The sequence below is a fragment of the Hippoglossus hippoglossus genome, chromosome 21, assembly GCF_009819705.1.
Source record: "Hippoglossus hippoglossus isolate fHipHip1 chromosome 21, fHipHip1.pri, whole genome shotgun sequence".
In the NCBI taxonomy this organism is placed as follows: domain Eukaryota; kingdom Metazoa; phylum Chordata; class Actinopteri; order Pleuronectiformes; family Pleuronectidae; genus Hippoglossus; species Hippoglossus hippoglossus.
In genome coordinates, this window is record NC_047171.1 from 19782780 (window position 1) to 19853697 (window position 70918).

Sequence of the window (70918 nt, forward strand, 5' to 3'; positions counted from 1 at the left end):
GGAATGCAAAAAAGTATTTAATGCTCCACATAAAAAAAGAAACTATATATTCAGAGGCAGAAATGCACAATAAAAAGAGTAGATAATGAATTTATAAACTTGGAGCTAATAATGGGGACTTAAATTAGTCAAAGCTGATGGTGAATTGAAGTTACACAATCTGGAAAAGAGCAATGACATGCTTCTAATGCACTTATTATTATTTACTTTAAATTCCATTATTTTACTTACAATTACATAGTGTTGGAAACTCTAGTTTGTTCTGTGAATCTGAAACGGGTTGTTTTTATATTTTATTGTGCTGTTTTTTTTTCCACAATTGTGTTTCTCATATTTCTAAAAAGATTTAAATTTCATTCAGACTTTTTTTATCTGGTTAAATGGAGAAAGAAGTCACATTTCTAGAAAATAAAATACCACAGGTTGTGGATTTGCTGTAAAAAGTATTCAGCGCTGAATCTGCAGAATCATGTGTGTGTGTGTGTGTGTGTGTGTGTGTGTGTGTGTGTGTGTGTGTGTGTGTGTGTGTGTGTGTGTGTGTGTGTGTGTGCGTGCATTGTCTTACGAGCTCTCCTCGCCCCATTGAGCAGCAGTGATGAAATGGAGATGAGTTAAAGTGCTTAACACAAAGACTGACCAGACCCCTGCGTCGCCGCAACAATGAAACCACCAAACGCGAGAAAGTGAGAGGCTCTTGGAAAAACAGAGAGAAAAGGGGAGAGAGGGAGAAGGGGGGAGAAATTAAGGAGGCCGAGGAGAAGAAGGGCTGAACCATCCTGAGAGCAGGAGGGAATTGATGGTGAGGCCGAGGCAGCAGAATGGAGAAGGACCCGGAGAAAATAGCAAGGTAGCTAATCCCTCCGCAGGCATAAAGCAGCTATATGTAAATGAAAGACATGAAGTTTGGACGTCTTACTTTGATCTATCAATCAGACCCTCCCTCTCTCCCTCTTCTCTCCTCCTTCACTCTCACCCTCTTCTCCTTCCTCCTTCTTTTCCTTCTAAGAAAATCAAGCCTTATTTAGCTTAATCTCACTTAATGGCATCCAGCTCCTCTTTTGTCCTCCCTGATGCTGACAGATTCCCGTCCTTTCACTCACCACCATTCACATATCTGCCCTCCATAATCCTCTTATTCCGGTGGTGTAGCAATTATTTTGAGTATTTTATCAGCATTATGATTATTTTCATTATTATTATTCATGCAGGCCGCACTGCAGAATCCCCTCCCTCCTGCCAGCGCCTCTTATTCTTGCTCAGAGTGAGGCCGCCTGCTTCCTTCCAGAGGGGTGGCAGGTTTGCAGGAGTGAAGTCCATTCAGCGAGACACATTTTCTGGGCGTTTGAGCATATTGTGGAGTGAGTGTAATGAGTGGCACCAAATCACCCGTCCGGGCTCCTCGACACAGAGAAACATCAAGAATTTGAGGATGGAGGAGAAAGAGGGGGCTAATAATCAAAAGGCCTCCATTCTGCGGAGCAGTAATTACACGGGTGGGTTTTGATCTTTTGCTTGGTGGAGCGGTGAATGGGGGGAAGAGATGAGGACTGTTTCACTGTTGTTGAGGTGGCGTGGAGGGCGGAGGGAGCTTTTCAAGTCGGCATCTTGTCAGAGAGTGAGGTAGATCCGAAATTACAGCGACGCAGATCCAATGAACGAGGTAAAGCAGCGGGGGAAGTTGCCTGGATTTTATTTTCCTTCTCTGAGCTGTGTGGGACAGACGGTGCGGCAGGATTCAACAGGTTGAAAGCTGTAAAAAGTTAGTTTTTACATTTAGCTGCACAAAAATTTACTTGTAAATAAAAGATAACACTAGCAGGGACTTTTAGTATTTACCTGCTTTGGATGCGATTACAATTACCGCAATTATTGTTGACTCCATAATGAGGCTGGTGGATTAAAAATGAACAGTGTCTAAATAAAGTTTTTGCTTTAATGAAAGAAAGAAAGAAAGAGGTGAAGCACCACCAGCAAAACTGAGCAGATGTACGTGTTATGACATATTTTCATGTACAATTTCGTGTACAATATGTAATATTCACACATTCTGAATTTACACTTAAACATTTTGGGATTTGTGCTTTGACTTCCTCTTTCTAATGTTTTCACCTATGTTTTTTGATCAGATCTGGAACAGGGGGCGGGTCCAGGAATTTCCAGGAACTTTCTTTTATAGAATTTAGAATTTCCACATTTTCACAGTTTAATCATGGAATTTCACAGAAATAAATCATGGATCTTAATTTAAAAAAATAAAAAATCAACCCTATTTAGAGAACTGATTTCTATGAGTGTGTGAAATTTGGTGCAGCTTGATAGAATTGAACTTTTGGGCCTTGGCGGAGGGTTGACGTCTGCTGAGTGACACCTTTAAATCTGGTTGCACTCAAGTGATAGTTCTGCTCAGTGTCGCTGGGGATGCATCAACTCTTTCAAGACAGATTGTTATATTTTGTCATTCAATAGTTTGCATCACTTATTTCTTTTCAGTATTCTTTGATACAGATAGACATGTCTACCACCCTTTAAGGGTCAGGATACATGTGACCATCTTTTCTCGTCCTAATAGCTTAGTTCTATTTATTTCCCAGTGTAACACATAGAATTAGAGTTAGTTATTATAGCTTTTGTTTTTTTATACATACTTTCTGAAATGTCCTGAAAACTGGGCTTCAAGTCTAAAATATTTTTAATGTTTCTCTACTGTTATTTATTCAAATACGCAAAATTGGGTTTGATCAGTTTGCACAGTGCAGCCCCGTCTACTTCAAACCACTGATAAGAGCACAGAGATAAACATGAATACAGTCATCATCAAATAAAAAAAGGTTCCAAATGTTGGAGAAAGATGTGTTCATGCAGGACTCTGTTGCCCACAGTAGGAAGCAGATTTAGATTTGTTTTCAAAGCCTTTAAATGGCATAATTTTTATTTTATAAGAACCTATTATTTCTTTATTTGGACTACTTCCAGCTGCAGGTCCCTGAAAGTGTCACCAACTTTCACTTAGTCATATGCAGCGAGCACACGTTCATTACATTTACTATTCAACAAACTCCAAGGTGGTTTATTTTCTCTTGTGCAACAGGAAAAACAAAGCGTGATCACATTCAAAGAGCCAGTCGTGCCAAAAACAGCATAGTTGCATCAATTTTAAAAGGATATTTGTGAGTATATAGTGTAGTAAAATATTAACAACATGTTAAAAATGTTAGAAAAATAATTTCATATAAAAATGTTGCATACATGTAACAGTCATCGAGTCCATTCGTCAGATCCTCTTCACTTTGGGAATCTGGGCACAGCAGCTGAGTGGCTGAATCTGGGCAGTCTGCAGACTCCACACGGGCACAGGGGCCCCCCTGAGGCACCTGTAGAGCTCCACTGCACTGGGGCCAGTGAGGGTTCCATGGGGCCCGGAGACAGCAGGGGACATTTAGCAGCAGCGGATGATGAAGTGGAGGAGGAAGACGACGGGGACGAAGAAGAGGCAGCCGCTGAAGTGAGGATGGATTCTTGGGTAAGTAGGAGCTGACTGGGGCCGGAGATGAGGGGCCACCCTCCAGCGAGCAGCAGCCGGGGGACCGGCCCTGTGTTCACTCCCATCCCGATGCTCACCTCTCCCAGCAGCCGCCGCATCTCCTGCAGGGACGAACCCAGGAGGAGGATGTAGTTCCTGGCCAGGACCAGAGTGGAGATCTTGGAGAGCCTGCGGCCTGGAGGAGCGCCAGGCTGGTGCGCATGAGAGGAGGCGGAGGAAGGTGAGGAGGCGTAAGGCACCATGACCTCCCTCAGGGCATCCATGGCAATGTTCAAGTCCTGCATCCGCTTCCTCTCCCTGCTGTTGATCTTCCTCCTGAGCTCCTGCTGCTCCTCAGGGCTCAGCTCCCTCTGTGGTTTGATCGATCTTTGGCTGCTCTGGAGGCTAAGCAGTGGTGCAGGGTGGAGGCGGGAGCCCAGGTTGAAGCCTGGAGGGCAGTGTGGTAAGTCCTGGACAGACCCGGGGCCACAGAGAGGTAGAGACTGTTCCTGGGCCCTGATCACCGGGTTTGACAGCACGTTCATAGTCTCCTCCAAGGTGTGTTTCTCTTCAGAGTTGTAGTCCACTGTCTTCAGCAAAAGTTTGAGAGTCAAATTAAAAGTAGTCTCTCAGTCAAGCAAAAAAAATGCTTAACTGCTGCTTTAGAAATAAAAAAATCCACAAAGTGCAAAGATCAAATCTTTATTCCCTCCACTTGTTCTTCTCCCCTGTGATTGTAGAAAACAGGAGCCATCCAGCACAATGACGACTCACTTTACTTTTGGCTTCAGAGGTTTCTGGTGGCACGAGCTTCCTAAAGTGGCAGCTCGGCTTTATCTCACTTCCACAGCTGCATGTGGCGAGAATGGCAGCTCGCACAGTGGAAAAGTGAGTTAAATGGTCCCCTCACATAACCCCACCTCAGCTCAACTCCTCCCCAACACATGATGTGCTCCTTACAAACACACGTATGTGCACGTCTGGCTTTCTGGTGTTTGGTAGTGAAATGAGGAGCAAGTGATGACTAAGAAAATATCCGGGGGAAAAAAGGATCAGTGGGTGTTTTAGAGATATTCGGAAAAGGTTTTACATTCAAACACAATTCAAACACACAATGTTATAGTTGACAATTAGTGCAATCATTTTTGAGGAGCTTTTTTTATTTTTGTGTTATGACATAAGTAACAAGAAACAACATTAAAACAAGTTTTCACACTCTCATATTGAATGTGAAAAACTCCAATCAGCAGTTTTTAATATGAAGAGATCAGATCTTTTTCCGACTGAAAATTATTTGTATTTGTTTTTATTTTTTTATTTTTTTTGGTGCATTTGTCAGCAAGGACGTTTTTGTGGAGGAACCTATTTATCTCAGTGAGGCTCTGTCTTCATTAAGTTTAATAAATAATAGTAGTTTTGCAATATAATGAATAAAATAGGAAAACTCAAAAACTCAAGGCAACTTACTGCAATAGATTTTTGAGTTTTGAGGCCAACTCTTAACTTTTTGAGAAAATCATCTGTACTTGCACCAACTAAATATGTTTTGTTCCAAAAATTTAATTTGCCACAAAAGATTCTGAGTCAACCATTCCAAACAATAAAAGTTGTGCCAACTAATTACCTTTTGTAAAGATAACAAACAAAACAACATAGTGAGCTTCATGGAATGTGCCACTGCAGCCGTTCAACAACTTCAACAACCATTTAAGGACTTTGTTATGTGCCGGAGAGAAGGTATTAGCTGTACGTGTTAATTGTGTCAGAGAACAGTTTTGGCAAACAGTCAATGGCTACATCATTGTGTGGGGAGAGTTAATTGATGGTGCAGAGGAGGAGGTTATTGTTGCTCAGCTCTGAGCGGCTACGCTAACCAAATTGGCTGGCAGAGAGCTGGGCACGGTTCCAGGCCGGCAGACAACAGACCAATTGACTCCGACCACAGGTGAAGCTGGCGTGGGGCACCAAGCAAGGCTGGAAACCTCAGATGTGCCATTCATGAGCCACAAAAAGACCTCGGCATCACTGAGCCTGGTCGTCCTCTTCTTTGCACCCCCCCCCCCACCCACCCGCTCCCCCTGCTTGTAAAGCCCATCTGAGAGGGAGAAAAGGAAGGCAGGGGGAAGAGGGGAAGCACCGCACCGTTACACACAGAAAGCAAGTTGTTTACGATGAAAGCAGAAGGAGATGCAGAGGAGGAAGACCCTTTCTTTCGTCCCCGGCCGCTCGTCTCTTGTCGTTCAACAAGTGAAAGATGTGTGTGGAGGCGCTTCCCTTCCCTGCCAGTGGTCCGGTGGCGTCCGCCTGGTGCTGTGATTGAAGCTGAATGGATGGATTCCAGACGGACAGGAAAGGGAGGGCCCCATGAAAAGGGCCAGGCGGATGGCCCTCGCACCTGCAGGAAAACAGAGTGCAGGCAGCCAGGATGAATGTGTGTGTGTGTGTGTGTGTGTATGTGTGTGTGTGTGTGTGTGTGTGTGTGTGTGTGTGTGTGTGTGTGTGTGTGTGTGTGTGTGTGTGTGTGTGTGTGTGTGTGTGTGTGGGAGCTCAATTTGATTCTAGTGCCTGTCGAACAATGAGACGTACTAAACGGAGTAATGAAAGAAGGCGAGCCGTGATGCTTTCACTGTATTTTTGGAGATGTGGTTTCTGTGTCAAGAGAAAAAAAGGACACCTGCAGGGAGCCATACATACAGAAGTCAGAAAGGAGGAGAGAGAAAGAAGCTGGTGTCTAACATAAAAGTGCACCTCCCCCACGTTTTTTATCCACCAGGCAGAGAAAAGTGAGCTTGATTTGGGGCTCAGCATATCCGCCTCCCAGCTTCCAGGCTCCTTTTGATGAGGCTGGACCAGGGCAGGAGCACCGGTGGCTTCAGGGCAGGGGGAAGACTAGTGTCTTTATGGTGGAAGGACTACTATCCATCTGGGTAAGGCCGGCCAATAGTTGGTCTGCACCTGGGAGCTAAATGCCTCGTCTGTTTGGAGTCACTTCCTGCGGCTGACAGGCAGGAAGACACCTCAGCCAAACGTCTGGGTCAATGACTCCACCAGTACAGGATGAAAAATACACCCAATGTGCCTCCACTGAAAAAAACTGTGGTTATGAAATCCTTTCGTTTTTAGAGTTCATCAGTACAAGGCAAATCTGAAAACTTGCACAGTAGCAAAAGATAATAAGATGTAACGGACTAAAATAAACAATTTTCATATTTTACATTTTTGAGTTTGAATACGTTTCAGCAGATTAACACAAATAATTCAGAAATACAACAAGCAATAAGCAAAACATTATTAAAATGCTATCAGTTTATTGAAAATGATTTTTTGGTATATACAGTATATATATATATTTTTTTTTTTAAAGGTTTGGAGCCCAACATGAAATAGATTTTTCTTTTAAACCTCAGAATAGACGTGTCCTGCTTTATGGCTGATACATTTTGTTGTTATTTACGTTATTCGTAGAGGTTCATAATGTGCTGTCTATTGACCACAGATATACTCTACTAACATCTTGCATATTGTCACCAATACAAGATGTTGGTGTGTTTCTTTGCTTGAATTTATTAAATTCCAAAATATTCCAAAATAATGTTAATATTTTCATACATACAATTAATTAGTTAATTGATGCCATTGATTGACAAACTGAAACTTAAAAATCCAGACAAAAATGATCCTATCACAGTTAGTGTGTTACTTTTACTTTTACTCGAGTACATCTTTGTTTATTTAATTGTACTTTTACTTGAGTAAAATGTTACTTTAAGTAAAAAGTACTTCCTGCACCACATGGGTGGCAGAAAAAAACTATGAAAACTTAATGTTTATTGAAAGGAGTTACAGGGTCTATGATCCTCAGACCTGAGATTTTGACCATTTAAAAAAAGGTTAAGTGGAAAGAACCATGATCAGATCCGAAGTCAAACATTGAATTAATATTTAAAAAGTTTGTAACTTGCACCAGACTCTCAAAGAGAAGAATAAAGAGTGCATCTGTTTTGGGCTCCATATAAAAACTCAAATAAACAGTTACAATGACACCACAGCGTTAAACCAGTGCTGCACCGGCTGGAGGCTTTGTTTACAATGTGTGAATAATGAGAAATTAACAGTTGCCAGTGACTGATTTCGTCCCTGTGGGCAAACAGGTGCAGCGTCAACAATGAAAATATACCAGAGCAGGACTTTTCAGAGGGAGAAGGCTGCTCTGCATCAAAGCGAGGACGGAGGACACACTCGTCTCTCCGCTCTAACTCCTGCTCCGTGAGGCCTGGCCAAAGACATGAGAAGATTACAAGCTGTTAATAAGGTGGAACCGATCGGCTGAAGGTCCGCTTTTGTGCTTCCCAGCATGCTTTGTGAGCGCTGGCCTGGGATAGTCAGCATTTGGTGCTGATCATAGTGTGGCAGGGATAATGAAGGTGGGAGGGGGTGTAAGGTTTTAGCCCTCGGGCCCTTTGTGAAAGAGAGCCTAAATGCTTCACGCTCAATAGCTGCACACGCTCAGTTGGTCACGGTTGTTTAAATACAGATGGACTTTTGCCACATTCATATTTCATGGTGCTAACTGCTCTACTGGCACTTCCTGTTTATTTTTTTGTAATTGTGGCCGTATACCTGCAAAATCTACTTGTGTCCTCACTTTCAAAATAAAGGCCTGGAAATCCCAGAATGTTTAAAATGCTTCCCAAATGTTTTTGTGCTTTACATGGATTTGTTTGCAAAAGTAACACTGAAGAACTTCAACCTTTTATTGTGGTCATTCAAAATTACCCCTGAACATAACCTCACTCTGATTATCTATTGTTATAGCAGATGTTCCACTCTGAAACAAAGCCACCAGGGATTTGGAGGACGGCTGCTAATAGGAAAGCGTGAGTTAACCTGTCTCCCACAGAGTATCCAAACCCCCCCCCCCCCCCCGATCCTATTTAACAGTGACAATGATGGATTCACAGACACTAAACTTCAATAGGAATCCTCATCCCAAGTCAAACACAGAGCTTCTTCTTCTTCTCACTGAGCCAGCGAGAGCATTTCTTTTCGGGTTTTTATTAGCGGTACAAGGCCAAGGGTGGGTTTACAGAGGTTATCCCTGTCTGTGAGGAGGGCGGTGCAGCGAGATCCAAAGTCACTGTTAAAGTGAAAGCCGGCAGCAGTATGATGGATGAGGATACACGTCTCTGAGATTAGATGTGGATTGTTGTAGTGACGAGGTTCAGGCAGCGGAAGAGAAACAGACACTGACGGGTTTAAACCTCAATGTTTTTGAGGTACTGGTACAATTGTGCCTTTACGACAACAGCAACTGATTCTCCAGTTCAGGGTTCTGCGTACTGAGTCAGGTTTCAGCTCTTTGTGCGGCTTCAGGAATCAGCAGCAGGTCTTTACTTGTTGAGCTCAATGACTCCAGGTCACTTTTCAGAAAGAAAGCTGCAACCAGCATCATCACAGGCCGAGCAGAGAGCCCATTCTATACACAGAGGTTTTGAAATGGGCACTGCAACAGATCAATAAAAATAATGTCAAGATGTGGTAATATTCTACCAAAATTCATGCAAACTTTTGACATGTTTGTTATTTGTGGATAGAGTCCTAACACTGTATATTCTCTACATTTTAACTTAAGTTGCACAACTTGAGTTTGCAGATGGAGCCAGTGGGGGGTGATGTCAGGGTTAAAAATGGTAATGTGATGAATACATGGTTAAAAACTTTTTCTTCTATCTTTTCATGAGCAGAGAACGTCATTTTGCATTGGACCACATTGTTCTCGTTTCAGAAACTCTTGCCGCTCTATGTTGGCAGATGGATGCAGTGGATGTAAGATGATTCTTTCAGGCCTTGACGGACACATCTGTCGGCCTACACACTTTATCACACACACACACACACACACACACACACACACACACACACACAGTTACTACCCCCTCTCTCTTGCCTTACAGCCTCCTCCTCCTCCTCCTCATTCACCTCCCACTGTGCTCCTGCTCCTCACAGACTCTCAGCACAATCAAATCCCCACTAAGACCTGAGCGCTCAGACTGAAGCAGCCACTACTCTCCTTCTTCTATTCAACTTCCACCCTGATCAAACTGCAGCAGGTTTATCACAGATGTTAGGAAAACTAAAGACGGGTCTCCCACTGAGGAGCGTTTACTACGAGAGTCAGATACGAAGACCCTGACCGATTAGTTTTATAAAAGTTTAAATTCAGACATAAAAATCATGGATGGATACACTGTAGATAGGTAGGTAGATAGATAGATAGATAGGTAGGTAGGTAGATAGATAGATAGATAGATAGATAGATAGATAGATAGATAGATAGATAGATAGATAGATAGATAGATAGATAGATAGATAGATAGATAGATAGATAGATAGATAGATAGATAGATGGATAGATGGATAGATAGATAGATGGATAGATAGATAGATGATACCCAGTGATCTGAGTGTGGTGCTAATTTGATTTATGAAACAGCAGACCCCAGGGAAGCGACAACTCGAGCGCAGACATATGTTCCTGTGCAACACGATAGCAGGCTTCACTAACTTGACAAATTGGGGTTGTAGTTATTAAAACATCTCTTGGTGTCAGAGGCAGATTTACTCACAGTGAACTGGTCTATTCTCAAACCACAGAAGTTATTCTCCGGTTATGAATAATCTACAGTATCTAATGATGAAAGCAAAATGCAACAAACTGCAAAAGAGAGTTAGCTTATTAATCATCAAGCATTTTACACTGAGCCTGTTGGATTATCCAAACTAATCACCACAGTGTTCCTTTTGCTGTTGAATTATTTATGTTCATTATTATGTTTTGATGATATGAGCATAAGTGGATAAATTATCTAATGCAGTGAAAGATAAGGTCTTGCTTGTCTCTAAACTTGGACAAATAAAACAAAAAAAACTAAAACTAAATATTCAAAAACAAATGCTAGACAATACACTAAAGACTATGTTAGACCTTAAGTTGGACCTTCGTCTAAAAATGCATGTTTCCCGCAGGTAAAAAGTCTGTGTCAAGAGAAAAAGAGGAGGAACACATTGACTGAGATACATCAGCTCAAGGCTTTTTAATTGATCTGCTTTCATATGCTGTTCGCTGAGATCAGCCAAAATGTCGTCTGGACCTAAAACACCTACAACAAGTATGACTGTGGAGGTCGAAACAAGTAACGAGCCAGTTTTGAGAATGTAAGGAGTAGAAAGTACAGATATTTGTGTTCAAATAGGGAGTACGAGTAAAAAGTCGTCAGGTAAATAAATACTCAAGTAAAGGACAGATACCTGAAAAATCTACTTAGTAAAGAAGTATTTGTACATCGTAACTTCCCACCTACGCGCTGTTGCCCCCAGAGGCTTATTCATATCGGACTCTGGGCCCATATCTTTAGACAATCACCCATGGTTAATTGTTGAGTATATAAACCATGGGATTGATTCTGCAGCCACAACCGCCTCCACTAATCTAAATATCAAGATCCTGGCTGCAGGGGATTTGCTCCCATTGTGACACGAGAGCATCAGTGATCTCCAACACTCATGTAGGGTGATAAGAACTGTCCACGTGGGTGTTTCATTTCATCCTGCAGGGTTGCAAAAGGTTCCTTGCAAAGTTACTTCACATCAAACAGAGAAATATGTTGCTTCATGGATCTGGCTTTGTACACAGGGGTATTGTCATATTGAGACAGGGAGGGGACGAACACAAGCAGTTGCCATAAGGATGAAAAACACGACTGCATATAGAGCAATTATTAAACGGGCAATTAGCACTAAGTATCAGCAGCTCAACAGACCTTTCTTACTAAAACAGCTGCTTGTGTATGGATATGTTTCTCAGATTGGGGGCAGGTGCACACACCATGTCACTCTCCTGAAAGGCCCTCATGCTGGAGTCATTCAAAGTGTTGTCCACCCACCAGACAACTGTTCCCTGGTTATCCACTGCCCCCCAGCACAGCCCTCTGATACCTCTGTGTTTCTGCACTGGTTGATTCACGTCCCCGGTCCTGCTCACATTCACTTTGATGTTTAATCCCATCCTGACTGTGTCCTCCTTCAGTCCGCCGAGCCGCTCGGCCAGTCATGAATATCCAAAGGTCTGCTTACTCGACAGGATTATCCCTCTTTTCAAAGCCACTGGGGACAATTCTTCAGCCACAGAAAACACACTCAATGGATCTTCTGCTCTCTCGCTTTGTTTCTTTCGCTTTCCTTTACTCTCTCTCTCACTCCCTTCTGTCTTTGTCCCGCTGGGCTTTTACCAAACACATTGATCCACCCGATCGGGTAGTTCATCTGCTGCTCCTCTTCGATTGTTAGACACACAAACACACACGCACGCACGCACATCACTCAGTGGTGTTTTAAGCATTTAACTTCAGGCTGCACTAATCTCCTGATAATTTAATAAATGCTTCAGAGTTCCTGCAGATCTGATATGTGTCCACGACCTTTTACATTCTGTCTCCTCGCCTCCTCCTTATTAGAATGACTTTCAGAAAGACATTAAATCATAGGAAAATCTTTATCATGTCCCGCAGTTAATAAAACGCCCTAAGTTTCTCCGCTTTGGCCCAGACTGCAAACACTTGCTCTCCGTTACTACTCCTTCATCAATTCTGGACCCAACCTGTTAATACAAGAACTGCAACTGGACCCATACAAGGCTCAGATATTAATGCTGGTGATGGCAGTATGGGCAAAGGCTGGCGTGCATTGCAACCTGATGAAGGTTTGTGCTGGTTGGGCCGGCAAGAGCTTCCTTCATGCTGCCATGTTCGCTTTCGTACGCTCGACCAATTTCTTTGGCAGAGGCGGACATTCACACCACTCGGTCCACGGGCAGGTCAGACCTTCGTAAAGGAGTCTACGCAGGTGATGGTATAAATTGTCTTTCTGTAGTCCTGCTATGCTGATGACACCTAACTATCCCAATCAGGTGAAGGCTTGCCTGGCCAATGTCTCAGCACCTGATCAAATGAAACAATCACATTTTATTTGCACGCCGACATTCAAATTCAACTCAAAACGGCAGCTATCACAAGTTTTTTCGATGCTCACAAGTTCTCACGAGAACTGCAGCAGTAGCTAAGAGTAAGATATCAGAGGACATTTAGGCTAAAAACACTGTTTCAAGGCTCACAGAGAGACACAAGTGAGGGATTCCTCTCCCAGGACGGACAGAAGTGCAATAGATGTGCAGGTACAAATTGATGTGTACATTGGCCAGTTTGAATGAAGTTTTTTTTTCCCATCCTGTTTCATTGCTTTGCTGTAGTAGCCTATATGTGCCAGAGAAATCCATTTTCCCAGTTGCAATCCCAGCTTGGATGATGATGTGGGCATTATTCACGATCACCATAACGCCCACTTAGTGCAGTTGAAGTTTAATGTTGATCACAGTGCTGTGCTTCTAGCTGCCATAGAGCTTCATAAAAAGGCATCCTCGCATTGCTCTGAGAAACAAGAACACATGATTTATTCTTAGCGAAGCCCCCACTTGTTGCTTTTCTATTCAATACAGTCAGTGCTTTATGTGTCACAGTGTTTCCCATTGGTAAATAGTGAGCAGATGAGCTGTGATGGAATAAACACCGGTCCCATGGGAAAGAGTGACCTCTGAGGTCTCATATTCACCTTCGAGCTCCATCTATTCCCTTGTAAGTGTTAAATCCCGCCTTTGTCTCTTACAGCTTCTCTGTTTGTTTATCTCCTCTCCTTTGCTCCATCATTGACTATGTTTCTCTTTCTGTTTCTCTTACTCTGCCACCTTTGATGCATCCCACCAATCTTTAATCCTTTCGGCTAACACAACATGATGCGCCGAGCTGAAAAAGGGTGTACATCTGTGCAGTGTTTTCAGGAAGGTTTAAATCCAGTTACAACAGTGTAAGACTGATGCTCCCCTTCTGTCCAAAGTTATGAATATTTAAACTGTCACAGAACCAACCTCGGACTCGCAGCATCAATGGATAAGTCAGCCTGCCACCAACAGTGGATAAGGAGCTGTTTATTCAAATCCAGACACAGGGATGTGAAGCCCAGCTGCTATTGACCAGATCTTCCAGGCCGAGCTGAAAAGATGCTTCTCACACAGTTTCTCTTTTAACTTCGGCACCATGTTTATCTTGGAGTTTTAACAGAAAAACCTTCTCATGAGTGTCAGATGCCGTTGTTTTCCAGCTTTAGAGGAAAAAAACATCTTTAAGGTTCACTGACAAATAAATGAATCAACCATAAAAGAGGTTTCAATATGATTTTTCTTCACCATTAGATTTCAATGACTATTTTTTTCTATGAATCATAATGAATTTAGTTCAATCAATGAACCTTCAGTAGAATCGTGCGGCTGTTGAACGTAGTCATGTTAAAAGCCGCTGCTTCTACTTATGTTGAAGTCATTTCCATAAATGAGGGAATGCAGATGCTTCCACAAAGGGCATCATGGGTCCAGTCAAGAGTTTGATAGAGTAATCATGAAAATTATGGCTTTGGCAGCAACCAAATCTTGACCCATTTACAATACGATATGATACGATACGTTACAACACAACATGACAAGACACAACACGATATGATACAACAAGACAATAAACATCACGATACAGTACAGTACGGTATAGTACGGTAAAATAAGCGACACAAAACAGCACAAGTGTGTTTGTCAGCCGAGTCTCAACTCATTTACGATACGACACACTTCGACACAATTCGATACAATACGATACAATACATTACGATTCGACATAACAAAACACGATGCAATACAATGAGATATGATACAATATGACATGATTCACGATGCAACACAGTATGAGTGTGTCCATTAAAAACATTTCCTCATTAAGATGTAATCTAAGCAAAATTAGGTTTATTTCCTTCCAGTGTCTTCCCTTGTTTCTGAATACACATATGAAGTAATCTTCACTTCCAGGTCACACTGATGCATTTTACCTCAATGTGCATCATCCAGCGTGAATGTGCCTGTGTGTTCATTAGCTTTAAACACAACTGCACTGACTCTAAAGTTGAATAAAATCTTTTAAACAGCGTTGTCCATCTCTCCAGTAGATTTCAGAGACTTTATGACAAGCAGCACTGATGCTGCTGTGAAATAACAATTTACCAAAATGCTGTTTGTTTTTCCTATAATTAATTAATTTGATTTGTTGTATAATATTGACTTCCTGACCACTGAACCTTGGACTTCGCTGTTCCTGAGTTTTTAAGGGCAGAGGAGATAATTTGTTGGAATCAACACTAGAGAGAGGGCATCATGGGGGAGAGGGCGGCCTAATTATTTTAGCAATACGATCCTCAGTAACTCATGTTAACTGCATTTTGTGCTGACAAATGGCGCTTGGAAAACTCTGGGGGAAAATAGTTGAGGTAAAACAGATGTTCTAAGACAAATAATCCCACAATTTATTCTTTTACGTGTCATGAAAATGTTTTGTTAAACGTGAAAGCAGCTGGAGGCCAAAATCAGAGGTGAAGGTGAAGGTCGACTGCAGATGTACAAGTTTACAATCAGACTCTTTCAATTATTTAATGGATTTTAGATCATTTTGTGTCAATCCACAAACTACAGTAACAATATCATTAATAAGCGATGTTCAATTTTTGATGGATGTTGTTTTGCTGTGAAGGGAGTTCTTTTTTTTACCTCCAGGAGGTTGTGTTTTCATTGCTGTTTGTTTGTCAGTCTGTCAGCAGGATTACAAAAAAACTACTCCACCGATTTCCATGAAATTTTGTGCAGGGTTGTAACAGGACCCAAAGAAGAATTCATGAAATTTTGAAGACGGGGTGTTATCCTTAGTGAGGTTTACACTCTCTCAACCTTGTTGTATCTGCTTTTGCTCATCTGTCGACTTGTGTAGCTGTGTGAAACATTTCAGTCTGTTTCAGCTATGCTTCATGCTAAAATATGTGATTTAATTAATACACCACTTTAAAAACACCATTATTAATTCAATATTTGTTTTGATTTTGTAATATTAAATGGTGGTTACTTGGTATTAGCCCCTCTCATACTAAAGTGAAAAGTATTTTGAGATAATAAGAGACACACTTTCACATGAGCAAAACCTTATTCATACTTCTTCCTTTTTTGGTGGGATGGATTCTGCAGAAGTCAGACAGAGAAAATATGGTGTCGAACTGAACGCTGAGTGATTTTAAGAATGTACAAAGGACATTTTTAATTAGTAATATAAGTAAATCTAAAGTTTTTTATCTTCTATTTTTCTAATATGTAAAAGTAGCTTCCACAGGCTGAGACTTTTTCTGACCTGTAAACAGACTGTATTTCTGTTGCATTGCATCGACCGACCTCTTACTCTTTGAAACGTCCTACAAAACACTGAAGGACTTTGAATAATTCAGTCCGAGTAATGAGACGAATAAACAAATGCGTGTATGAATATTCAGAGATTCAGTTTATATCGTTCCAGCTTCAAAAGCCTTCGGAAAACATTGCAACAGCATTGACAATCTGCTGTGCAGCTGCTGCCTTTCCCCGAACTGTGCACCAGCCTTTACTCATCACTGTGGCTTCTTACTGCAAGAACAACTTTGTGAATAACAAATGACTCGATGAGCAGTTCTTCATGGACGTCCCTCTTGTTATAAAGATCATAAAACAGAAATGATTTCAGAATCTGATATATGTCAATCTTTTATTGTGCAGGACGGACATCCAGATGTGCAGGTGAAGTCACCTTGAATCAATGAAGGATCACACACTGACTGGGCTGTGATCTGAACCATCCTGCAGGAGACGGGTTGGTTTTTAATGCACACCACACCACAATATCACAAAATATTAACATTATATAAAACGTGTTTATTTTATTTATTTGTACTTTGATTGTACTTAAGAAAAAAAAAGTAAGAAAAGACATCTTCTGACATGCTTGAAATGTATGCCTAATTAGTATTTTTAGTTTATTGTGTAATTATTAGTATTAGTCCTACATGGATATCAAATTGGTAATTATAGGATTAGGAAGAGTTTTTAAAGTTTTCTAAACAAATGTTAGGGTAAGGGTTTATTTAAATTTTCTGTTTAAATTCTGCAGATTTTGTTCAAGAAATTAAATATACATTCTAAATTTAATTAAGAAATAAATAAGTATATTAGGTTATATTCATGGGGAAAAAACGTTTTGGACATTTCCCAGCTATTTCAATATCTTTACTATAACGAAAATGAAAATAATCATAATAGTGGTCACATCCAGGTAGGTTGGAATTTGTCTTTGTAAAGCTTATAAAGTAAAGTAAAATAGTTTAATCATTATATTAATAAACACGAAGATTGTCTCTCTATGATAATGTTTAGACTTTAAGCCTTTTTGTGCTGCTTTGATTCTCCTTCCCAAATGTTCTCTTTTGTATTGTGCTATATGTAAAACATTTAAATAAAACACATCGCCAAAGACTTTGCAATTAATCGTCTTTATTTTACATTTTCAAACCCAACATCATCAGAGATTCATCTGAAATTCACGTTCAAAATAAGTAAATAAATATCATTTTCTGTTTATTTAAAAAAATAAAGAAGTGGCCATTGTGTGGGCCGGACAGTGAAAGACAACCCACTGGGCAGAAAACAGGGAGAGAAACAGAGGACAGAATAAAGCAGGTGCAACATGTGAGGGCAGGAGGAGACTTCCCACACATTAACAAGACTATAATATATAATATCTCCCACTATTTAAACAGATGATTCTACATATTTACACTACATTTGTGGTTGGATTCAAGTTGGGGCTTTTCCCTCTGCAGGCCCCTTAAATCACCAGAGAGTTTGATGTTCAAATAGACGAATAGAAGACTGGATCATTAAGGTTTTCCAGAATTAAAAGGAATTTCGTTGTGCTTTTTGAGCTCTGAGAAGAAACACCGCTTACAACTGAGGTTAATCACCATAAAACACTAAGTTAGTTGCAAAACCCCCAAAGTCCCAGTGAGGAAAATCAATGCAATCGTCTTTACTGGCTCCGTCCACGCAACGGATTCAGCGACAAAGATAAATAAAAACATGTAATAAGAGGAGAGAGAGTCTGTGACAACACCAAAAAAGTTCGTCTCCATTGGGTTTGGAGTCACTTGGAGTCGCTGGTCAGCCTCGGCATGGGGACGGAGCTCATGCTGGACACATGCGGAGGCGGGACTTGGCACATGCTGCACGGACAGGGCATCCCGGTGCCAACGCCCCAGTGCTGGAAGCTGCTGCCCAGCGGCCCTGCACCGGGAACGGGAGCTTTGAGGAGTCCGTGGTGGGGTCTGACCGAGGTGACGGCGGAGATGCCGGGCGCGGAAAGAGACGCGGAGGAGATTGCCGGCGGGAGGAGCGGGTGGTGCACCGCCGGGTGTGCGGGGTGGGGGGCAGCCGGGTGTCCCGGCACGGGCCCAGCGTGTGTCATAGTCCCGCAGGCTGACGGGTGGAAGCCGCCGTGGTGCGCGCTGCTGCCGTAGATCTCACTGACCAAGCGCTTCATCTCCTCCAGCGAGTTGCTCAGCATCAGGATGTAGTTTCTCGCCAGCAGCAGGGTGGCGATTTTGGAGAGTTTACGCACCGACGGCCCGTGCGCATAGGGCATGACCTCCCGAAGTCCGTCCATGGCCACGTTGAGGTCGTGCATCCTTTTCCTCTCGCGGCTGTTGATCTTGAGGCGGATCGACTGCAGCTCGTTCTCTGACAGGAGTTTACGGTCTTTCTTGGCCAACCTCAGGGCCGCGAGGGACTCGTCGTCGGAGGCGGAGAGGTCGTGCAGGCTGTGCAGGCTGTGCAGTTGGTGCAGGCTGTGCAGGCTGTGCAGGCCGGGGATGTCGGATGGAGAGTCGCTCTGCGTGGAGGACACTGCGCCTGAGAATCCGTGCACTGACTTCTTCAGGGTTGCCATGAAGCTGTCGTCCACCTCGGGGGAGGAGGGTCTGCTCGACACGCGGCTCGTATCAGAGGCCATGGTTCTGGTCCAGCACGGAGCTCTGAGGAGGAAACACAGTTGATTTAGTGAAGCCTAAAATCCACAGGTGAGGCCAAAGGTTAATCCAACGACTGGTGATAAGAAGTAAAGGCTTATTGCAATTTCATCTGTTGACTTAATAATTAATAATGTATGTACTGACACATTTTGGCTTTACATGCTGTCATATGTTAACGCCACTTCAAAACCTAAAGTTCAGTGAGTGCGCACAGACTTTCATGCTCTGTCTGCCTCTGGTTTGCCATAAATAAAGTCTGGTAAAACATCAATAATTACTCAAATTGCCAAATGAAACACTCACCGAGAAAGTTTCCAAGCGCGACGATGTGAAAACCTATACGTCAAATCCACGGGTTACTCCAAAGCGCGTGTGACAGCCCATTTGGCACGGCTGCGTGTGACCGCGGGCTTTTATAGCGCACAGAGGCCGCTTCACCGGGACAACGCGGTGTGTGTCCCGGCAGCCACCCGGCGGCCAATCAGATCCGTGCAAGGGAGGGAGGGAGGGAGGCGGATGGGAGAGAGGGGAGGGAGGAGGGCGACGGACGGTCCTCAGCCTGATGTAATTACCGACACACAGCATCACTATGAAGTGAAATCAGACACACTCCGTCCCGCATGTGGCCCCTTCTTGTGGAAAGGTTCGGGCCGCGTGTGGATGGATTTTACGCACAGAGGAAAACACATTGCGCCCTTGGAATTGAACTGTTGATCGTCTGATTGTTCAGGAAACAGGAATAGAATAAATCAGACGTCATTTCAATATTGTACATAAATTATAACATCATATGTTTTGTGCAAAAACTGTGATTATTTATGATATACATGTGAAGATTTAAATTTAATACCCCACAGATATTTTTGTAATTTTGTAAATACCTGAGACAATAGTTTTGATTGGAAATTCCTGATATTATCATTATTATTATTTATTAGCATTAGTATTAGTATTAGTAGTATTATTTAGTCAATAAACCGTCCGAGCGTGAACTCACTCGTCTCCTCACGCACAGTAAAAACGGGTCGAAGCCTCAATAAGGAGCGCAATATGTTTCCTGGCCGCGCTTTTGGAATAAATATGGTGTTTTCCGTTTCGACCCGCTGTCGTCCAGCAGCTGCCGTTGACGAGCATCTTTAACGTTAATTAACGAAGTGTGCGAAATTGTTTTTAACGGTTATGATCCTCAACATTTCAATTAGCGCGCAGTGAGCGCAGATAGCATGTGTGGCCCTGATGCTGCTGCTCACTGGGCCTCTGACTGATCCACTGACGCTAACTGAAGGTGACAGACAGCATTGTGCGCAAATATGACCGAGCTGCGCTGCGCATTCACACGCAATCAGCGCTAATTGCCTCTACAGGTTTTATCTGTTTAGGAGCGAGGGCGGACGATGTTCTGCGTTTCCTTATGAAATAGAAATAATTAAAATTATATTAGATTTAAAAGTATTATAATAATAGCTTATTGTGGTTAACTGACTGTGTGGTCAATTTAATGTGGAATAATTAGACTTTATTTGTTTATTTTCAGCTTTTCTGATTTATTTGATTTCTCTGTATGATTTTTTTATTTGATATATTCCCCACAAAGGAAGGAGGAATAAAAACACACGAAACATGAGGAATAGAAAATAAACAAATACATACGTAATAATATTGACCAGTGAACAATGACAATGGGGGAAAAGCGGGAAACAATTTTCTTGATATTATTAATTATGTGGCTGTTGCTGTTGTGTAGAGAGAGAGAGAGAGAGAGAGAGAGAGAGAGAGGGAGAGTGTCTGAGAAAGGGCGGGGGGGGGGGGGGGGGTGTTAACGATCACCTGCAGCCAATCAGAAACGAAACCTAAATGTCTACGTAATCGTCAGTCAGGTGTCACAACGTCACCTTCGTTAACATATACACACGCACACACACACGTCGTTATGTTTGCTTGTTTTCTTCGTGTTTATAAATAAGATTATGGTAATGACGTCGAGTAAAGTGCAGATTTAAATCAGCAGCTTTGTGTCTTTGGTTCATTAGACTTTCCCACAGTGACACTGTGTGGCACACACACAGGCACACACACACTTTATCTCTAATCCTCATTATTTTTAAATACATCACATGCATCATCATTTATCAACAGTAACATATATCCGGTATCAGGTATGAAGCCTCCTGTCGCTGTGATGAAGATAATTTATGTAAAATTACTTTGAAACACATAAACACTGTGAATGTTTGGTGCAGAAAAGGGAGAAATCCAATCGCATTTAGCCTCAAAAACTGCATTCAGCTACTAGTGTTAGTTAAAACCAAAACCAAAGTGAGAACCCTTTCCTTCAGGACTGCAGACGATCATGTGTCCAAAAATCATCCAGATTATCAGACGAGAGCGCTGCACCAGTCAAAAACTATAGAATCTGAAAAGTCTTCAGGGACATAACACCCACATTCAAAGAGAACACGTCTGTTGCTCTAATAATCTCCACACCTTTGGATTTGGGCTGTCAACCAGATTTTGACCATGACTGCATCCACAACAAAGATTCAATTTACATGGACACCAATTTTCTGATATAAGACACAGCCAAGCATTTCCCTGATACCTTTAACCTGAGTAAGGTCAAACAAGTGATAATCAAATGAAAACATGTAGTATTCCGACCTTAGACATGTTTAAATGTAAATCCCAATATAACGTCATATTTATTTGCATTCCTCAACAAGATATAACAACTGCTTGGTGTCATAATCAGACTATGCTGTGATGTAAACAGGAATATGAATTGGAATATTCTATTCGCAGCTCATGAAAACATCAATCAAAGTAATGTGAATAGTCTGATTATTGGTGTCCATGTACTGATGCTTGGAGACGTCCTGGCCTTCAGGCATTGTACAAGTTCATCCAAGTTCATCAGGGCAAGTTCCTCCAAAATAAACAAGGAGAGTATTTTCTTTATGGATCGGATTTTATGCATTTTCATTTAAAGAATAAAACGTTCTTCCTCAAACTGTCGACTCAACTTTGAAGCACAGTAACCATGTTTGCTCGAGCGATAATATTTTAACAGGTTAACAGGAACAAAGAGATATTAATATCTGGAAAAAAACCAAAGCCCTAAAACCAAAGTACAGAAAAAAATAAGAACAGTTTCTTCCTTCATTTATTTTTAACTTTCTCTTTTCTTCCACCTTTGACTCTCTCCTCCTCACCACACATCCACTCCTTCTCTCCCTCTCTCTCTCTTTCTCTGTCCATCAGTCTGGGTGGCGGTCGGCCTGGTGCCGTGGTGAATACCAATAGTGAGGAGGAGCATATGTGAGCCATACTTAATCCTGCTAATCTGCCTCCAAAATAAAAAAGAAAGGGAACAAAAACAGCAGAAAAGAGAGGAGGGTGGAAAAACACGAGAGAGGAGTTTTCTCTGTGTCTGGGGAAGCTGACCGGCCACAGCCAAATGAACTGAAAGACATGAATAACGTCCTGGCTCTCCCCCTCCGTCCCTTTCTCTGGCAGATCTTGGAACGAAATGAAGCAAAATTCTCGCTTTTGTTGAAATCTGTAGTGAGAAACGTGAGATGCTGGCTGCCACCACCACTGCTGTTGCACTGTGTGTGTGTGTGTGTGTGTGTGTGTGTGTGTGTGTGTGTGTGTGTGTGTGTGTGTGTGTGTGTGTAGCCCCCATCTCCCAGTTAGAATGTAGCTCTCCTTTATTTGCCATTTACTGTAAATTTAATGAAAGAGTCAAGAACCGGTTTAGGACTTGAAGAGAAAAGTTTCCTGGGTTTGGAATTTCTATCATTCAGCTCATCACACTTACAGATCTGAATGTTTTCTATGATGTGAATGTTGTGGATGCACAGAGGCAGAATAATCTTATCATTTGGGTGAGATACTGTTTGGTGTTTCTTGGAGATGGCGTCTGCAGTCCACAAATTCAAATTTCTCAAGTTCTTCAAGTTCAGAAACAAGAGCAGACACAGATATGAAGGAGGAAACTCTCCAGACAACAGCATTTTATGAAGAGAACTTCTGCATAAGTGCACAAATGGAAATGGTTCAATCAGATTTGTCCACACAAACGTATTTGAAATTTTTTTAATTTATTTTTAAGTTTATTTAGCAAAGCACCATTGACATCGCTGGGTGGCTGAAAACAGAAGTCAATCATAGGCCGTTTTTAAAAATGGACGTAGACTCCGGAAAGTGAAGCCAATTGAAGTGCCCGAAACCTGTATTATTTCTAATGACCAGCAGAGGGCCAATCCACTGGTTTTAAAATAAGTCCGTTTCTATAGACGTCTTTTAGAAAATTATTCTACTTCTAACTTTATTTGTAACTTAAGCAGAATGTATGGTCTCTCAGTCTTTTTCAATACAGCATGATGTTCATTTAGTAAATTATGGTCTCGTTTAGAGTCAAATAGACGATAAAGCACCAGAGGCATGTGGGCGTGGACACAGTGTGATTGACAGCTAGTACCGTCTAATGGTTGCAGGTGGCAGGTGTAGGTTATGCAGTGACCTCGAGCTCTCAGTCAGGCTCCACCCCCTGTTCCTCCAAATATGGTAACTTCTGGTTTCAAATAACAAGATGGTGCTGGACAACATGTCAAACTTGAGGATTCAAAAGGGCAGCTCATAAACCAGTCAATGACGTAACAGTGGTCTGACATTAGAGATAAAGTCATCAAGGTACCGATATACAGGCAGAAAGGCTGGAAATTAATCTAAAAATGCATTTTAATCAAATAAGGAGTAGGTGTTGAAAAGTATCAAAGGTTGCAGATCTACCTAACGTGAGGTCCTCCCCCGATACACGCAAACCACCAACTCGCTGACTCGCTGATACTGACAGCGAGTCAGTGTCAGCTGTCAATCATGACATTTCACCCCATTTATATAAACCAAACTTAAGTAACAGTGTGATAGGAGCTACCTAAAATGACAGAAACCATTTTGGGGTAAATTTAGATTGGTACATGTGGGGTTTATGACCTATACTGCTGCCAGCCACTAGATGGCGATGGAGATGCTTCGTGATGTCGTCCATCTTCATATAGAGTCTATGGTCTGTGCAGGTAGACGTTGGGTGAAGAGGTCACTGATGTAATATACATGCAGAGGGAGTCTCCAGGCCTCTGTGCCTCGGAGGCTGGACAGTGTTGGGTTATGTTGGCCCGGGGCTTTATCTCTACAACAGCTATTAGGAGGTAATTAAGTCCTAACACTGCCGAGCCTCCCATGGTTACTATAACATAACTGCAAATGGGAAGCTTACAAGCTCCTTTAGACGGCATGACAAATTGAATGGAACTCATTGGGCTTTAGCTATTATTCCAGCGGCCCCATCTGGCTGGGAAAAGATAAAGGGGATTTGCTGGAGGTTGTAAGGGGTTGAGCCTCCGTGCTCGGTGTGTGAGTGTCTGTGTGTGTGTGAGGGATAAGGAACGAGGGGGGGGGGGGGGGGGGTCCTGGTCCAGCATAGGGACTATTTTAAGGGTTCCAGGGGGATTTTTTTTCTCTCCTCTTTGGTCTGGGCTTCAATTCAACAGGCAGCCTGAGATTTGCTTTGGCCAAATGTTACAAATGTTTCGACAACCTGGTCTCTGATCCTCCGGGGTCACTTGGGAGGGCACGGGGGTACAACGGCTTTACGCCCAGAGATTTAACAAAGCAGCATGGGGATGAATATATTCACACTTGTATTCACGTCCCGGGCCTCCAGATGCTTGTTTTAGGGAGACGGAGACGAGACTGAGGCGCACTCTGCCCAAAGCAGGCCAGCTGGCATGTTTGTTTCCACAGAACGACCAGGACCAAAAAATAAAAAGTTCCACTTTCACTGGAGTGCTGCTGCCAATTGTTGACTGAGGGAAAATACGGTGAAAGTCTGGAAGTGTTTAAAAAAAGATCTTCAGAAAGTTCTGGAAAGTCTTTTAAATGATTATCTTTAATCCATTGTCTTTACTTAACAGTGACAACTGATCCACTACCTTTTCTCCAACTTGTAGTTTTAAGTACAGATCATAAGTGGAAACCATTATGCATCAATGTAAATTAACTATTCCTACAAACAATTTCATTTGTAATCTGATTTGGCCTCTGGTGTCATTATTTTTTAGCCATAATCATGTCACATATATAAAAAGAAGTAAGGATAATTAGTATAACGGTAAACTGTCCTTTGTTATTTTGTCCACCTCAATTATAACAATAAATATACAGTATAGGGTATATAACAGACTAAATTCTCTTTATAACGTAGTAGGATTAAACAACACCACAAACATCAGTGCTCAAAAGCATCATTAAGTCAAATTAACAGGTTTGAAACAGTTTCAACAAAAGATTTACTTTAAAACTGGCACAAAAGGGAGGATTTGTTACAGGACTGTTGAGTCAGACTGAAATATTTTATTTAGCTATGTGTATATGAAGGTAGACCCCAATAGATTTTGGGAGGCCAATGCTACTGATATTTGGGAGTAATACATTTCCAATACCTAATTAATGGCTGATATATGTATAAAAAAATGGCAATGATTCCTAAAACGTGATTATCAAACCCTTATGACAAAGAAAAGTTATTAAGGCTTGATGTTTTACAGTTTACCAATAAACTTTAATACAAATAAATATAAAAGAAAGAAAAAACAAATAGACACAAACATATAGAATGTGAATCAAGAAAAATAATGCAATTTAAGTCCCCAAATGCACATTTGGTCTGCATTGTTTGTTCTGTAAAACAAATGTTTTCATATCAGAAAACATAAACACATATTCTGATGTCTGTGAAAGGATTACATCTGCCCATTTTTATTGGGCAACCACTAAATCTGTTGGGCTCTATATATAAATGTTTTAAAATATCTTCGGTTGGCACACAACAAAATTACATTAGCGCCACCATCTGGTCCGCAGTGGAGTTGAATCACTAGATTGTTTTCAGTCTGGTAAATCTCTCATGTTTCATGGTTTTGTGTTTCTGTGTTGCTGGGCTCATTACAAAGCTTATGTCTTTATATTTTTTGTTGTCAGGCAACTGTACAAAAAAATGAAGTGTCCAAATCTGCATTTTGATCCCAAATAATTCTTGCTGTTAGTTTTTCGGCCTTGATCGAGAGATATGGTAATGAATCTATTTAAGAGTGAAACAATTTGAACACCAGAGCTTCGGATTAAAAATGGTTGCAATAAATTTGAATGAAGATTTTCTGCTACTTTGTTGGATGGTCAAACTGCTTTGAAGGTTGATTGACACCTTATTCTGTCAAATTCAGTTCCATACCCTGCTATGCGTGGTTCCCAGGTCATTTTTTTTGACAAGACTAATCTTTATAAAAATCACGTCACATACAGTAGCTTTTAACAAGACAAGCACCGAATAAAATCTTTCCTGTGGGCTTCCATGTATCATCTGGAGTTGCATCATCGTCTGTTAAAATGTCCTGTGTTCTTCATCTTCAGATTGATTTTACTCTCGAGAGTGTTTGTGCAGCAGCAGTGGAACATGCTGTCTTTGTGTGGCTGGACGGCCTGAACAAAAGGAAAATGTATCTGTGTTATTGTGTACATGGTCTCAGTTGTGCTGAGAGTCACTGATAGCCCTACAGTATCCTCAGTGCTGCATCACAATGGCTGTAAAGGGGTCTAATGATGGGGATCTGCCAGGCTTAACAGGCTCTCATTCAGATGGCGATTGTCAGCAGGCCGCAGACAATAGGCTGAGGAATAACAATGGCGTACACAAGCAGCCCAGGCCGTCCCCGTTCTGCTGCAATTAGCGTCATATGGAGGGATTGAGAGGCTGGGTTACATTCCTTTACTCTCGCTACCGCAGCCTCCTGATCACATCACACACAAGCTCATCATCCCTAACAAGGGGGCGGACCACTTTATCTACTTTATTACCACCCCACTGCTAACCAGCTGTCACCCCACAGCACATGCACCCACACATGCACAAGCACATGCAACGTACAGACATGCACAGACTTTTAACCCTTTGGGTCGACTTTTGTGTTTTCAGGCATTGAATTAAATTTTTCAAAAACAGTCCACAGAGTCAAACTTTTATTCAACCTTGGTTTAACCAGGAAAGTCCCAAAGAGATTAAGATTATATTTTTCGAGGGAGACCTGTCCAAGGCAGCAGCGTGGGTAAAAACATAAAGCACAGCAAAAAACACGTAGTTACGAACAAAAAACACAACCGAAAACAAGATCAGAAAATCCCAAACTAAAAAATATTCTAGCTACACAACAAGGCAGGTTAAAAACAGCAACATCATATAGAATCTGCTTCCAGTTCTGGTTTTAAAAGCATTCAGTGAGATTAATTCGCTGAGTTTTGAGTCCTTCTGCAATGTTTTCCAAGTCACAGGTGCAGAATAGGGACAAAAGCCCCTTTTCCAATTTCTTTGCAGACATTTGCAGCAATTTGAAGAGGTGGAAAAACATTTGCAGACATGATCAGACAGGTGAAAGTAAAGATGGATTCAAAATGAACATGAAGATACTGGGCATTGCTGTTCAAACCACCACAAATGCTCATAGCAATTTGATTGATTGATTGATCATCACGTGTCAAAACACTGTACATGGTTCTATGAGACATGACTTTATAACTCTAAAAACACAATGGTGGTACAGTGGTCAACACTGTCGCCTCACAGCAAGACATTTCTGGGTTCGAACCTGCGGGCTGAACTGAGAATCTGAGAATCAGATTAGGGGTTATTGTGATTGAGGATGGTTATTTACCCAGTGATGGACTGGCGGCTGGCCAGGGTGTTCCCCACCTCTCGCCCAATGTCAGCTGGGATTGGCTGCAGCCGCCCATGGCCCACACAGGTAAAGCAGTGCAGATAATAAACGGAATGTAAAGATGGTGGCAACTTTGAGCACACAGATAATAGTTTGTTGAGGTCCAGCAAAGGTTGCTGGCCTCATTCAGATCAGGGCTGTTCATAAGACATGCACCAAATGCTGCCACTATAGCACCAAAAGGGAGCATTGCACTGCAGTGTGCCAAAAGAACCAGAACCGTGGTTTGAAAAAGGACAGAGGCATGAAGTGTCACAGGGTGGCAGAGCGGAGCCAACCCACACCTACACACCACTGATTTGACAAGATCTGCTAAAACAAAGAGGTAAAAGAGGATATGAGGCCTCAAATTGGATCCTTGTGTAGTACAATGTACACAGTGTACACAATGCTGTAGTGTGTGAATTTTGACTGGGTAGTGTTGTTTCATATCAAACACAGTCATTGTGCACTCACTGGAAATGACTCCCCAAAGCCTACATCCATCCATCATCAATCGTCCTTTTAGGGTCATGGGGGACTGGAGCCAGTCCCAGCTGACATCGGGCGAGAGGGTGGGTTCACCCTGGACAGGTCGCCAGTCCATCGCAAGGCCGACAAACTACTCATCGTCCCATGGACACCATCTTCCAATTTAAAGTCTCCAGTTAAGCCAACCTGCATGCCTTTGGACCTTGGGAGGAACATGGAGAACATCACAGACACGGGGAGAACATGCGAACGCCACACAAAAAGTCCCTGGCCGGCTGTTATCTGCTTTTCTCACCTGACCTACTTTCTTTTCTTTCTTGTGTGTGCCGTCTGGTTAAAGCAATATTGCAATTTGAATGGCATGGACTGAGCGGACGTTAGCAGACTGAGGGACTGAGAGAATAGACAGGTCTCCAAAAATAGGTCGTCAGGGACCACAGAGCTGGAAGAGGACGACGAGGGGGGAGATTTTCTTGGCAACTGGACACACCCGTTCTCATTCAATTCTTCAGCAATTATGCCGTCATCAAGCCATTTCGACTTTTTTTTAGATTGAAGAGAGGGACACAAATTAGAGCCACGCCGGCTTAATTAAACTAATACCAATTCATGTTCCAGCAAGACGCTCAAGGAGTCATTAGGAGAAGAGGGACAAAAAGCCTTCTCCTGTGTGTGTGCGCTTGAGTATATGCATGTACGGCCATTATGCATGTGAGAAATTTTAAGTGTGTGTGTGTGTGTGTGTGTGTGTGTGTGGGCGTGTGTCCCCCTCACTTCCAGTCAATTGAGCTGCGGTGCTGTTGCAGCCTCTCTGATGCCCTGGTTTTGGTCCAACAGAACAGAATGTGCAGAGGGAAGGAGGGAGGTGATGGGAGAAAGCCGAACAGAGGAGGAGAAGGAGGAGGAGGCGGCAGCGCTTCGGTCGGAGGGGGCTGTTTGTCACCGTGAATCGGCTCAGGGTGGTTCACATCATCTGGCCATTGATGGCCGCCCCTCCCCTGTTGTAAAACAAGCTCCTGTGGGCCCGCCTGAACACTGGGGGCATTGTGTCCCACCCTCGCAGGAAACATACCACCCAAAGTGCTGCCACCCCCACCACCATACACCCACAGCATCCCTACCATCTCTCTCCTTGTCTCCATCTTCTCTTGTCTCCATCTCCATCTTCTCCAAACGTCCTACCTGCAAAGACGGTCTGATGTGAATAAATCAGCATGAAAATGGAGGAGACGGACACAGAAGGAGAGAGAGCGGGATCATTTGGAAGCAACAGGTAGGACTAATGAGGCCGAGCTGCAGGATGGAGGGAGAGAGGCGGAGCAGCAAGTGGAGGAGGCTGAGGGAGGTGCAGAGAGGAAGACAGATTTGAAGGGCTGGTGTAAAGGGGGCGTTTCCCATGGTTTCCGTAATATGGAGGGCTAATGGGAAGATTGATGGATTGAGACAGCAAAACAAAACAGGGGGTGGTGATAAAATGTAGAGTGGGGGATAGAGCAAGTAGGGATCGGATTGAATGGTGTCCTGAAGCCTCAATTCTGAGGATGTGTGAGTGTGTGTGTCACCAGGCCCAGAGAAGGAGGAAAATTTACTGCCTTTGGGGGCAGGGAGTGGGTGTGACTCGTTCCCTAATTACCAGGGAGGTCTCGGGAGCTTTGGGTACAAGACAAGTGTGAAGGGTGGGAGAATGAGACAGGATACAAGGGGTTAGCGCAGGTCAATGCTGACCACCTAAGATGCCCCTTGCAAAAGACACGCACCCCCATCCCATTCGGACCCTCCCTGAGTGCCCTCGCTGAATGCTATAAATAAATATCGTGTCTTCGCCTCTAAAAGCTGATAATTTACTGCCCACCCATTCCGTTCTGCCCATCTCTTCTCCATTTCTCACTGCCGTTGCCAGGTGGTGAATGGAGCTCGTCCTTTGAGTTTGGAGGGCCAGGCCTGTGTTTTCTGGAGGGGCAGTCCTCAAAGTTTGGAGCACCCTGGAGTGGAAACACACACACATATGCTCGTATGTTGAATGCCACACATGCTCCTTTATCAGCCACCTCGAAAACGGCTACACACATGGAGGGAAACCGAGGGATTCTTATGGAAGCAACATGTTGCTCAATGCAGGCGAAGAGCGCCAACTCTTTTCTTTCCTAATTAAGGCTGAGACTAACGGATGCTTCAGGTTGATAGTTCTCAGCTCTGGGTCAGAGGTGAATACAGACCTGTTCATATGACGTCTTAATTCTCTTGCGGTGTTTCTTTGCATATCTCTCCACTGAGAGTTTGCCAAGTTGGATTTGTAATTTGTTATACGTCTAAATGTATTTTGGGTGATCATTTTTTTAATTAAAATGAGTCTTAAAAGAATAAATGCAAATAGAAATGGGCACATTGCTCTTATTGTGCAGCAAAACGTCAAAGGGAGGAGGTCAGAGAGGATGGGAGTGTCTCCTCCGAACAGTAAATGTTTATCTAAATTATGACCACAATCTTTCATTTACAGTTTATTACTTGTTTATTGGTCTTAGAGGATCTGTGAACTTGCCGACGGGTCGAGGAACATGCTCGGTCTGAGGATCAGAGAACTTGCAAACAACCTCCCCCTATTAAATTAACTTAGAGGAGAAACTAAGGATGAATAATAAAATGGCCTTTCTCTTTTTAAGTTTTTTTTTTGAATGGTCTTATGGGTAATTTGTTGCTCCATCCCGAAGACTTACTGCACTGGACTGCATCGCCGCACTGTTTGATTAGATGTTTTCCCCCCTAAATATTTGCCTCCTGTCTATTTCTTGAAGGCCACCCTATTCTGCACAACATTCACCTGCAGGGACAAAAATTTCAAAAAACATGTGTAACTGCCACGGATAAAAGTCTGTGACTGCCAGGGCTGCCGTTAACTCAACTACTGTAGCTGCACAGAGGACTGAGATTGAAAGGATGAGAGAGAAGGAGAGTGTAGCTTCACTTGGCCTCTGCGACCACGGCAGAGTCAAACCGACGCAGCTGACCGGGGGCACACATGAAGGGGTGGGGAGGAATGGAAGGGAAAGTGTCTGTCAGTGGGGAAGAAAATAGTGCCTGTATTCGGCCTCTAAATCAGTGTTGTTGAGAAGCCGGGCCTCCCCAGTAAAGTGAAGAAACGGCCGTGGCAGCTGCACCCAGTTCAGTGCCTGCTGACAGAGAGCGGGCTTTTGTTCGCAGCACAGTGAACAGTGTAGGGTGGCATGGTCTGGAATGTGACATTATTGTTTTTCTTCTTTTTTTGACTGGGTCAAATTGGGGTACACTAAGGGGGCAATTAAGGGAGGCATTTTGTTTGTGTGTGTGCACATACAATGTGTGTGACAGTTGGTACTGACCCACAGCGAAGGCTTGTGGTTTCGGGCTTGTGTTTTTTAAGCCCTTGCAGGTTGCATCAGCTGAATGAAATTAGACAAAAAGTTAAGTTAACACAAACTAGTTTCATGTTAAGTTCACTACCTCACGTACACCACAACTTATCTAAAGCAAGAAAGAACTACAAGGGGAAATTAAGAAAACTACAAAGACCACATAGTGATTTTATTAATCAGTTCATTTATTATCAGATGCTTCTGTTGCTTGTTTTACAATAGATCCAAAAGAAATGTCAAAAAGTGAGAAGGGCTGTAACACATCATTATGGGCATAAATATTATTTAAAAAAATTGAAAAACAACATTGCTCATCTGAAGGAGTTTATAATTTCTATTACAATCAGCCTGGTATTTGCTAAAAGGTGCATAAATAACCCGTCAGTTTCCTCAAGTGATGCTAATTGTTATCGCGACAAAATCTGTTGTTTTTCTTGAGTCATTTCACGCATTGTAATTTACTCCTCCTGTCTCTAACCCTTAAAAAAGCAGTGAAATGACATATCTGTTAAATGAAAGCTTTAAGAACCAAGACATGAAAGTGGTGTGTTATATTTACACAAACAGAAAACAATATCACAATATTACAATCAATTAGGTGATGCAAGTAAAAAAAAATTAGAATATCACCCAGTATAGCGGATGTCACCGCCAAGGCCCAACAGTCCCCTTGAATTAAAATTGCACCAAATTAGTAGATTATAATGGATCTGCCACCTGAACCGGATGCACACCAATATTTGATGGGTTCTTTCCTGACCGAGACAACATCCCTCCACCAAGTTTCCATCCAGTAGTTTTTGTGTAATGCTGCAAACTAAAGCACACAAAAGACAAACCAACACAGAAGAAAACATTACCTCCTAAATAATGAGCTGCCAATAACTTGGAGGAAAGTCATAAACACTGTCTGCTGATCTCTTTGGACTAATATGATGCAAAGAATTTGTTTGTCCACATACACACACACACACACACACACACACACACACACACAAGCACACACGCACACACACGCGCGCACACACACACACACACACACACACACACACACACACACACTTCTCTATTGAACAGTTAACAAGTCAACACCTGACTTCAATCAGGCTGCACCTGCACTGTGCTCACAAGTGCATGTGTGCAGGTTGACTTGATTGTGTGTGTGTGCTTGTGTGTGAGTTTAACAGGCAGGTGGTAATGAGGCCGACTGTGCTGTGCTGCCTTCTATAATGAGGTGGCAGGCAGTGAGGGGTCGGGCCAGTGCCACTAATGGGCCCCTGTAGCCTCTAATAAGCAGTAATTACAGTGTGTGTTTACCGAGTGGCTCCAGCACGGTGGAAAATGGTCACCTTCGCGCGTAGCTACTCCACTGCCACGGCCCCAACACCCAGAGACCCTAAGCGACAACGCTTTCCACATACTGTGTTAGAATTTGCATGTGTGCTAACATTGGGGGCGGAGGAAATCAGGGATCTAGTGTTTTACAACCTCAACGTCATTTACAACACTTAACCTGAATCCTGCCCCATGTCAGTGTTAGCTTCTGCTCCACTTCCTCCTGAATTCAGTGTATTTTCTCATGCATGACTCTGAAAAAGCTGAAAGATGATACTGCAACTTTTGTGCCCATACAACATGACTGGGTGTCTCGAACTGTACAGGATTGTAATTTGATATTATTGTTTAACTGCAACAGGGATTTATTTGGTTGCATTTTGGCGCCTTAAAGCCCACAAAAGATTTAAAATGTCTTAATGCAAAATTTGGTGCAATGTCACACGACGAGAGATATAAAGCATATTAGCATGAGGCAAATTTCAAAAGAAGACAGTATTTTATCTTGGTGATTGTATATAAAGATAGAGGACGTGACAGCTCGCAAATCGAAATCCCAAATCGTGAAGCCAAATGGTCTGGATAACCCCCTAGTGGCTGGCTGCAGTATAAGTCATAAACCCTGCCTCCTCCACGTTAGTGAGTTGGACATGGACCAAATATACAGTATATGTTGAATTTTATCAAAGATGGTGTCTGTCATTTTAAGTAGTTCTTATAATACTGCTGTTTGTTGTTAATGTTTCAGATAAGTTTGGTTTAATTAGTTATTTGATGCTGTAAAAATGGGTTGAAACGTCATGATGGACAGCTAAGGCTCACTCGCCACTGGTCAAGCCCGTGTATCGACAGGACCTCGACATCACTACAGGCTCCAACAGACGTCAAAAGCGGAAGAAAAGGGCAGCCCCCGTATCCAGGATATTTTAGCTTAATTTATGTACATAGGTAGGAAGTGGAGAAGCGACGTGCATCTTTATTTACAGTCACTGATTTGGAGCTAACATTTTTACAACATCAGCTCTATTGATGGTTTCTCTACTCAAACACAGAATTCAATGTTGCATGAATGAATCAAGGCAAACTTGCTTTTCCACGTTTGGCTAAACATTTACTCCACCTATTGAGGCCTCTTCGATTGTTCAGTAGTCAATGTCACCTCGGTCTGAATGAGCAAATACTCGCTCACACGACAACTGCAAAACATAACTTTCCCTCACACTTGTGGGACTTTCAGACGTCAGCGTCTTCCCTTTCGTTGCACTCTGACCTCTACCCAACCTCTGACTGACCTTCTGAAGACACTGGTTTTTGGGGAAGGCCTCTCAGTGACCTCATCAATCACAAGTCCAGCAGCCAGGCAGCAGGTTCACCCTCTTTCTCTGCTGCTGCTGCATTGTTTTCTTCCTGCTTCTTCACATCTCTAACACTGTCATCCTCTTGTTCCTCTCTCCTTCTCCTTCTGTTTCCCTCATCCGCTCGTTGTGATTAGTCCTCAACTGCTAATCAGGGATACAACTGTTGAGGTTAAATGGGAGCAAATCCCTGCAGTCCCTGGTGGAAAGCCTGAAATCAAATGAGTGGAGGTCAGTCCCAGTTTCATACCAATGATTTTGGAAGAGCATTTTCTAAATATGGCTACAGACACAGGCCAACACACTTCTCTCCATCTAATGACCTTTGTTGTGTGTTTGGCTCAATTGAAATATAGAATACGTGAGAAGGAGACACAACAGAGGCACAGACACACATGATAGGCTGGCTTAGTCTGACAACAATAAACTCAAATGACATGAACTCCGGAAAATGTTCGGATAATTTTTCACAAGAACAGGAACATTTCTGGTGAGGGGTCGCTCCTTGGTAGAGCAGCAGAGGGCAGGACATGACGCTTAAATTCTGCTTTTTAGTTTTAAATTCAATGGGTCTCAAAACTCGTCGTCTTTCCAAGTTGACTTCTTCGTCTAAGTCTGCTATCTATACGGCTCCTCTATATCATCCTGAGAGGTTCTTCTCCTGGTTTCGTGTCTGTCACATGTTAGAATTTTCCTGCTGTATTCTCATCTCATTTGCGTCTCACATACAGCACCTCTGGAAAAACATTTGCGGACTTCACGTCTGAAAGCAGCTAATGACAGTGAAAGGGGGAGACAGGCTGCACGCCAGCTAAACAAACTACTGGTTAAAAGAAAAGTTACCCTCGTGAGACATCAACAGTCACTCGCAAACACGACACCAGCTACTTTCTGCTTTTGGATGTTTAATCCAACATTAGCAGCAGGGCCTCTGCTCTCTTTCAGGGTGGTATTCCTGAAAGATGCCATTGGGCTCATCTTTGATGTGGAGATGAATGTGTCGGATAATGTTGGTCCACTATCTCACTGCCCATTCACATGTCATGAGAACAGCAAACCAGCCAAAAACCAGGGTCTCTAATCCGGTGCCCATGCTGGGACTGGGCCACGAGTTCACTCACAGCATGGCGTAAATGTGTGTGTGTGCGTGTGTGTGTGGGGGGGGGGATTGAGATCCTTTACTAAGATACAAGACAAGTTCTATCAATACATAACATTTTATAAACTGCAAATATCCAGTAATTACAAGTCAAACTATTAAACCAATGTGTAAGTACCAGCCTGGTTCAGGACGCCACCCTCATACTTTTTTAAGTCATTTAAAGTGGATCAGATGTTTGTTCAGTTAGGTTCCTTTGTCTTATGAAAAAAATATATACACTGTATATATTTATATATAATACTTATTTGAAAATAATTAAATTCAGATCCCGATTAGGAAACATAAGGAGCAAGAGACTAGAGCCGTCTGACATAAATGATCCTGACCAGGAGTTTCTTCTGCTGTGCTCTTTGGCTTCTCTGAGTTTTCTTTTGACCTTTGTTGTCCAATCAAGGTTTCTCTCAGATCCTTTCTTTTTCTCAAGAATCTCATTATTTGAGAACAGTAAAGATTAGTGAAAGGGGACAGAAATAGGATCATTCCAAGTGTTTTCAGGGGCTCAATGTAAGAAGTATGAGAAAATAAATCTGATATTGATCTTAAATTGAGCTCGGCTATGTCTAGGAGAAAAAGACATGACAAAGAAGAGATAGTATTTTGAATTTTCCTTTCCTCTGGTAGTTAATCATACTAGAAAAAAGTAAAGTTGAGCACGACACTTTCCACCACTCATGTTTGTCCACATCGTTTCTGCGTTTGTGAGAAGAAAAAAAAAACCTGGCTGCGTAGCGCGGTAGTTATCACTTGGCCGATCGCTGCTTTTCCATGACAAAGAAAACAAATCCAGCTTACACTCATTTCTGTTTTTTCTCAGACTCTGCATGTGTGAGAGAAAGCCTCCCTCTGCCCTCACTCTATAAAGACTTGATCTCTGCCTCTGTTGAATATGTTAATCCATCTGCTGGTCCCCCTGCTCTTTCTCTCGGCCCACGAGACCCCCGCTGCCCCACTCTCCCTTCCCCAAGTAGGGGAAAGGGTTTTTTCTTGGGGGGCTACTTCAGCGGAGGCTTGGTGGGCCAGGACTTCATCCCCTGGTTGATTATGTGCGATGGGGAGAAGAGGGACAAGGAGAGGTGCGGGACGTAATCCTATTGACCATCCCTGTCACATATGGTGAACGCACTGGCCTCTCCAGCGGTACAGTCAGTGGAGTGGCGGGGCCAGCTTGCCTCTCCAGTCAGGGCACATGTGCACTAAAGCTCTCATGTGGGATCACTGATGTAGAAAAGACGAGGATTGTTTTGTTTGCCGTCACAGAGATGGAGTCCACTGTCATCTGATGACACTTTCATTGCTCATGTACAAGTAGAGAGGATTTTACTGATTACATTTGAAAGGTTTATGCATGACATAATGAATCAATATCACACGATCGAGTGAGGATTAAAAAAAGTAAAGAGAGATAGAAAGATAAAAAAGAGATTTTAGATCATATTCATGCCAACTGACTTTTACCGGAGGTCTTTAAAGGATGCACAAAGGATGTGCACTTAAATTCAAAAACGAAAGAAAAGAAATCCTGCTTTCTTTGGCTTTATCTTGGACACATTAATCAGAGGTGATGACCAGGTTGCAGTAAAAGACAAAATATATGTAATGTGGTAACTTTGGCCATTTTATGTTTCCATCCCATTTTAAAATGGTTTCATCTCAGTATTTATTATTTCATTTCTTATTTTTAATTTATATTTGCATAAAATATATTCTATTCCATTTTTCTTTTGAAGCACTTAGGACATTTGTTTGCTTACATCACACCAAGAGAGCTACATACATGTGATGATTTTCATGAATATTTTGGGACATTCGCGGTCACCACCAAACATAATTCTGCTTCAAAAAGTGATGATCATCTACTTCACTTATTACAGATGAAACGAAGAATGTATCTCACATGTCTAACAAATATGTTCTCATATTTTAAAGCAGCACTAAATCGTCACTGACATGAACTTCCTGGCTCTCTCTGCAGGAGCTGTTGATGTTACCGTGGTTCCATCAACATGTGGACGTCTATAACTTGAAATATAGAATAAGTGTGGCTGTTGTTCCGCATTTTAAGTGTCATTATCTAAACTTTTTCGTGCAGTAACTATCTTCTCAGACCTGATACTGATCCCTCCATTATTAACTTGACCTAAAATGGAATATGTTGAATATTCTTTAAATCAAAATCTAAATGTCCTCAGCACACTTCCACACACAAGTGATGCCCTTGGGCAAAGGCAAACAATGTTGAAGTTTGGTACTGAAGCTTACAAAGTGTCTGGAAATGTGCAGGTGTATATGTTCCTTTTTATTTTCATTCAAATGTAATTATTTGGCACAGAATAGTGACTTGAAATTACATCCTTATAGGTTCAAGTAATTTCTTATTTACTACAACTTGAATGACACTCGACTCAGTAGAAAATAAACCTCTGCCAACAGTCCACATATATTTAGTCAAGATGCACCAAGTTACACGCACTTATAGAAATCAGTCCCCTAAATGGTTGGCCTTGTCTTGGCGGCAGCATGAACGTCTGTTCAGTTCTGGTGGAGGTGTGGGAGCCTGCGGGGGCTTTTTGTCCGAGGACCACTGTTACAATCCACGTCGGCCATTCAGGCCCAGACATGTCAATTGGCATATGGTTGATCCACCCCTAATGGGTTCATGTAACCAGAAAATGCTGCTTTTCAGGGACCTGCATTCTCCTTCAAGCAGGCGAGATTAAGATGTAATGTTGCTCTCTCCCACCACAACAGGGGGTCAGTGGAAGTGACGGGAAGAGGGGGATGATCGGGACACGTGAGGCTGCAGAGGACACCCTTGGGGCAAAGGAGAGCAAGGAGGCGAATGGGGCTGTTTGTGTACGATGGTGATGGTAGTGTTTCCTGCAACACAAAGAGTCACTTTTTGTTTGAATCTCATTAAGAAATAGCCAAAACTGTGATTAAATTTAGTAACACAAAGAGGGTCAGAGTTCAGCTTTAACTTCGGAGATGACAAAACAACACCGCCCACGATTTCTGAACTGCAACACGTGTAGATGAAGAGGAAAATCAGAGGGCTCCATCCGTTTCCGTTTGAGCACCTTACGTTGACCATAAATGACCTAAATCATTTTTATTTTCATTCAATTGCAACCATACACACTCGCCTTGAGCCAATCACGTATAAGCTGTCAAAGTTTAAAAGTGTTCTCTCTCTTTCCCGTTGCTCAGACACGATCACTGCACCCCGGGACCACCTCAACTCTGGATGCCCGGTCATCTCTCATCAAAGCCTCCAACAGATGACCTTCACGAGATGTCGCGACCTTGTGCTCCATTTCTCATCACCACCACCAGTGTCCAGGCACCCAGGGAAAGTTTCCCTCATAACAGATAATTCATAGCAGGAGGGACTTTGGGGGTCCTAACATCCGAACATCAAACCAAACAAACACCCACCCCTCAAGAAACAGATTATAGACCAGGGGTCGGCCACCTTAGGCACGCGTGCTAAGGCACAATAAACATTGGCACGCAGGTGATTTCTTTTTGAAGAAATGTTCAAAGGTTTTGCCGTCACGCTGCCCATATTATTTAGCTTGATTGATGTTAACAACTCCCAGCCGCTAGGTGCCAGTAATGCATCATAGGCTGGATGACAATCGCCATTAAATAATAAGAATAAGAAGCCTCCCAGCCAGCGCTGCTCGGATTTTCCCACATGATTCTCATTGCTGCCGTTCAGGTGTATTGATGATGGCAACCCAGCTAGCTAAAAAAAAACGAAGGCAGGAGCATTTCAGCCCTCGTGGGCAGAAGACTGGCTTTGTTTTTCAAAAGGACCGTGCTGTTGTGCACGTTATTTTGTTAAGTGCCACTTTGAGGCATGAAAGAAGTTTCAAAGATCAGGCAGACAATGAAGAATCAATCAAACTTGCAGTGTCCAGCAAGCCAACTCTCTCGAAGTCATTGCCACTGCCAAAAACCATGCGACTGAAGCGAGCTATCGGATAGCTCACTGCATTGTGAAAAATGGAAACCATTTACATTACATTACATTACATTTCATTTAGCTGACGCTTTTATCCAAAGCAACTTACAATAAGTGCATTCAACCATGAGGGTACAAACCTCCTGATAACCTCATTTACTGAAGGGGAATATATTTAGGGGGCTTTCCTACCAAACAAAGAGACAGTCAAATCAGGAATAAAAGACATTCCCATATCAGCTACAAGTGTTGAGCGAGGCATCGAAGAAATGGCAGAAAATGTATGGACGCAGCTAATGGCAGTCAAGTGCAATTTAGCACTTGATGAGAGCGTTGACGTGAACGACGTACCACGATTGGCAGTCATGGCAAAATACTGTGATTCGACTGTAAGAGAGGAGCTCTGCTGTTTAAAGCCAATGTCCGACACAACAAAAGGTGAGGACATAGCCAGGGTGTTTATGGAACATTCTGAGGAGCGAGGATTTTTGCAGTGACAACAGGTAGCGCCCCCGCCATGGTCGGTAAACAGAGGGGAGCAGTCAGACTAAGAGAAGGAAAAGTCACCCCATCTGTGTATTTGTTGCAGGGCCTCCACATGGGTTTGCATATATTGCTGTTTGTGCATCTCTTTTTCTCTGACTCAGATTTTCATGAGGTCACATTCTTGTATAGCCTTTGTACTGTTATTTATATTTGATGCGCTTTTGTCAACTTTTGACAATTCTAATGCAATACTTGCTAAAGGAGTTCTTGAAAGCAGTGTTTTGAACAGGTGTCAGTGCAATTTGTCATGGGGTCGGGTGTTTATTTATGAAATTATGTAAGTAATTAAGTATGAGTGTATATGGTTGGTGGGATTAATGACAAACTTATTATTGCAATCATAATAAGATAAACATGTTTCTTTAAAATGTTGTTCTACATGTAGCTTATATGGATGGAATAAATGACATGTCTGTTGGAAATATGAATGTGGTTCAATAATAAAACTTAATGTTAACTATAATGTGGATAAGGCACACTAATTAACAAGAACATTTCAAATTGTCAAAGAGGCTGCCAACCCCTGTTATAGACATTCTAGTCTTCAACCAACACACTAAAATCATCATGCTTTTGGCAGAGAGTTAGTGGCATGGGGCCTCATAAGGGATTTTCAAGAGGTTCTCACAAAATTGTCATTGCTGTGGATCAGCCATTCTCTGGGCGCTGCCTCTCAACTCAGCTTACCGTGTTGCAATGTTTTATAGGACGACTTCCATGATGTTCTACTTACGCCAAGGGTCTAATCACCAAAGTTTATTCCTCCTGTTCACAACAGATCTTATTTTATTCTTATTTAATCACGTTTATTTGTTTCTCTAAATGGTTCTCCTCATTGAACTGTTGGTGGTAAATCCAATGTCAAATTAACTTACCCTCCTGTGTAAAATTCATGGAACACTAGATATGTTTGACGAAGGACCACAAACGGCAGATAATAATCAATCAATCGATCAATAAGAAAACTCTTGGGTCAAATAAGTCACAGACCTTCAAACTCTTGTTTCTGTCTCTGTTTTAATCTTCCTCTCGCCACCTTTGCTTCATGTTAAGTTCCCACACATCCACTTTCTGTTTCCCACCGACCGAGCCGTTATTATTATAGCAGGTTATCAGGAAGCCTCGTACCGAAAAACTGCTATTCCATTGTCCGTCTTATACACAACACTTCTTGCTAGAACCCCTCGGACTGACGTGACCATACACACACACACACACACACACACACACACACACACACTCAAAAACACACACATGCACAAAACTTGTCAATCCCCTGTCAACCTAATTTGCTTCGAACATGGAGAATGGACACGCCCTCCTCTAATGAGAACAAATCTCCAAATCTTTTCTTCCTCCGTCTCCAAGTTTCCCTTTCCTTCCTTCATTCTCTCCATCTCCTCACCCCCACTCCACCCTCAGTCCTGCCAACCTTTGCTTCCTGCCTTTTGATATTGTAGCCATCTCGCTCATGCCACCAATTAGCGACATAATAGACCAGTGGGCTGCTGTGACTGACTGCTTGGACCTCAGTGTTCCAGTGAAGGGGCACAGGACACATGTAAAAACCAGAGAGAGGTGTTATGAAATGGTACCAAAAATGTCCTTTCTCTGTCTTCAAAAAAATCTGAATCCGACTGTATATAGAGATGGATGAAACGTCTCCTCTCACTCCTGTTGTACAAAAATTAAGCCAAAATGTCCTTTATTCTGGCCTCGCCATCTTGCACCTTTGACTTCATTTGGAAACAGTCTGTGCAGTATATTGATATATATTATTAAAACAAAATTTACTGAACAAAATAACACTTGGTTAAACACCAGAGTGATACAAACTACCCTAATTACGTAATTTTACGTATTTTTTGACTTTTTAGATTGGTCCATGTCCCATCTGCTAACGTGGAGGAGGCAGCGTTTATAACCTATACTGCAGTCCAGCCAACAGGGGGCGATCCAGGTGATTTGGCTTCACTTTTGGGGCTCTGTCTCTTCGTCCATCGTAACATGCAGTCTGGTTCAGAGAGAGTCATGTGTCATGCTCCTTAAATAGTGCCTCATTGAGCCATTCTGCCTCATTGAGCCATTTTGCATCCCATATAAAATCCCCTAAAAAAATTGATATTACCTAATTTATCTATATTACACAACATTACACATGCTGGTTCACAAAAGTTTGTTTTTACATTATGCAGACAGTTGATAATCAAAATCATATAATCCAGCTGCATTTCTAGAGACTGAGCCCGTATTAGAATATTTCTTTCACATGAATCAAGACAGTGAGAGCTCTGTTTGTGAACAAGAGGACAAAAGAAGCAGAACAGTAACTCAAAAACCTCTTTGTAACGTACGACATTGTTTTTCTCTTGTCCCTCCCATCCCATATTCAGGTGCCGAACAAAAATACCATAACTGCCCCTTCAGCACACTTGACCTCAGCTTTCACCCTGTGAACGTTTCCCTCCCTCGTGTTATTGTTACAGGTTTGGTTTAGTTCTCTGTGTTGGTGGACGGTTTGGACACACACACCTCTGAGCTGAGGAGCTCTGTGTTATGTAGGTTAATACCCAATGCAGTGCGGTGCAGCTTATTCAGACAAAACACACCTCTGACAGTGTGTCTGGCTGCAGGCTCGTCTCTGTCTGTCACTATGTGTTAAAGTGGTGATCGGTGGAACCTCCAGTCGTTTGCATTTGATTTTCTTTTTGATTAGATTTTATTTCTCATAAACATCTTCCATTAAAGGTTTGGATTAATATTGTTTTAGATTATAATCTCACACAATGTCTCCAACGGCGACTAGTGCGTCATTAAAAGAGGCCATTGTTGCTCATTAATTAATGAGTTTTTTTTTTTGTTGTTCATGCTAAACTGGGATTAGCATATTCATAAGGGCAGACATCTTTCAGACAGCTTTGAGTGAATCCGGAGGGTCTGTTTTCTCACTGTGTTCTTGTTTGTGCCGATACATAACCCCGTTTGTTGACCACAGTCCCGCCCCATTAACTCCCATGATCCTCCGTGTCACAGACGCAGTGACAGAAACAAGCAAGACAGAGAGAGAGCAAGACACATACGGCCCCATTTTCACACTTGAGAGAGCACGCCCCCCGGATTACAGAATAAATTGGTCAGGGTTACAAACTGATTACCATGTCATGTTGCATCTTTATTCTCATACATAATAAACAATGAGCGACCATTAAAACATGTTGCACGCAGTGGCCCCCACCTCCGTCCCAACCAGACTAATCAAAACTATACATAAAACCACTGTGTGAGTCCTGTGAGGAGTAAAGCAACAAGTTTAATGTTTTCATTTACACGAAGGGACATATTTACATTGGCATGGAGCATTTAATAATCTAACATTTAAAGAATGATTGTATCTAATCGTACTGCAACCTAATTTAAACTTGTTCGTTGGTTTGCTGACTCAAAAACGACTTATCGGATTTTCAAGGGACTTGGTGGAGTGATGAGAAATGATTGAAGGTTTGCATGGATATGAACAAAGGGGCACATCTTTTTTCTCTTTCCTCCACATTACCAGATGGGGTGTTTTTAGTTTTTTCGTTGGTTTTTGTGTGTTTTTAAAATGTTCTGGTTTATCCAGGAGTTATTCATATGTTGTAACCTCTGCCTTTTCAAGCTCTGGGGAAAAAACTGTGATGTTTAAAAAAATCTAAGCCTGTGTCATATTTCACATATTTTTTCCTGTTTTTTACACTATATATATATATTAGTCTTGATTCCATTCATATTTGTATTATCCTTACACTTAAGTTTTGCACGTTACTTATTGCTTACTGATGACTATGTGACTCTTGCTGCTGTAATATGCGGATTAATAAAAGATTATCTTATCTTATCTTATTTTATTTGAAAATATCAAATACGCAGGGCAGACTCATACAAATAGTTGTAATAGTCATATGCTATTATGTATAATCAATAGATAACAAATTAGACAGCACAGATTCACATAAGAGTGGTTCCCATTTAGTGTCTGTTTGAAGTAGAAGTAAGTTTAAAAAAATAAATACATATACTTTCTTAATGTTATTCAAATCTGTTGAATATATTCAGGTTCATTCACTGTCATGTCCTTTGAGGTGAAACTTGTGCCTACATTTTTCTGTTTAGGTTGTTAGGATGTGAACTATAAGGATCAAAACATCACAGTAAGTAAGTGCAGCGCGAGGCTTTAGCAGTGTGAGTCAGTCTGAGTGAGACTCTTTGGTATGACTTTAGTATGATTATATTTCATTGTGTTCCCAATGAAATATAATCATACTAAAGCTGCAGTAGAGATATAAGACAATAACAATAAAAAAAACATCAGCTATGCACGCGACTGAAAAAAATGGATTAACAGGAGGAATTTTGCATCAATATGACTACAAAATATGAGCTAAAGGTAGCCCTGCAACGCTGAAGTTGCGTTCACAGGAGATTCAAATTTGTGAAGAAAACAAAAACTTAAGATCTTCCTCGAGCACACTAGTATTCCAATGATCTTGTGTCTTTGTGTACTTTTGCCTATTTTTACAATGAATAGAGCATCACAATGTTCTTGTGCCGTTAATGATGCAGAGACAGTGAAAGGCCAAGTGTGAGTGACTCCGTCCCAGCTCCTCACCGCCTCTCATCTTTTCTCTGCCTTATTAGTAACGTCCATCTAACTTTCTCTGACCTGTTATTTCAATCTCTGGCCACACACACTCTGGTTATATGTCAAGAAATGGGGACTCAGAAATACACGCACTCACACACACACACACACACACACAGACACACACAGACTGACACACTCCCCTACTCACCAGCAATTTGTTGCCTATGACATCACATTGTGGGTTAAAGCCGTACTGGCACCAGGCTGCAGCTTCGTTAACTTTCCTCTTTAATGAGCAGTTTAATTGAGCTGTCTAGCTGGCCACCTGTCGGCCCGCAGCCTCATTACCATACTAATGGAGCGGGATTGTTGCTGCTCTGACAGCTCAAGCTGTACTGCACTAACAGGAGCTGCATGCAGAGAGAGGGAGAGAGAGAGAGAGAAAGAGAAGGAGAGAGAGAGGCCAAATAGGAAAAGGGCCCAAACTGGAAGAGAGCGATTTCCAAACAGTAGAAGAGGAATAAGAGTACAAAGGAGTCTCTTAAAAAGGATGAGGCTTGCAAATATTATTTTTTAAATTAAAATCTACAATTAACCTATCTTCTCTGCACCCTAGAGCTCCATTATTTTCCACATCAGTGATCCTCACTGTTGCACTGGTAAATAAAGATGGACGGCACGTCTGGACTTCCTCACACTAAACACAAATGAAGTCCACCCTCCACCTTTGGAGCTGAGGTCTCTGCAGGAGCGATCGAGGGGAATGGAGTTGCGATATCGAGGTCCCGCCGATACAAATGCTCGACCAATCGTGAGTCAGTCTCAGCTGTCGCCCAACGTCTAATTCAAACCAGGGGGGTAAAGAAACTGAAGCCAGACTCAACAAAAACAACACAACATGTCAGTTCTGATAGCCTGCGATGAAAGTGTAGCCGCATTGTGACTGTGGCAGCATTTTTCAGAGAGATGTTTTAGGGGAAGCAGTAAAAGACATTACTTCCATCACATCCGGTTAGTCAACTCGGTTTCTCATAAGAGCGGGAGAAGCCCTGGATGTAAGCTCGTCCTCGTCACTTGCTGCTAAATCTGTAAATCAGGTCAACACCAAGCTCCTTTGTCCTCTTTTTATCTTGTTGAGTTTTTTTTGTAAAGAAATCACCGGATTTACCACAGCTCCACCTGAAGTCACCGTGTGTTTCCCGGTCGGCTCGCAGTGGAAGTAACTCAGTGACGTTGGACGTACCTGAGACGGCGTCAAGGGTCGACCGATCATATTAGATTTAAAAAACGTAAATCAATACCTATTGGCTGAAAATAAAAGTGGGAGTGTCCATTGCGCAGAGAGCTGTGTCCCGCAGAGAATCTGCAACAACCAATTAAAGAGCAGCCTCAGGTCACGCAGTTATCAAAACTTTAAGGACCGACATTCAAATCCACTTGGCCGGCTCCCCGAACACGGAAATATATGTATTTAGATAGAAATTAACCAAATACAATTTGAAAACAACTTATATTGAATGCTCACAGGTGCTTACGGACAACGAGGTACATAATTACAAATTGTGTTTTTGTATAGGCTTTTTTGTCTCAGGATGTTGGAGGGAGCGGCACCTCAGTGCCCCATATCAACCAGACATCAGGTAAATACCCACTGCATCACATCAGCATGTCTCAGGTTCAAATTAGGCCTCAACAGATAAACAATTTCCTCCTGTTCTAGTAAAAACTACAGCGCCCAAATGTTGTGGTAAAATAAATAATAGAGAACTTCAGTTTTTCCTGGTGTCACTTAAATCTACATTATTTAATAAGATGAGAAACATGTAGGAATTTGAGCGAATAATGAATAAAAGTTGAAACCTTAAACGTTTGAATAAATTTCCAAAGCTTCACTTCACAGAAAAACGGCAAATAAAAGTTTTTAGGGTTGCTAAAACATTTTACCTGTAGTTATTATTTCAATACAGTATATTGTTATTTATGTATTTGGGAAATTAGAAATATGTTGAATGTATCAGTAAAATGTTCACAAGCAACATATTTGTTTTCCTTCAAAATATCCGATCTTATAGTACAATGTCCACTTGCCGTGTCTACAGCATAATTCCACTTTTTTATATGTTTATAGACCCTCACAGCACTTGGTTAATGTTAGTTATCAAACCATGTTCTGGTTAAAAACAGAAACGTGTGTTTTCTGCCTGTTTATTTACATTTACACTGTCCCTTGAAGTATAGAGTGTATCAAAAACATTTTCTGGATATGAACAATTTTACTGATTACTGAAGTACAGAATAACTTGTCGTCAGGCGGCTGGTACGTTTCCGCCAAAATGTATTTAGAATTGCAAAGTTCGATATGACAGGGATAGACTAATAATAACAATATGTCAAATACCTTTATGATCAACAGGTGAGTAGGTAGATAAATACAAATTCTTCCATGCAGACTGATCCTCAACACCTGTTAATTCAGTATTTCAACAGTTCTTTGTTTTCAATCTTGACAATTAGTTGATGACCTGCAGCTCTAACGCGCTGCTACAAAACATTTTAGTTATGAATAAGAAGAGAGAGTGAACCCCAGAGGACGAACTGCTTCTCTGTGTGTTGCTCCGTGTGTTGATGTGCACTAATGTGACAGGGGAAAGCTGGCATGAGGTGATCTGAGCACAATGGAGGGAAAGGCACCACACTGGGCCTGTTGCTTTGCTCTTTTCCAGGCTCGTGTGGCGGAGACAACAAGCTGAGCGAACGTCAGCTCCCACACGAGCTGCGTCAGGTCAGCAGCAAGACGAAAGGCCGATTCAAGTCCGAATGAGTTTTTAATGTGTCCTCGGGAGGCCCACAAAACCTGCTAAGCAACATCCACTCTGTTTGGTCAGTTTTAATATACACATGCATATCTCTACTTCTGGAATAGACAAGCTCACGCTGTTACTGGTGTTGAGTTTAACAACCAGTACCTGACATGTTATTGGTTCTTGCGTCTAATTATCCAGCTTAGTTTGTTTGGATTTGGTGATTCCGGGGACCCTCTTCCAATCAGCATGACAGCATAAAAAGATGAAGGCGACAGAAAAGCCAGAGAAGCCGAAGAAGAAAAGAGACCAAATGGGGTGATTACCAGTGAAAGGTGGCAGCGGGGATGATGGACAGGCTGAGGAGAAGAGAGGTGGGAAGCAATCTGCATTCAAGGATCCAGTGAATAAACCCCAACTCCACACCGCCACATGCTAATGACGGCCACTATTTAATGTGTCAAATTCACAATTCCCTTTGTTTTGCTGTCCTTCTGTCTCTCTCCTGTGCCGGGCTAATTGCTCCGTCCGCTCCTTTTTGATAGAGAAGCTGTTGGTCTGAATTAAAGCCCATATTGTGTTGTGCATAGTCAACGTGCAACTCCCAAAAGCAGGGGCACGCGTAGATCTGCAAACAGACGCACAGAGTGGGAAACAATCACCAGAACGCCTTCCACACGTCTTTGGCCACATTCTCAAACCCAAAAATAACTTTCAAAAAGGGGGTCGGTCAAAGTTTGGCTATTTCACATCACTTTTTAGAAGTTTACCGATCACTGTGAAATGCCCCCCAAAGAACTACAATGTCTCTGCTAAGGTCCAACAAACCCCTCAAATTCAATACAATTTCACAAACTCATAGACTTCAGTTCCCTAAATATGTCAGATTTTTTTCAATTAGTACCATTAATTATTTCCTGGGAAATGATCATTTTGAAAAACATCCGACCTCGCAATGTTATAGAAAATTATTAAATATTTTTTGGGATCTGCCCCTTTGTTCGGATCTGCGCCAAAATCGTATATTTCTTTCTTGGCCCATGTCTCATCCATTCCATAGTTTTGACAAAAAGCATTTCTTCTTCAGAGTAAAATATGAACATTCACACATGTTTTTCCACAATAGTGTGAACATGGATCAGGATGCAAATTCTTGCGGCTTTCGCTTTTTACTCACACAGAAGACCCCCTACCACCAGCACTAGAAGAGGCAGCAGCCCCCTGCCGAGTTTATCAAGGTGTCCAAGGAGAGAGAGAGAGTGTGTGTGTGTGTGTGTGTGTGTGTGTGTGTGTGTGTGTGTGTGTGTGTTTGTGAGTGTCTGGGGGTTAGTCCAATCAGAGGATGGGTCAGTGCTGGGCTACACTCAGGAAGAGGCCACACTTTCTTGACTTCACGTCGAGGCAGCTGACCACCTGCCTCCTGATCTGTGGGCAGAATAAAACACACAAAACACCAGAGACTTGAATGGGCTGCAATTTGTGGGGGGAGCGCTTCTAATGACCCTGTTAAAAATTTGTAGAAACGTGTGTGTGTGTGTGTGTGTGAGAGTGAGGACATTGTGCAGAAGGAGATTTCTGAGCAACAACTGAGCACAAGTATTGTCTATATAAAATAGACATTTTTCCAAAGTTGTAAATCAACATTTTGTGTATGTGTGTTCTTGTTAACTCATTTAAAATGACCGCACACACAACCCAGGTATTTAGTTTATTTAGAGAAAGGGGACATTAGAAAAGTGAGGACATTTTTGTAAGGCAAGTAACTTTCAGAGTAAAAAAGATTACAAGATATTCTGGACATATTGGAGGGTAAGGACAGAAAGTGAGAACACATTTGAAGAGATTGAAGGAATGTGACGACCTTTTGTTTGGTTCTTCAAATGGCTGTTTGAGAATTACAATACATTAAAGATGAGGGATAGGGGCTATGCTGTGTTGTGTCGATGGTATCCCCATAAGAGGAGTAAGTTCAAATGTGTTTGCATTATGTGCTAATCAACATGTACAGTATTTCAAAACGTTATCGATAAAAAACTATGGGTCAAACAGTCCCCTTATGGAACCACATTTAAATCCACTAGATCCAGATGTTCATTTGGATATCAGTCTCCTTAATATGCCAGACTTTTGTTATCGAGATCCATGAAGTATTCACTAAGAAAATCAACAAACATGTAGAAAAACTCTGTGACCTGTTTCGGAGCCGCAACAAATTGAATAGGTTCTTTCCAAACTCACACCAAATCCCAAAGTTTCGTGATCATCTGTCCAGTAGTTTTTGCATAATCCTGTTAACTATCAGACAAACAAATTAAACCAAAACATAACCTCCCTGGCAGAGGCCACTTCATCTTTGTTTATAGCTTTGCTGCAAAATTCTGGAGAAGTTGGATCCATAAAGCAAGAACAGTTTTCCACATCCGAGTCCTGATCATAGGTCCAGAGCTACTGGACCTACTGGAGCTACTGGAGTGTTGTGTACCAGTTAAACCAGAGCCAAAAACCTGCTTCTGTTTCATCCACTTGAACTGTGTTTCCACCACTCTAACAAACAGTGTTAATGTCATAATGAGGCCTGAATGTTGGGTGAAGGTACCGGGGGTCAAATAATTTGGAATCCGCCAGCACAACACACTGTGCCAACAATGTTTTCACTCGTTTGGAATGGAACATTGCAGCATGTAAGATTGTTGCTGCCATTTTATACTATAGATTGTATAAGCACGCACAGCTCTCCACTTCCTCCCGTTGTACAAAAATGAAGCTGAACTATCTCAAATCTGTGTGCTGCCATCTTGCGCAGGTGACGTCAGAGTCTGGCAGACAGAGCTCAACAGAATCAATCTTAACACGTGGCTGCAGAGGGCGCTAATGCTCAGAAAAACGTTTCAGAGCGGGGGTCGCGCTGACCAAAGTTTTGGTTAAATCTGTGAAAACATAAATATTGAGCGAAATACAGAAAAAATATCTAACTTCGTGTTTTCAGACGTGAACTTTCACTTTCACAACCTGGAAATCTGCGTAGTGTTCAGGAGAGGGATGACGCAGCATGCAGGGGCCAATACATCGCGAAAAAATGTTTTAGATTGTTAACGAGTTTATGTTTACAGCACATCTAAGCCTGGCGTTTATCACCAAAAGTTCTCTTGACATCTCCAGCTGTTTGGTCACATCACTAGTACAGATTTTAATTAGAGGACTGAGAAACTCCTGAGAAAGTCTTGAGCCCCTCTGGAAAATGAAATGAGGTTAATCTGGAGTTCAGTGCATGTTTGAAAGCAGCTTTATTGCAGATATTATGCATTTTATTCTTAGATAGTCTATTTATTATTTAAGTACACACAAATATGTGCATTTTTGGTATTTATTCACGTATTATAAATGTAGTTATAATAGTAGTGTAGTAATTTCCCCCGTGCAAATAATGCATGGCAGCACTGCTGTACCCTCTACTGACAAGCTGTCACTAGTGCAGGCAAGTGTGTGGTCCTCATGATCCACGCCTGCTCGCCTTCTTGTGTGGGTGTGGGTGCATGTGAAACCAGCATGTACCTCATCTTCCACACATGCCTTTCCCTTTCTCCTGTGTGCTCTTGAGTCCACGCTGCCTCCGGGGCCTAATCCTCTGATCAGCATGCCAGGGGAGCCCAGGGGGGCCTGACTGGACCGGTGGAGGAGAGGGGGCCTGAGGTGACGCCTACAGGCTTTAGCCACTTTCTCAGATTGTCTCAGCCACTTGTACCGATGCAATGTGGCTTTGGCTTATTGTTGACTACGGGGGTTGAGGTAGAAACTGCAATCCCACCCCCCTCCCACCTCCAGTCCATCTGCTCCTCAGCCATCCTCCAGAGCAGGACATGAAAGAGAAAAGTTACAAAACCGTGCGCGTATAAAAAACGAAAAATCATATTTAATTACATTTGATGCCTGAACAATCGTCTAATTCTTCAAAAGACAATGTACTTGCAAATGAGGGGGGAAAATAACTTGAATGCCACTTTCCCTTATGTCCGATGTGTCAGGTTCAAGTTACTTACTAGACAAAGGCCCGGGTGAATGGAGTGACTTGGGAGATTGAGGGGAGTTGCTTGACACACAAACAATTAGCACTCATCCCTGCATAGCTTGCCGTGGCCCCAAATCCCCACATTTGTCCAGACAAATTGACTGGACCCCAGGTCTTGTTTGTCTAGCTCTGCTGGCCGGCTGGAGGGGGCTTGAGGGCAGCGGGGAACGGTCCCTTCAAAGAGCAGAACTCCTGGGAAAAGGACGAATAACGTGTTCTGGTCAGAAAATTAGCCTTCCAACACTTTTTAATACACATCTGTGAAATACGTACTCTGTGCTGGTTGAAGCATCTATCAACTGGTAACAATATGGTTCAGCTGTAAGACCCTGAGATCAGAAACGATTTTGGATAGAGAGAAAAATGGATTGTTAAACTAAGACAGGAAAAAGGAAAGTCTGGATCAACATGCTGATGGGCCTGGGCCCCTATGGAGTTTTCCCCACTCAATGTGTTCACCATTCCTTTGCTGTAGGTGTACTATGTGGTAATTGTATTAAAAACAGATTGAGTTAGTTAAGTACATTTGTCCATTTATCAAGGTTACATGTGACATGTTTGACTTGGACGTTGGGCTCAAGTGCGATGCCTGCAGGTTTGGTTTCACAGAGGCATAAGTCAAATTTGAGTTTTAGCCTGAAAGGATTACTTTGGGAAGGGGTACAATTTTTGAGGGGCAACTTTGCGTAACAGCACAAATATAATGAAACAAAATAACCTCCAAAATGACAGCACAGACCTGTAGTCATATTCACAGACATTCACTTTTACCCTTAGAAAGACTTTAAAAATTGACTCTTTTGTAAAGCGAGGAGAGTTGACAGTAAGAAAGCTTGGGTAAATTCTGGAAAATAGTTTTCTAATCTGACATTTTTGTGGACGACATGTTTGAGGTGGAGATGCTATTTTGGACTGTTCTGGAAGAAGTGTAATGTTGTGATGCCACAGTTGGTACGTAAATATATATATATATATCATTTTCTTTAAGTTTTACCCCATTAAAGAACAATCTGGGAAACATTGGTCAAATGTTGACTGGTACATGGCACTACACTCTATAATAAAGACTAGTGTGTAATGAAAAATTTGATTATTGGACTATACCCATAAACAAAGTAAATTTAAGAAAATTCATTTCCAAAGATTTTGTTCTGATGTGCTTTTCTTTTTATCTGTCTCCTATTTAGCAAATCTTAAAAGGTTTAATTTTATACAATCCATTAGTCCCACAATTGTGAAATATGATACATTGATAAGTTCAGACAGTCAGAGTAATGCTAAAGTCATGTGTTTCAATTGCAGCATTTGCCTATATCCTCTTATTGCCTTTAAAAACGTTTCCCATCAGTGCTTATATCAGACTGCCATCTAGTGGTTACTTTGTACACATCTGGTGAGCCCAATATCTGCTGCAGACCACTAAGGCCTCAATGTGACTTAATTATACAGCGTGTCCACACAGTTACTACAGATTAAAAATCATGTCAAAGAGAGGAACTGTTAAAAGAAAAACGGTAAAGAAGTCAGACTGAGTAATGCAATGATGTTTATTTTTAAGAAAATCTTGTGGACGAGGCACTTCTGGTCTATAGCGTTCCCGTGGTGGGGCCATCAGGCGTTGTCGTGGCAGCGTTTGTCGTCGTCAGGGGGGCAAGCGTGGTGGTCGTCGCCGGAGTGGGGGTCGTTGCCGGCGCAGTGGTGGTCAGCACTGGTATTACTACATCTACTCCAATGTATGGCTCATCAGGAATTTCAGTAAATGCCCAAAATTCATTAAAGCCATAATCAATGTCCTCAGTAACAGGATCAACAGTTGTTTGTGGTGTCGTCTGTGGTGGTGGTGTCTGTGGTGGTGGTGTCGTCTGTGGCGGTGACGTCGTCTCCGGATCATATGGGTCAACAGGTATTTCGTCATACGACCACATGTTAAAGAAATCTGTTTCTTGTGGAGCCCTTCTCACATGATGCCTAAGAACATTTTTTGACAAAGTCGGGTAACAAGCTGCCAACTTGGGGCACAGTCTCCCAGTAGCATCCACATATGCCAGTTCATGGCCAGAGTCCTGTGAAAAAAAAATCTTAATTTTAGTTTTCATAAAAAACTACTTCACCAATGGCTTCGAACATATTTTGCACTTGACTTACCCTGTCTGGTAACTTTGATATATCCATAAATGTACTGGAGGTCTTCCACTGTTTAATTGCACCTCCTTTGTTGGTCAAGAATTCTGCCAAAAAAAAACAAAAAAACAATTTCAAATCTCTTAGATTTGAAAGTCTGCACAAATCAGAAGTTAAGATCCTTGAAGTTTAGCCTATAGTTATGGGCTTAAAAAATTTAACGCTTCCACAGACCATTTACAAAACATCACATCATGTTAGATATTCTCGACATTAGAAAGGTGACTTATGGGGTGATGCTATATGCAATTATTTACCAATACCCCCACATTAGGTATGTTATAAGGCAATAGAGTATGTGGGGTGTGTGTCTGATGGCCTTGTTAGATGATTAATCCCAATAACTGGCTTACAGGTCCAGTTTTGCTATTGTTGTACTGGAAAGATGTTTTTATTTCAATAAATATTTTAAAAAGGAACTTAAAGTGTTCTTTGTCACTTTCTAATAATTATGGTAGAAATGGTAATTAACACCTATATCATCAAGATACATACTGTAGATCCAAACAGTTAAACTGTAAAAAGAGTATTTGGCTGGAAGTTTAGACAGAGCCAAATGTTTTGATCATTCGAAACAAATATTCAATTTCAGAAGTAAATTTTCAAATTGAAAGTTACTTTTGATCTTTGAAAATTTTAAAACTTTATTCAAAATGAAAATAGGTAAGGGAAAGGTTTAATTAAAACCTAGTATTCAATTCTGGAATTAATAATTTATTTTTCAGTTTCAGATCAGTAAATGTTCTCCTCGCTGAAAAAAAAAAAAACGGGATGAAAATATCAGAAGGTCCAAAATATGCTTTGCAAAATAATGCATTTCCCTCTTAAGTTCCCAATTAATATTTTGGTCTGTTTTGACTTTACATTGAGTTGCCGCTAACAGTCATGTGGTTTGAGAAAAGGGGATGCAAATCTCAGCAATTAATCAAATGCACAACTGTCAAATAATGCATTTACAATGCAACCTTATCTCCAGAGATCTATGAACCGAAATACTTTTTTTAGACGTTTAACGCGACTCACAGATTCAGCACCAAGTAATGACAATTAAACGTGTTTTAGCTCAGGCTTTATATGAGGGAGTTCGGCAATTTTCAACAAACTTGTCGTCAGAAATATTGACTGATCAGACCAATCGCAAGGAAATGCTTCTTCAACTGAGTCTAATAAATCCTTGACTCCAAGAATTCATAAACATCAGGCATCGGATAATTTAACATCGTGATTAAACAGCAACAAGCGTCATATAGTTTTTAAACCGTAACATTTCGGTAGAGATGATGACGTAGTAACTGTGCGCGCTCCCACGAGGTGCATGCACTTCTCGGCGGGCAGAACTCGACACAACACCAGACCCTAAATTTAAGCTTAATTCAGAAGATTTGGAAATTTATATTTTTAACAGAAAACCAAATTGTTAAACTGAAGCAAACTTTAAAAAAAAAAAAAAAAACATTTTCAACACATACATAAGTTAGAGAATAAAGTCAATTTTTTAAAAAGGGGCAAAAGAAATAATTAAATCGTGCACAAGCACAAATGGGTGAGGTGAGGGGGTGTTCTGCTGCAATTTCACCACTAGATATCACTAAATTCTTCACACTGAACCGTTCATTCAATGTTTTATTGAAATCAAATCCTGCAGCTCTGGAGTCAGAGATACCAGCAAAGATGATACAAGTAGGAATAGAAGTTTAAAAACCACAGGACAGTTTGAAGCTCTACGTTTTAAACGGTAAAACCCACGAATGACCCCAGAGAGCAGCAGCTTTTTTTTTTACCTGTGAGGAAATTCCGAACCAACGTGGGGGGGCGACGGTCCTTCAGGTCATCAGTCACCGACCTAAACTGCCTCACGCTGCCGCCGTGAAACTCGTCCTGGTCGGTCGAACGCCCACGTGCGCACCGGTGGCTCTCTGCGTTGTTGTGCTGGGCTAGAATGAAGACGAGCCAAACCCGAGCCATCAGTGCAGACGCCATGGTTGCTCCAAGAACAGCTTCTCTCCGACTGCTGCAGACTGAGACACCTGCAGATCCTTCTGAGCTAGGGGCCCGCACAGGTGTATTTATACCTGGCATGAGGCGTTCACTGGGATCAGGGGCAAATAAGGTTACCACCCTGAACACTGATCTCAACCTATCTTGAAAGCTAAGCAGGGTCGTGCCTGGATCCTGACAGGAGACCCCCTGGGGATATAGGTGCTGTAAGCTTTTTAATCCCCCCATCTCAAATCAACAGAGGGCGCTGATGCTTCTGTAGTTCAGAAATCAGGACTTTCTTTTAATTGAAAAGGAATTCAAATAATGACTGGGCGGCCTCTGGCGTGGGGCGTTCACTGTGATCGGGAGAAATAAGTTCCTGACTATGGGGCAAATACAACTGCACAAACTGCTACTAAAGACAACAACAGGAGCACAAAAATAATAATTCAAAACAACCATAAAGAATTATCTACCAAAAGAAACCCAAAAATCGAATCCGATGGAAACAAAATGACCATATCTTTGATCAGCAGAGAAGAGTCGTGAGGAGTGTTAGTGGTGTTTTGGCCACTATAAGGAGTCTGGGTATGGAAAGTCATATTATTTAGGAAGCTGAGCAGCTTCAAGTCTGGTTGGATGTGACACCAGGTGCTGTAATCTTTCTGAATCAGCAGGGGGCGCTGTTGCTCCTGTAGTTCAGAGTACATAACTTGTTACAACAGGGAACTAATTGATTGATGCTCTTTTTAAAAAACTAGTACCTGTTTGTGATGGTGTGTTTGCTTGACTTGTGATAATGTTCCACACTGTAAGATAACAGATGGTGTCTCCAGGAGATTAATCTGTAACTGATGAGTCCGTCAGAACTGAAGTCGCCTCTTAAATGAAAAGTGAAACGTCTCCAAAAAACTAAAGCAAGTCCAGTTGCTTATATACAGCTGTGTACAACCTCTGGAGATAACAGAGCATTATATAATATATTCTATAATTATTGTGATGTCTCTTAATAAGTGTATGTGTAAATCCTTTGCGGATATTTAAACTGTGCAATACTTAATTATTTGTGCAATTTTACACTCACTATTCACATAGTATAAGATATTGGTATTTTTCAGCCTTTTTAGTCGAAATTGATTTTTCTTTTAAAAGCTGTTACATTTGATTTGATTTTCATTTGATTAATTGAGACTGATAAACGTCATATCAGCTTTTAAATAAACTATTTAAGATATTTTTAGGGATGAAGGAGTTAGTTTTTTTTGAAAGCCTGATATAGTTGCTCTATATAAGCAAAGTGTAAATAGACAGTATAGGAACATAAAACATGTTGAAATTGCACGTAGAAATCAAGTATTGCACAGTTTACATATCAAAACGACATCGTTGATACAAGTTTAATATAATTTTGCGTGGATTTTTTTAGCTGTGAATCAACGTGTCAAGAAAAAAACGCTGGATGTTGATTATTGCTCCAGCAGTAAAAAGCATTGTCAGAAGTGGGATTCGAACCCACGCCTCCATTCGGAGACCAGAAATCCCGTTTGTACCGGAAGGTTTTATCCTTGAGTCTGGCGCCTTAGACCGCTCGGCCATCCTGACAACCGTACCTGAACTCAGTAGATATAGCTTCTTGACCATATAGAACCGATGTTGACTCATCTCTAGATGTTCCGTTACACGAGGTATCGAACTAACGGGATTAGCGAAAACAACACACGAATCTGCAGAACCATCGGGTTCGTGATTTAAACGCAAGATGTTTTTCTAAGCGTTTTTACGTGTTTATTATATAGAAAGGGTTTGTGTGAGATCGTAGTTTCGGTTCGTTCGTCCGATCTTAGAATCTAAAGCCGGATCGGACCCGCAGACTGAATGTGGTCAGGCGTTGGTTAGATCAGCAGGGGGCGCTGCTGCTCAGAAGACAGGACAAACACAAAAATAATTCATACGACCATAAATACGTTAAATTTACCACAAGGAAACACGACATTAAAGCGAATGGACACAGAATGATCATATTTTTTTCAGCAGACTTTCTGCATCATTTCAGGTAGTTGCATTGACTGGCACCAGGGGGCGCTACGGAAAACATTAGTTTCTTATGCACCAAGTTAACATCCAACGAAGAAGTAAAACCGGAAACGCAAAGGGGCCACATCGTTTTTTTTGGGCTACTTTATTGCAAAATACAAATCTTACAAGCAAAGTCCTTTCTAATAAATAATTTAAAAAAACAGAGTTCAGGACTGAGACTTGTTAAATAATAATAAAATAAGCAGAAAACCAAACAATATAGGGCAAAAGAAACAAAACAAATAATATTACAAAGAAGAATGTGAAAATAATAATAATACCTGCTTGGGGTCCAGATACTTACAACATATGTTCATATAAGAGTGTGGCTTTTTATGTATCCATGAAAATAGACAGTTCTTTCAAAAATAGAATAGAGTGTTAAAAAATTACATTTGTGCAAAAAATATTTGACAGGTACTAATTGGAAAAAAAAAATCCATTATGAGAGCAGATTTAATATATTTAAGTCAAGTCAACACTGTCGCACAGCCAGAGCGTGTTCAGCAAGAGCCTCAAATGGAAGCAGTTGCCATGGTTACCCGAGTAAAACAAAAACACGCTGCTGCTCGTGTAGTTTAGTGGACAGGACTTGTAACAACAGGGAACTGATGCAAGTGCAGAGTGAAACTGTAAAAGTGAAATGTCTTTGGAGGAATATGAAAAAAGCAATATTATCAAACTCAAAGTCAACTTTATTGTCAATTCCGCCAAATGCACAAGACATAGACGGGATAGAAATGATTGTTCCTTTATCCCTTGTGTAAACATGTAAGTAGACATACATGCGCTCAACATATATAAGTATAACAACATATAAATAACACACTCAACATATAAGTATAACAACATATAAGTAAAACACTCAGTAATATGTACAATGTAAATAGACTCCATCAAAAGATTGCATTTACAATTTAAGTATTGCACAGTTTAAATATCGACATATTCAAGACGTCAGAATTAATGAAAAAGTTATGAATTCAATCAATTTTGCAAATATGTAAAATAAAAAACTTAAATCTCTTATTTACATAGTAAATTCTTAAATTACCAAAGTTTTGATGACTGTCAGTACTGCAGGGTGTCCTAAAATTAATGTCAGAAGCGGGATTCGAACCCACGCCTCCATTCGGAGACCAGAAATCCCGATCACAGGAAGGTTTTACCTTGAGTCTGGCGCCTTAGACCACTCGGCCATCCTGACACTGGGTCCTGTTGCGACATATCACGACCAGATCTCATCTTCATTCACACCGTCACATTAAAGTTTTCTGTCTTTCACATCTGCGCTGACAGTAACACACGTGTCCACCAGGGGAGCTCCAAGTTGTTTATCTTTCACTTCCGGTGGTCAAACACGTGACTCCCCATGCTACTACCGGTTACTACATAACCAGCATCAGTCACTGTTATGAAAACAGCCTGGAGCTTCCATACGGATCGAACTCTGCAGAGGAGCCGCTGCTTTACTGAACATGTCGGTCTACAGGAACGCAGTCTGGTTAGTGAAAGGCCTCCAGGAGTACACCAAGTAAGTTCACTGACAGCTCTGTGTACTCTGTGTACTCTGTGTACTCTGTGTTCTCTGTGTTCTCTGTGACCGTGTACTTATGCTTCACTCATTTGGACCTTTTATTATTCTTTGGCTCTCGTGTCTGACTGTTTTGGTGATACTGGATTCCTACATTTCCCCTTGGGATCTATAAAGTGTCTATCTATCTATCTATCTATCTATCTATCTATCTATCTATCTATCTATCTATCTATCTATCTGTCCATGTATCTCTCTCTCTCTCTATCTATCTATCTATCTATCTATCTATCTATCTATCTATCTATCTGTCCATGTATCTCTCTCTCTCTCTATCTCTCTCTCTCTCTCTCTCTATCTATCTATCTATCTATCTATCTATCTATCTATCTGTCCATGTATCTCTCTATCTATCTATCTATCTATCTATCTATCTATCTATCTATCTGTCCATGTATCTCTCTCTCTCTCTCTCTCTCTCTCTATCTATCTATCTATCTATCTATCTATCTGTCCATGTCTCTCTATCTATCTATCTATCTATCTATCTATCTATCTGTCCATGTCTCTCTATCTATCTATCACTGAGTCAAGTGGTCAAACAACATATATGCATATAACGTTTATGCAACATATACTTATACTAATTCTCTGTAGTAATAGTCCTGAGAGTACACTGAAGGTTAAACTACTCGACTTCCTCTGTTGAGTAATAGCTCTTATGGTGCAGTTACTGGTTAACTAGTAGTGATTAACAACACAATACTAGTCTGCAGTATATCCAGAGCTGCTACTACAGAACTAATGATACAAGCCAATATTTTCATCGGTTGATCAATTAAATGAAGTTTTGTTAATTTCATTAATTATATCATGAGGATACACACTGCTAGGAAGCTCTGAAAAGTATGAAGAATGGTTGACATGACAAAGAAACAAATAGGAGTCCACCTCAGTGTTGACATCAGAACAAGTGGAATCATTGGTGACACTGTGTGTATATGTACTGTAAGTACGTGGTGCATTCAGGGTCCTGCTCTTTGCTCCCGACAGGAGTGGCTATGAAGCAGCAGCGAAGCATTTTGTTCCAGCCGACCTGGACGTGAACCTGAGCGGGAGGTCCTTCATGATAACAGGAGCCAACAGTGGGATAGGAAAGGCCACAGCACAGGAAATCGCCAACAAAGGTGAGTGAGTGTTTAGCAGAGTTTCGCCTCAGCTCCTGGGAAACCTTCCTGCTGCTCTGTCTGCTGATGTCGTTTTGTTTTTCGAACATTCAGGAGGAATCGTTCACATGGTTTGTCGAGACAAGGGCCGAGCAGAGGCAGCCAAAGATGAGATTGTTGAACGGAGTAAAAATGAGGTGAGAAATATGGGACGTGTCTTTCTGTTGCTCTTCATCAGTTTTATTCCTGTTTGAACAGATTTACTTTTAGATCATGATTATCCAGTGGAAGTCACTATTTTTCAATGAGTTTGATCATTATTATGCTTATCTGTTCCATTGTCTTATCAACAGAACAGAAACGTTTTCTTTTTTTATTCACAGAACGTTCACGTCCACGTCGTCGACATGTCCAGTGCGAGACAAGTGTGGGAGTTTGCCCAGAGCTTCTCACAAACCGACGCTGTGCATGTGCTGGTGGGTAAAAATGCGGCATCATTTGTGAGACGCACATCAGTCTTCTATAGTAAAATGTTAATCACTTTGTCGTGTTCACCAGATCAACAATGCAGGCTGCATGGTCAACCAGAGAGAATTAACTGAGGAGGGTCTGGAGAAGAACTTTGCCACAAATACACTCGGTAACGAAAAGAAACACAAATCAAATATCTGAGTTTAGATACTGATTCTATATTATTTCTGTTTTTTTTTCTTACTTTGAGAAATATTAACCTTTTCTTTTTTCAAAACTTACGAAAATATCTGTTTATATGTTTGTGTTCAAACAAGAACTTTCTTTGTAAATTATTCACCATTAAGAAGAATAAATAAACTTAGAAATAGATGTTTTGACATTTTACATTCTGCAAATCACATCTTGCTGGTAAAGATTTTACTCAACTAGAATTTTGCATCGGCATGTTTGTCTATTTAAAAGGAAAAAGAGATACTATAAAACGATAACCCTTAAAATCAGGTAAAGTGAGATTAAATAACAAGCAATTAAGATTAAAATAAATTGACAGCTTCTGATAGTCAGTCAATGATCTGTAAGTTTAGATTGTCAACTGTAGCAGTAAAGTTATACTGACCTCTGACTTTATTTCCAGGTGCATACATCCTCACCACAGCACTGATACCTGCACTGAAGAAAGTCCAAGATCCAAGAGTGGTGGGTTGAATTTCAACTGGAGATGAGAACTCAGTAGAGCTCATACCTCCGCCAAGGTCCGGCAGTCCCTTTTATGAAACCACATTTAAATTCACTAGATCCAGATTTTTATTGGAATCTGCACCAAATCAAACACACTCATAAATATCAGTCCCCTTAACACCATATCTTGCAATGTAAAAGCAAAAAAAACCTGGATCCACCTCTTTGTCCGGATCCGTGCTGATATTTATTTCTCAGCTTATGTCACTTCCTCCCCCCAAGTTTTGAGAAATTTCCTTCTGTAGTTTTTGCATCATCCTGTTTAGAAACAGGGGTGAAAACATAACCTCCTTGGCGCAGGTAAAATGTCGCAAAAATGTTGCAGCACAAATACAGTTGGATATTTAAAGTCAGACGTCCGTATTAAGAACCAGACTCACATAAAGTCAAAGATGAACATCTGCTCCTGCCGCTGCACAGGTGACCGTGTCGTCCGGCGGGATGCTCACACAGAGGCTGAACGTTGACGACCTGCAGTGTGAGAAGGGGACGTTTGAAGGGACCACGGTCTACGCTCAGAACAAAGTAAAGGAGACTGATTGACGGCAGCTGTTTGATCATCACGGCGCGTGTTTGTTGAAATGTGCTTTATGTTTTTCACTGCGACAGAGGCAGCAGGTGATTCTGACGGAGAGATGGGCTTCTCAACACAAAGAGATCCACTTCTCCTCCATGCACCCAGGCTGGGCCGACACACCAGGTACAGAAACAACTACTGCAGGCTGAGTTTTATTACCTACGCCAAGGAGGTTATGTTTAATATTATATTAATAATATATATTTATTATTATATTTGTTTGTCTGATCACTCAAAAACTACAGAACCGATTTCCATGATATTTGGTGGAGCGGTGGGGAATGACCCAAAGAAGAGGATAATCAGTTTTGGGGTTGATCTGGATCTTTCACTTTCTTTATCATGGCGAGAAATGGCGTTATCCTTGAGCTCCGTATTAGTTTGTTAAAGATTTTAAAAATATCCATCTTTCTTCCCCCACCTCAGTACAATGGAGAGTAAAGGTGTTTTTTTTTTTGCATAAAAAGATTTGAATGGCACTCAATACCTCCACCAAGGCCCAACAGACTCCTCATGAAAACACATTTAAAATCACTAGATCCAGATTTTTATTTGAATCTGCACCAAATTACACAAGCTCTTCAATATTAGTCCCATAAACATGAATCCATGAATTATTGGATCCATGAATTATTCTCTGAGAAATCAACAAAAATATCTCGGAGAAGAAGAAGTGATAAGAAAGTGATGTTCTGGTGTCCGTCCCCTAAACCGCACCGCAAATTAAACGGTCGTTCCTTGTCCCTTACTTCTTCCTTTCGTTGAAATCCGTCCTGTAGTTTGTGCGTAATCTTGCTCACAAACAAACCAATGCACAAACGGACGGACGGGGGTGAAAACATATCTTTGTTTTGCAGAGGTAAAAATGTATGTTTGTGATATAATTATGATAAATGAAGGAAACATTTTCTAAATACCAGAGCAGCAGTCACTTTTGGCAACGTTTTTTAAAACTAGATCACTGCTGTGTACTTTGTTGTTTTAATTCTGAGTTTTTAGACCAAGCAGCGTCTGGTTGGATTAAACCCGACACAAACGCACGCGTGACAGGAAGTGTTTTCTCTCTGTAGCTGTCCAGACGTCCATGCCATCCTTCCACGCCAAGATGCAGTCCAGGCTGAGGACGGAGGCCATGGGGGCCGACACCGTGGTGTGGCTCGCTGCGGCTGCGGCTGCCGTCAAGCAGCCAAGCGGACTCTTCTTCCAGGGTCAGAAACAAATCACTTCAGTAACTTTTGATGTAACTTTTGTTTTACCGTTAGCCGTGTGACGTCGGTTTTCAGAGGGTGAAACGTCTCGTTGTGATTCATTCATGAACCATTGCATCTTAGTATTTTGTAGAACAAACACTGTATTTGTGGTTTAGTGTCTCTCCGTGTTGTTCCTTATGTTTCCATAAAATTGTGTCCAGATCGTAAAGCGGTGGCGACACACCTGCCTCTGGCGTCCTCCAGATCGACACCGCAGGAGGAGGAGAAGCTTCTGGCTGCGCTGGAGGAGTTCGCCCTCAAGTTTAAACCTTAGTGTCTCTGCAAATACACAAATGTCTTTTAAAACCAAGCACTCCTCTCTAATTATAAGTAATGTTTACATATTTGTTTTTTTGTTTCAATGTACAAGACACATTTTACACTGTTTTTGGACCAATATCTTAAAGAACAGATGTTTCAGCAGAGAATGATATAAAGAACAGATGTTTTTTTCATGATCCAAATATGGAAAATATAAATGTAAAATGCTCCATACTGTACATCAAGGATTGTTTTTCTGTGAATGTATAACACAAAATGGAAATTTATAAAATTATTTCTGTACAACATATTGTTCAATTTCTTAAAACTATTGTGATGTCTTCATTCTATCACAAGTCATTTATATGTATGGATTCAGGCCACTTTGTATAGACACAGAGTAGTCACCACTTTACATCCATCTGTAAAACAATATTGGAAAAGACTCATGTTTACATTTCATCAAAATTCTACGGATTCATACATTCAGTCTTTGTCCTAAAGACAATTTAGTATAATACTGAAATTCAAGTTTCTGTTGTATTGGAAATAAATTAAGATAATAACCCTAGTGACAGAAAATGTATCAAAACTTTGACAATCAATTATTTCTTTCTGTAATTTCTCAAGTTAGAAAATATAAAAAATCCGCTGCCTCCAGAGTTGCAGCTCTTCAGTTTCATATGAAATTAATACCTTTAGCACCTTGAATCTACCTGTGTATAAAAAAAATGCTTTATAAATACAATTGCCTTTGAAAATATGGACTAAACTAATTACCATATGATAGTATGTGATTATATGTGTTAATTGTGACAGTTAATTGAGAAAATTAAATTTAGTAATGGATATACTAGTCCCTAAAATAATAAATAGTGGCTGGCTGTTCATTTAGGATTTCTCCTTAAGTTTTTCAGTTTGGGAACAAAATGCTATTTGGTATCTATTTAGGAAAATAACTTACTGTATATTGAGCCTGCACTCTATATACTATGTAATATATATAACAGTGGACAGTGTGAAAAGCTCCAGGAGTGTTGATAGTTTTTCTGTCCACAGTCATGGCTGTGAAACCAGCATCTTTAAAAACAAAAGGCTGAAAGATTTGTCCGACGTGTAACAGAAATATAAGAAGGAAAAACCTTTGTGGAATTAAACATTTCAGAGGAAACTACATGTGTAAAAAGAAAGAAAAATACTGATCCAACAAACACCATTTAGACACAGTCCAGTCACGTAGGTAAATACCTGCTCTTTTAATATATTATTCATACACACAACGTTACATCAATGATCACAACTGGCCTCAGATGAGTTTATTTTGACTGCAGCAGAAGTTTAGGTTTTGTTGATTTAAATTTTGTGTGTTGTTTTCTGGGTTTGGACAACTCCGGTGATTCTGCACATTTTTGCTCTAAATCACAAACTTGACCACTGATCACTGGTATTTCCTTTTCAAAACAAGCAATTGTGTCTTCTGGTGTGGGGATACTAATCCAGGCAGCAACAATTATCAATAAACCAAACCTCAAACAAGATGTGGTGCATTAGAAACCATTTGGAAATAAATTCAATACACATAATTTGTAGTTTAGGGGCTGAAGCCTCAGAGAAACCTCAGGCTCATACTCATGAGTTTAATAGCTGCTGTAAATGAACCTTCATGAGGAGCTATCAAACAGTCAAGAACGTTTTCTCTTTTCTATATTGTTGGAGAAAATCCTTATAAAGCATCAGACACAAACATTATTTTCAAACATCTTTGGAAACATACAGAGGGGGTTAATTCAACTTAATTATCATCTGACCATTAAAGCACAAAAGTGATAATCGTAAAAAAAAAAGTTTCATCTTCACAGCATTGGTTTGTAACAACATTTTGCTTCTTGATTCCAGTGCAGACGTTAATATATATTTACAGTAAAGTGACAAAAACAAAACAGTAATGATGAGAACAAAACGAGAGTAAACCATGTTCACGAGTTTCCTGTCAGTGTTTTCACATGTAAAGTATTTAAGTGCTGCCTCTGATTGGTTTTTGATGATATGTGCTTTTGCATGTTAGAAACATTTAGGACAAGCTTGAAATAATAAATAATCTCAAAAGAACATAGAGTATATTTTAAAAGATTAGAAGGACATTGATTCAATAATTTACAGATGACAGAACCTAACAGGGGTATTCTGCACTGAGACAACCATGACACCGTCTGAAATCCTGTCAGCGTCCATTGTCCTGAGTTAACCTCGCTTACGTTTACTGTCAATATTCTCAGTAGCACCATCTACAGGCAAGGAAGGCAACAGCTCCTGCAGTGTTGATGCTTCTGCTACCCGCAGGCAATGAGGCTGACTTGTCCATTTGTTTACATGTTTTATATTTTAGATATGAACTATAAAATATAGAAAATAAGCAAAACGAAAAAATATGTTTGTGTGATAAATGCACAACCTGCAAAACAAATTGAGTGTTTAGAAAGGTGAACAATTGTTGATTCGATTACTTCTCTAAAACTTAACATTTGCCTGTAGAGGACACCATCTGTAAGTCTTATCTACTGCTGTTACTTTGCTTCCCTGCGGGTGGTGCAGGTTGTTGAGCGTAGATGAGGTTTGACAATGAATACGCAGCTCCCTCTTGAGGAGAATCTGCAGCCGGCTAACCGTGAGATTAAATCTGTCATTGAGTTGGGGTCCAGATCCACGAAGAGCTTCACAAGTCAGGTTTGGTTGGAGGGTATCCGCTGGCCGCAGTGCAGAAGCTTGTTTGGTGAGTTTCCAGCATGAGAAGCGGAAAGGAATGCATGAAAATCAAGCAAATAAAGTGTGTCAGCTGCTCACAAAGTCAAACACCTCATTCCCTCACACACACACTCAGACAGCACAGACGCAGACAAACATGCAGACACACAAAACAAACACCAACAACTGTCTGTATTCTTGCGCCAACCGAGGCCTGTCCTGATCCCAGGCTGCACTGCTCCCTGCAGTGTCCTCACTGTGGACACGCAACAGCCGCAGCTTGTTGTTGAATAACTGTTAAATATTATCCGGATGACATCAATACTGTTGAATACGCTGCTCTCTTTCTCTTCCAAGTGCGGCTGTTCGCGTTAAACTCTCACAGTTTGGTGAGCAGAGGTTCCCGCTGACTGCTGCTGTGCGTCCCCAGACCTCAGGACACCACAGGAGTCATGTCCCACAGCTGCAGACAAACAGAAGACATCATCTGGTTTTTTTATTCAAATAGAGACGAAGCAGTTAAAGAGGCTCTTCTACCGACTTTCTAAACCTCAGACAGAGACCAGCATGAACCATGTGTGAAAAGACAGATTTCAAATACAGTTTGTAATATGCATGTGTTTGTTTAGATCATAGACAATAAATAGCGATGGAAAATGCATCTCCACTTCCCCCCACTATTCAGAAATGAAGCCAACATATCCCGGATGCGAAAGCTGCCATCTTGTGCCAAGGACGTCATTCGGACTCAAAGTCTCTGGAGTACCAGCCAAGACCTCAAGGTCTAATTTATTGAAGGGACCTCTCTACCTTGGCTCCATCACGCGATCACTACACCACAGATTCGTGCTCCAAATGACGTCCTTGGAGCAAGTTGGCACAGTTTATATACTGGATATTTTGGCTTCATTTCTGGATAGTTGGAGGAGGTGGAGACATGTCGTCCATCTTTATATACGGCCTATGGTGGTTCACTATTGGCTTTCCACCAAACTGTATTCATACTTGTCATGTCAAAAACCTGATATGGTCAAGGCTGGATTACCTGCCAGGAAAAGTGAGCAACTGCCGTGGGCCTAAAGTCCCCAGAGGCCTCATAGGGCTGGAGAAACTTAAACATTCATACACAGTGCACAGGGTTGGTAAGAATAGGGAGTTCCTCCTGGCAGGTTAATCGAGCCTTAAGCATACAGAGGAAGAAATCGCCTGGGTAGAGTTAAAACTCAGCCTGATTAGTTTTGTTAACCATATTCACTTGCTTGTCTTATCTGAGACTTGGAAATACAACAGTTGGTTCACAGACCTTGATAACCTTGTCAGTGCCAGAGGTGAGCAGATTTCCAGTGGTGGGCTCATAGTGCATGTAAACAACGCTGTGCTTGCTGTCGTGGAAGGTGGCTGTGGGCGCTCGGCTGAAACACAAAGAGGGGGCGACGGTTACTTCACTGTGCAAGCGCTGAGGAAGCCGCTGGCACAAAGGGCCAGTACATGGCGACGACAGAGGCCGATTGTTACTCACTCCTCATCAGTGATGGACTCGTGGCAGCTGTCACACACACGCACCTCGAACTCGAAGCCCATGAGGGGGATGGTGGAGCGCTTGGACGAACACTTGCCGCACACGGCTTGGCCACACTTCCTACAGTGATGCTGGAAAACACAGGAGGACTTGAACCTGTCAGCTTTGATTAGCAACAAGATTATCTGTTATCAGCAGCAGCAGAGATACACAGGTGTGTGGGAGTATCTGAAAGACCAGGGGAGGAAAGGAAATCACTGCTTTTCAAGTCAGGGGAAATTCTGCTTCCGTTCAGACCTGGTTTTTTTACATCCATTCTACGTGAGCTACTCTAAGTACCTGTGTTTACACCTGGAATTAAAATGCATCCTGATTCTGAATGTGTCTCCAGTGAGCACTTGTAATCGCATCTCACTTCACTGCTCTATTTGCAAATATAAGCATATGTTTTTTTGTTCACAAAAAACTAATTATTGGGTTTTAAGACAGTTTGAAGATGTGTCTGATGACAGTGTGTGTGTGTGTGTACCAAATTTGGATTCCCTAGAGGTGTTCCTGAGATATCACATTCACAAGCCAATGAGGTCACAGCGACTTTGACCTCTGACCACCAAAATCTGCACAGTTGACTCTTGAGTCCAACTGAATGTTTGTACCAAATTTGAAGAAGTTTCCACAAAGACTGAGACGGACGGTCGGACAATCCCAAAACATAACACTGGCCACTGGCTGTCGCTGGCGTAGGCACAAAAAAAAGAGATTTGGTATGTGGACGTCTATGTAAATATTGGGGCAGTGGCCACAAATAATTCCATCTATGGGCCAGATGATGTGTAAAACATATTTTCGGTTCATCATTTGAGCTGTAGAAGATCAGATCACTCAGGTTGGATGCAAATACCAGGTCTGAACAGGGTTTCTGTGGAGTCCCAGAGTTAAGCCCAAGTCCTAAACTTTGTGTTTCCTTTGTGGGAGTCCTAGATAACATGCACCTTCACCAAATCAAATCAATTAAGACAATCAATGATTATAATAAATCATTTTTTTTAATTTGTACTTAAAATGAAAATGTACTTCATTTAAAATTAAACTGACCAGTTAATCTAGTAACTAATTACAAACACATGTCATTTCTGAGCTTTGCATCTTGCCATTGATTAATTTACATGTGTCTGTGATCACACACACAACATGAATCAGACCAACAGCAGTCCGATCTAATGTCAGAAAAATGAGAGTTTGATTTACAGAGCAGGATTTTTCCTCCATGGTCTTGAACAGGAAAACAACAAGTCATTCCGAGTCCGAAAGTTCAAGTCAGAGTCATGAGTCAGCCTGGCTGAAGTCCAGATCATGTGACCGCCTGTACCATCACTGGAATGCTCCTGTAACATTTCTGTTTGTGCTCTCTTGATCATGTTTGTCTCTGAATGTTTGTAGAAACAGAAACCTCCTCCGTTCTCATAGAGTTACCGTCAACATTATGAGCTGCTCAATGTTTGTCTTCAGTAATACTGAGACTTCTTCATGTGCAACTATGACATGTCTGTTTGTGAAACCTGATCTGCAGAAACACAAACATAACCCTGCGTTGTGTTTGGTTCCTGCAACAGACCGCTCCTGAAAATTGCTGTGCAGCCGAAAAACGTCTGTTAGTGAATCCATTGACACAAACGAGTAACCACGACGCAAAGCTGTTCCTGTGAATGAGGTAATAAAACAGCCACAGGATGTTTGCTTGCCATTAGTGTAACACAAGTGAAGAGTTGTGTGCGTTTGCAGGATAGTTGTTAACAGCTACAGAATCAGTGCATCTGTTTTAGATGAGTAACTGATGTCAGAGCAGTGATGGTAGTTTTGGATCTGATGCTTTGTAACTATGGTTTTTTACCTCCATGAAGGACGTTATGTTTTCGCCTCTGCACATTGGTTAGTTTGTAAGCAGGATAAAAAACAACTCAACTGATTCCATGAATCTTGGGTTGACACATGAGTAAAGAAAGAACCCATTACCTTTTTGTGTGAATCTGGACAAAGAGTTGGATCTAAATCTGAATCTGTGTAACTTGGTGCAACTTGACTGAATTTCATGGGACTGTTGGGCCTTGGCGGAGTTATGAGCTCTACTGGGAGCCATTCACGTTTTATATAGAAATGAAATGATTAAAATAAAAATAGATGTGTGTGTGTGTATTGTACCTGTCGTAGGCCGATCTTCTTACTGTCCCACATCTGTTTGAAGTTCCAGAAGAAAGGCTGCTCACACTTCTGACATGAGTCACTGTCAAGCCACTCCGGAGTCTGTGCCAACACACAATTCTTAAATTATAGATGTTTCCCGTTTTTAGAGTTTCCTTTTCCAAACTATGGAATAATATTCAATATATAAAACAAACTTAAATCCACCAAAAATGTTTAGATGTGTAAAGGTAGAACTGACGTCAAACTTTGCATTAAGATTTTAAGCTGTTGGGTGGAAAAGTGATTGAAGGAAAACTAACATTTGACTATTTGGTTTTCTTTGGACAGGCAGTTAAGAATATCAATATCAAAAGGACAAGACAAAACTATAACTATATGTGATTATTTTTGTTCATGATACATCAGTATTAATTAAACAAAATAATTCAACTCCTCTTCAGTTTTACCTCTTTCCACTCTCTAAATCGCAAAGCTCTAATGATTATGCTATTTAACCTCCTTCCCTGCGTGATTAAGCTGCACAGAGCAACGTTTAGCTGAGAGTGACCGTTTGGGGAACAGCAGCCACCGACTGATTATATTTTAAGGCTCGCCGCAAGGGATCTCAGCTGCAACAGAACCAATGAGTCAGAAAATAAAATTGAGATGAGAATTTGGGCCGAATAACAGAGCAGAATGACACGGTGGCGGAATGAAAGTGACTCTGGGTAAATGAAGAAGCAATCAAGTAGTCAGTAAGTGTGTGGAGAGCAGAGAGGGAGAGGAGACGTTTGTTTCTTCAGAGAATTCATTCCAGAGCAGGAGGGAAAGTAAATATGAGCAGTTTGTCTGAACCACAGTGAAAACGCACAGCAGTTCATAGATTATGAATAAGTGCCTGTGTTTGCGTGTTGGGTTGATGTTACACTCTATCACCTCTTGTCTTGTTACGTCCATGTTCCAGATGACGATGCCTCCATCTGAGCTGCAGGAGATGAGCTGACGAGTGTGTGAGGCGTAGCACAATCCCTGAACCTTGTCACTGTAGAGAGAGTGCACGCACGCACACACACATTCATTGGACAATAGACTAAGCAAGCGCTGAAATAAACAGTAAAGAGCAGAGATGATGTCCCAGCATGGGTTCTATGAAGAAT

The 70918-nt window shown here is 41.5% G+C and overlaps 5 protein-coding genes, 1 long non-coding RNA gene and 2 other non-coding genes across 11 annotated transcripts in view; 1 reads left to right on the forward strand and 7 right to left on the reverse strand.

The window, feature by feature from the left end:
• Positions 1-2551: 2551 nt before the first annotated feature.
• On the reverse strand, positions 2552-4381 carry olig1 (oligodendrocyte transcription factor 1). The gene has a single exon (XM_034574989.1). The coding sequence runs from the start codon at positions 4063-4065 to the stop codon at positions 3283-3285; it is 783 nt and encodes a 260-aa protein (XP_034430880.1). The 5' UTR covers positions 4066-4381; the 3' UTR covers positions 2552-3282.
• A 12611-nt stretch (positions 4382-16992) lies between these two features.
• On the reverse strand, positions 16993-18939 carry olig2 (oligodendrocyte lineage transcription factor 2). Its single transcript, XM_034574844.1, has 2 exons — positions 18845-18939; positions 16993-18544 (listed from the first exon to the last, which is right to left on the reverse strand). The coding sequence occupies exon 2, from the start codon at positions 18520-18522 to the stop codon at positions 17659-17661; it is 864 nt and encodes a 287-aa protein (XP_034430735.1). The 5' UTR covers positions 18523-18544; positions 18845-18939; the 3' UTR covers positions 16993-17658.
• Positions 18940-52610: 33671 nt separating this feature from the next.
• LOC117754908 lies at positions 52611-55662 on the reverse strand. Its single transcript, XM_034574259.1, has 3 exons — positions 55045-55662; positions 53228-53310; positions 52611-53145 (listed from the first exon to the last, which is right to left on the reverse strand). Exons 1-3 carry the CDS (start codon positions 55487-55489, stop codon positions 52669-52671), a joined length of 1005 nt encoding a protein of 334 aa, XP_034430150.1. The 5' UTR covers positions 55490-55662; the 3' UTR covers positions 52611-52668.
• A 1072-nt stretch (positions 55663-56734) lies between these two features.
• trnal-caa lies at positions 56735-56845 on the reverse strand. The gene is made up of 2 exons: positions 56808-56845; positions 56735-56780 (listed from the first exon to the last, which is right to left on the reverse strand). It is a non-coding gene; the product is annotated as a tRNA-Leu (tRNA).
• A 1573-nt stretch (positions 56846-58418) lies between these two features.
• trnal-caa lies at positions 58419-58526 on the reverse strand. The gene is made up of 2 exons: positions 58489-58526; positions 58419-58464 (listed from the first exon to the last, which is right to left on the reverse strand). It is a non-coding gene; the product is annotated as a tRNA-Leu (tRNA).
• A 164-nt stretch (positions 58527-58690) lies between these two features.
• Positions 58691-63619, forward strand: dhrs12 (dehydrogenase/reductase (SDR family) member 12). Of its 3 annotated transcripts, none has more exons than XM_034574766.1 (10): positions 58691-58853; positions 59907-60040; positions 60134-60216; positions 60403-60495; positions 60578-60659; positions 61128-61189; positions 61652-61756; positions 61841-61931; positions 62879-63016; positions 63220-63619. In XM_034574766.1, exons 1-10 carry the CDS (start codon positions 58798-58800, stop codon positions 63330-63332), a joined length of 957 nt encoding a protein of 318 aa, XP_034430657.1. In that variant the 5' UTR covers positions 58691-58797; the 3' UTR covers positions 63333-63619. The 3 variants fall into 3 exon arrangements, with proteins under 3 accessions (XP_034430657.1, XP_034430659.1, XP_034430658.1); XM_034574767.1 differs by having other exon boundaries at positions 58712-58853; positions 59867-60040; XM_034574768.1 differs by lacking the exons at positions 62879-63016; positions 63220-63619 and adding an exon at positions 62019-62202 and having other exon boundaries at positions 61841-61987.
• A 912-nt stretch (positions 63620-64531) lies between these two features.
• Positions 64532-70918, reverse strand: part of LOC117755006 — a 16239-nt gene continuing 9852 nt past the window's right edge. The window contains exon 2 of the long non-coding RNA XR_004612524.1: positions 64532-66192. This is a non-coding gene — a long non-coding RNA (uncharacterized LOC117755006). The remainder of the gene's footprint in view (positions 66193-70918) is intronic.
• The window catches only part of wdfy2 (WD repeat and FYVE domain containing 2), a 16243-nt gene continuing 9865 nt past the window's right edge, over positions 64541-70918 (reverse strand). Inside the window, exons 8-12 of one of the 2 annotated variants that reach the window (XM_034574438.1) lie at positions 70698-70803; positions 69780-69881; positions 67581-67711; positions 67365-67473; positions 64541-66524 (exon numbers count right to left, since the gene is read on the reverse strand). In XM_034574438.1, coding sequence (XP_034430329.1) covers positions 66495-66524; positions 67365-67473; positions 67581-67711; positions 69780-69881; positions 70698-70803 — 478 coding nt within the window. In that variant the 3' untranslated portion in view covers positions 64541-66494. Of the gene's footprint in view, positions 66525-67364; positions 67474-67580; positions 67712-69637; positions 69661-69721; positions 69882-70697; positions 70804-70918 lie in introns of those variants that run through there. The other variant, XM_034574439.1, reaches the window with a different exon arrangement.

What these genes read in the sequence shown, in the direction of transcription:
- olig1 (XM_034574989.1), bottom strand. Translation starts at nt 4,065, where the DNA reads ATGAACGTGCTGTCAAACCCGGTGATCAGGGCCCAGGAACAGTCTCTA.
- olig2 (XM_034574844.1), bottom strand. Translation starts at nt 18,522, where the DNA reads ATGGCCTCTGATACGAGCCGCGTGTCGAGCAGACCCTCCTCCCCCGAG.
- LOC117754908 (XM_034574259.1), bottom strand. Translation starts at nt 55,489, where the DNA reads ATGGGGGGATTAAAAAGCTTACAGCACCTATATCCCCAGGGGGTCTCC. An exon ending in GGTTCGGAATTTCCTCACAG is followed by an intron (nt 53,311 to 55,044) that starts GTAAAAAAAAAA and finishes TTTTTTTGGCAG; the next exon opens with AATTCTTGACCAACAAAGGA. An exon ending in TATCAAAGTTACCAGACAGG is followed by an intron (nt 53,146 to 53,227) that starts GTAAGTCAAGTG and finishes TTTTTTTCACAG; the next exon opens with GACTCTGGCCATGAACTGGC.
- dhrs12 (XM_034574766.1), top strand. Translation starts at nt 58,798, where the DNA reads ATGTCGGTCTACAGGAACGCAGTCTGGTTAGTGAAAGGCCTCCAGGAG. An exon ending in CCGACGCTGTGCATGTGCTG is followed by an intron (nt 60,496 to 60,577) that starts GTGGGTAAAAAT and finishes CGTGTTCACCAG; the next exon opens with ATCAACAATGCAGGCTGCAT. An exon ending in AAGTCCAAGATCCAAGAGTG is followed by an intron (nt 61,190 to 61,651) that starts GTGGGTTGAATT and finishes GCCGCTGCACAG; the next exon opens with GTGACCGTGTCGTCCGGCGG.